This window comes from Canis lupus, chromosome 22 (assembly GCF_011100685.1).
Source record: "Canis lupus familiaris isolate Mischka breed German Shepherd chromosome 22, alternate assembly UU_Cfam_GSD_1.0, whole genome shotgun sequence".
NCBI lineage: Eukaryota > Metazoa > Chordata > Mammalia > Carnivora > Canidae > Canis > Canis lupus.
This window is the reverse complement of record NC_049243.1, coordinates 16543489-16615577: the sequence shown is the minus strand read 5'-3', so window position 1 is coordinate 16615577 and position 72089 is coordinate 16543489. Positions and strand designations below refer to the sequence as shown.

The window sequence follows — 72089 nt, the reverse complement described above, 5'->3', positions numbered from 1 at the left end:
CGTTTTACCAAGGACCAAAAGAATCCTGTGGAGGGTTTTTGCATCACTAAAGTAAAGAAGGCTTATGACACCCATTTGTGGGAGTTTCTGGGCCTTCTCAAATACAAGCTCTCAAAATCCCATTGGTCTATGTTCATACTAGGTTGAACACAAGCCATGCATTCACAATGTCACATAACTAGGCAAAAAAAAAAAAAAAAAAAAAATCCCACATGCCTAGGTGATTAGGTACTAAAAGGAAAAAATCTTTTAGAGGCAAACATTTGTCAATATATAGCATTTCTTTTTAATCATTTCTGTCTTACAGTTCTGCCAAAATTCTCTTCCTTATAAGCACTTCAGCCTATTATAAACAAAAATAAAATGAAATCAGGGGAGAGAGAGCAAGAAACTTTTCCCGAGCTGCTTTTAGGATACCATTCAGTGCAGCACATGGAAATTAAGTCAGTAGTTTCTTAGTCCTTTTGTAAGTTATTTCTTTTTTGTTTTGCTGAGTGAGGAGAGAAATGATATAAGCACTTTAGAAAAAGAGGGAAAAACATGTCATCACTGTGTCAAAATTACTTAGCTGAAAAGGCTGCATTATTTTTAATATGTATTCATCACACACTCTATGATGGCTCAAAAGCCATGACTGAAGAATGCAAACTATTGTTAATATGCACTGGAGTTCCACCTTGCCAACTGCATATTTAGTAGCAATTAACTGACAGATTGACGGCTAATATTGATGGATTGTGTGGTGAAAGTTCCTTTAATGTTACTATGTATAGTGTGGATGCATATTCACAGAAAAAATAATTAGCATATTTCAGACTGATCACATCAAGTCTTATATTTTTTCTTGTACCCATAAATACAACCAGTGTAGTAAAATATCCGCTCACAAATTAAGAAAAACTACATGAACAGCAACCATTTGTCCTGCCATTTGTATCCCTGCCTGTTTTAAAGTAGTAAAATAAGTGAGTCATCTATTCTAAGAACTAATAATGCATGACACTGAATTTTAAATAGGAAGTCATTTTTTTATCGTACACCAAAAAATCAGACTTCTATGTACTAAGTTGGGCTCAGGAGGGACACACCTACTCACTAGGCCAGTTCCTACACTTGGGTAAGTTGGTGGGTAGGAAGGAACAGATGGCAGCTGGAACTGCATGGGCTCTGGAGTCAAGCTGAGACAGGTTTAAAAGTTCTCTACCATTTATTAGCAATGACTCTGGACAAACTATTTGGCCAACTATTTTCCTTAGTAAAGTGAGAATTACAATATATACCTCAGAAGTTTGATTTCAAAATCAGGGAATAATGTGAATTAAAACATTTAGCATGGTGTTGGGCACACAGTAGGTAATATACAAATTATCGTTACTATTGCTACTAAAGCAGAATTAATAGAAATAAGGCTTCCTGTGACTACAAAGAAATTATGGATGGATACTAACTTTCCCAAAACTAAAAAGAAGTTATGGATGGATACTAACCTTCCTAAAACTAAAATGGTATCAACGAATAGTCAGTGCAGAATACAGCTTGAAGTCTTTTCTTTCCTGTGGGTGACCAGCTGCAGAGCCTATCTGAGAACTGAATCTCATAGTCCTCAGCACACTGGGGATATGGAAAGTCCTGAGTCGGCACACTGAATCTTGACCATTGTTCTCCAGATACAGCTCCTCCACTCTCCCCTCTTTGAGTCAATAGCCTATTCTTTTACCTTTTGAAGTAAACAGGTTTTTCTCTGTTTCTCAAAGTTAATCATTTCCTATAGCCAACCTGTTAGCTCTCAATAAAAACTAAAGGAGACAAAGCCTCAGAGTCTGAGTCTCAGTCCCCCTGTCCCCTGGATTAACATTCAGTGAGACCCCAAGTCTTTCTTCATATCATTGCCTCCAATTATCCTGCATCCATGGCACTTTCCCCAAACTATTTCAGTTTTGTCCAATTCTTACTCCATTTCTGCTGATTCCTGAGTTGGCTTCCTTCAGCAAAGAGATCTTAAAATGGTCAAAAGAAAGGATTAAGATAAACACCTCACCCACAATTACTATTACAATCTTCCTATGAAATAGAAATTGACAACTGCTAATTTCAACCTATTCCAGGATAAAGAGATTTTTTTCCCTATACATCAAGCCTTAGCATGGAATGGAAGTGGCCTCTAATCATTAGGAAATAATATCTATGGAATGAGCACTAAAAAAGTCTTTATTATAAAGTATACTGAAGCATCTTCTTGTTACTCTAGAAATTTTATTAACAAGGGCATAAGCAAATCAAAGCATATTATAGATTCCTTGTTACTTTTCATTTAAAAACATTCCAAAATCTACTTGCTCCTCCGGAGGCTGTCTGTTCCAGACACCACCATGGCTGGAAACTGGAACTTCTAACAATGCATGCTAATTAACAATGTGTGCTAATGAACTATGAAATTCAGTGTTCCAGGCCAGCACACGGGCAATCAAAGAATATGTCATTTACTTAATTATACAGGTCTTTGAGAAATGTTAAAGTGGTATTTTTCAGTACTCTTAACAAGTTTAGTTGCATACACTATGGGTTATCAATGCTCCAATCTCCTGAGATTAGTACTGACTATACTTAATTAGCTTTTATTGATTGCAAAATACTGGTATGCTGTCTATATTGTTGGGTGGTTGATTTATTTTTCTACTACTGTGGTCTTATCTTCATGAAGCCTAGATTTGTATAATCCCAAACCCTGCCATGGAATTAAAGTTTTTGCTTTGAAGATGTGCCCTAATTCTGAAAGACAGGCAGTCAAAGAGATCCAGGCCTATTGTATTTCCTATAAAGTGGTCTACAAACGAATTAGCTGCTGCTAAACATATGATTCATTTAGTACAAAAGCATTCTCCACTTCCATTTCTATCTTACTTACTGTGGACTTTCAATCCTGACATTGCTATAAAGTGACGGCCTTGTTCATTTCAAAGTAAAAAGAGGAGAAAAAAAATCTATCAACAAATATTTCACCTGAGTATTTCTCTCAGTGTTTTGAATTCCAGCTATGTTATATTTTCTCACATAAAAGCAGGCAGAGATGCACGTCATCTCAGACAAGTTTGACAAACAAATCAGAAGGTCATGCAGTGCTTTCCCATATCTTCTAAATAGCAGTATAAGTCAGACTTACATTCAAACTGTGGTTGACCTTCCTGATAGCTAAAACAATGCAGGTTAGCAGACCTACCAATATCCATGTATAGGTTCCTTGATTTCAAATAGGGAAGAATTCAAGCAGATAATTCAGAGCATGTGTGCTTATTGCTCATGAAATTTGTGTCGTATTTTTCATCTGCTGTAACAGTGTCTCCAAGAAAGGAAAGCATGAAATTCATTGCAAGTGAAATCTCAGGACAAGCAACATATACATCCCCTACCAGACATAAATACATTTTGAAGTACTTTGGAATACCTGCATGTCCTGTCCAGTCTTATCAGCAAAATGTTAAGCCTAAAAACCCATGGCCATTTGTGGTATGGTGTGATGAGGCTAAAACAACACAAGAAGTCCACTGTGAACTTCCTCAGCATCCCATCGACCAGAAGCAAGTAACCTCTGGGGAAGGAGGCCTCAGAGGAAAAGTTCCAAGATTCTTTAACTTCACTCTCTGATTCTGTAGGTAAGGCATAGGATGAATAATCTATCGAAATGAACATAAGTCTAAGGCACCTGCCTGGCTCAATTGGAAGAGCATGCAACTCTTCATCTCAGAGTTGTGAGTTTAAAGCCCATGTTGGGTGTAGAGATTTTTTTAAAATAATTTTTAATAAGTAAACTTCAAAAAAAATGAACATAAATCTAAAAGTGAAAGGATCCTAGATTCTTTAACTTTTTACAACCCACGCAAAAGATATGAACTCTCCACTGCCGTGTGTCTATTTACTTTCAGAGATGCTTGCCTGAGAATAGTATTAATAACCTTTCCATCACCATAGCTTCCCCGTATTATATAGCTTTGAGACCACAATATGGAGGTTCTGACTTTACTATCCAGAAAACCATAAACGGAATTTGAAGATCAAGAATCTAGTTTGCTTTGGAGCAATGATCATTCCTCCTATATAACATAAACATTCATTCATTCATATACAACATAAAAATAATAAGGCAGGGATCCCTGGGTGGTGCAGTGGTTTAGCGCCTGCCTTTGGCCCAGGGCACGATCCTGGAGACCAGGGATCGAATCCCACGTTGGGCTCCCGGTGCATGGAGCCTGCTTCTCCCTCTGCCTGTGTCTCTGCCTCTCTCTCTCTCTCTGTGACTATCATAAATAAATAAAAATTTTAAAAAACCAACATTTCTTTTAAAAAAAATAAAATAAAATAATAATAATAAGGCAATGTCACCTTTAGGCATTCAAGAATATAATAACTTGAAAGCCAGTGCGATGACAAAGAAACAAGAAAATATGAATACGTTAATCATTACTAAAATGGAGGATGAATTTGGCACCCTACTGGTTATTTTAAAAACCAGGAAAACATCTTTTTTGAGCAAGCTGACATTTTTCACCTCATTGATTTCCACCGCTAATTAAGACATGATCGACTATTCACTGGAGTTTCATTTCCCCTAATTTTCCTCTTCTCCTCTTACTCAGCACTTCTCTGAATTAGTGCTTCATTTTGAACTAATGACCACTGTAAGCTATTAGTAGCAGTTGATACTCCTCTCACCCCTCATTTCCTATCTTAAATTCCTAAATTTTGCAGCTGGCCTCAAATACACTAATAAAAGGTAGACACCCTGTGGGATTACAAGGAGATTTGGGACTCCCGCTCCTACTCAAACATACTTACACATACCTCCTCAACCCAGGCTGCCACTCTCAAGTCCCATTATGTTCTGTCTATTAAAATGAAAATTTTTGGGGATCCCTGGGGTGGCGCAGCGGTTTAGTGCCTGCCTTTGGCCCAGGGCGCGATCCTGGAGACCTAGGATCGAATCCCACATCAGGCTCCTGGTGCATGGAGCCTGCTTCTCCCTCTGCCTATGTCTCTGCCTCTCTCTCTCTCTCTGTGTGACTATCATAAAAAAATAAAATAAAATAAAATAAAATAAAATAAAATAAAATAAAAAATAAAATAAAATGAAAATTTTCTATGAGAAGTTTATGTTCTATTAAAATAAAAATTTTCCATGAGAAGTAACACAATAGGATCATCATTTATATATACCTCAGTGTGAACAAGTAGCTCATTTCTTAACAACGGGGTTAGAAGAGGAAGACCAGAGGATTCCAGACATCTGCAATCTGTAGTTAGTGAAGGACACAGAACACAAAGCTAACAAAGATTATTAAAGAGGTCTCAGTTTTGCTTAGAGATGTATATACACATGAACATACAAAGATGTCCCCAAGTAAGAGTTCAGCTCCATTCTCTACTACAATCATTTCAGGATTCTTGGTACTTGCCCCTATCATCGCCCTAAAATATTATATTATCATGTGTGATTTACATGCAAAGCTCTTTCAGAACTACAGATCCCTTAATGGCATAAAATGTCTTACTTTTTTAACTATGTGCCCAAGCACTAAGCATGGAGTTGACAGCACATCAGAATTACCTAGAGTCTTATAAAAACACAGATTTCCAGGTCCTACTCAATAGGTGCCAGATCTTATTGAATTAAGATCTATAGGAATGTGGCCTGAGCAGCTGTATTTCTTATTGTTCTAAGAATGATTCTGATATACAGCAAGAGTGGAGAATAATTATATTAAAAAGATGTCGAATGAAAGAAATAGCTCTCATTATCCTTCTTACCTACTGCCTACACTGGGAAATATAAACAGAATTGTGGCACTGTGTAACTCTAGAGGGCACCACTCACATAAACTACAGCAAGGATGGGACTCCTCAGAGTTCTGTGACACAGCAGCTCAGAAGGTACATAAAGGCCCAGTACACAAAGTTAATAGGAAAAACTCTGCTGATATCTCCACATTTTTAGACCTTATACCTTCAAAAACCTACCCCTAGGAAATGCATACTGAGACAGCCACTATGGAAAAGAACATGGAGGAATCTCAAGAAATTAAAAATACAACTACCATATGATCCAGCAATCCTACTTTCAGGTATTTATCTAAAAGAAACACTAATTAAAAAAAGAAAAAAAAATACATGCACCCCCGGGTTCACTGCATTATTTACAATAGCCAAGACATAAAAGCAACCTAAACCTAAGTGTCCATCGAATTATGAATGGATCAAGAAAATGTGGTATGTGTATATACAATATAAATACATAGATACAGATATAGATATATAGATATACACAAATTGTGGAATATGATTCAGATACTAAAAGAAGGAAATCTTGCCATTTATGACAACATGAATGGACCTAGAGAGTATTATGTTTAGTGAAATAAATCAGACAGAAAAGACAAATACCATATGATCCACCTGCATGTGGAATCTAAAACAACAAAAAAGAAAAAAAAAACAAAACCAAGATCATAGAACAGGGAACAAATTGGTGGTTGCCAGAGGCTGGGAGTGGAGGGTGGGCAGAAAGGGTAAAATGAGTCAAAAGGTACAAACTTTCAGTTATAAAATAAGTTCTGGGTATATAATGTACAACATGGCAACTCTGGTTAACAATAGTGTATTGTATATTTGAAAGTTGCTAAGAGTAGATCCCAAAAGTTCTCATGACAAGAAAAAAATTGTGACTACATGTGGTGATAGGTGTTTAACTAGATTTATTGTAATCATCTGCAAAATATACAAATTATCAAATCATGTCATATACCTAAAATTACATGTCAATTATATCTCAATTTAAAATAATAATATATTTAAAATGAGAAAACTTACTCTGGCATGGATCAAAAGGAAAACTTTTCATCATGATGAAAGAAGCTGGCCTTTCTCTCATCTCCAATCTGCCCTCAATAATCTCAGACTACAGCAGAGTTGCTACCACCTTATTAATTACCTAACAGTATAATTCTAGGGCATTGCATCTTTTGCTGCTAAGAGCTTATAGGTCCTAATTACCTACCTAATGATTACTATTTCTTTTCTGGAGGTTTCCTGAGACCTCCCCTGAGAAAACTGCAGCCCACTCCCCTCCCAAACTCTGCTCCTTTATGATCTGTCTCTTCCAAACAACAAAAACAAGCACTTCACCCAAAGCACTGATTGCTTTGGAAAATGGATTGCAGCTGTCATTTTGTTCGAGTAGACCAAAAGTCAACTTCCAAATGTAGTAATGTGTTTTCAAGAACAGTAAAAGTGGCACCAACATTCATAAAACAGCAGACATTGATGCTTGGAGGAATTCTCTTCTATAACAGGATTTGTATTCCTACCACAAATACATCAAGTCTTGGATGGATATTCTGAGGAGGTGGAGCCTTAGAATTATAGGACAGATTGCTTGGACTCCTGTATTATTGCTAGAGTCAACCCATCATTTTTCCTCCAATTTCTTTACAGTACTATTTTTCAAATTTTAATGTGCTTCTACTAATTACCTGGGAAACATGTTAACATGCAAATTCTGATTCCGTAGGTCTGAGCCTGGGCCTGAGGTTGCAATTCTAAGAAGCTCTCAGGTGATACTGATGATGTCTCCTTCAAAGCACACTTTGAGTTGTAAGTAATACGGTACTACATACATAGCACACAAAGAACTCAGGTAAATTCTTTCTGGAACTCATAGCCTCATTATGATACCTAAGTATAAAAGAATGCCTTCACCCCACAAGGTCTTCTGAAGGTAATCTGAAAAGGTGATGAACTAAAAAAAGAAAAAAAAATCCGCATTCCAATCATTCTCCTTACTGCCACTGATGACTTAAAATCTTTACTAAAAGAGGGGCACCTTCGTGGCTCAACTGGCTAAGCATCTGCCTTCAGCTCAGGTCATGGTCCCAAGGTCCTGGGATCCAGCCCTGTATGGGGTTCCCTGCTCAGTAGGGAATCTGCTTCTCTCTCTCCCTCTCTTCCCTTCCTATCCCCCACCCATGCTCCCTCGCTCTCTTTCTAATAAATAAAATCTTTTAAAAATAAAATAAAATCTTTACTAAAACAATAGTTTAGAATGTGCATGAAAGAACTTTAACATGCAATCCAAGGTAACCAGAACTCTATTCTACAAAAAAAACATCCAGTCCTTCTAGAAAGCCACTCTGAACACAGCAGGCTCTTCAAGAGCATTTGAGTCATTCAAGGAGCAAATGTAATAAAATAGAGTGGAAACTATGGAACACAGGCAGCAATGCACAGCAGACTCTGGGCAACTCAGGTTTGCTCTGTCTGCCACTTTCAATCTTCCCCCATCTTTGTTCCTGCCTTGGCACTCTTGTTCCTGATTCTGAATTCATCCTTCTTTGCCTGACAAGCTTAGAGGATGTTTCTTAAAGTTCTATTGGAGATTATCAAAACTTACATGTGGGATGAGACAGGTGAAGCAGAGTATGGGAGTCTTCCTCTACAGGTATATTCTCGCCTTCTGTTGAGAGATTCAGACTGAGACCACAATACAGTATCAAAATTTTGATAGTGGGTATCATGAATCAAAAAGTAATTTTGTCCTGGTAAATGAAACCCAGCCAGATGTGTGTCCTAATGTATTAATGTTATTTCCCTGCATAAGATGAAGTGGTTAAACCAATAGTATGATCCTGCTTCCTCTGTCATGGTCTGAGGACTGAATAAGCTCCAAATGGCTCAACAGAACAGCCTCAGAGGTTAGAGAGAGGCTGATCTGTTTTATGCACAAAAGTGAAATGGGAGGATTTTGTACAGTGTCTACACAATGCCATATCCCTGTTGACCAAGGACCATACCAGTCCAGTCAGTTGACCCCCAAACTCATCAGTCTAGGACAAACCAGGACAATTGCCACTGCAATGACTCAATTATAATACTAAAACACATTCTGGAAACCTCCTCAGTCCTGGGAATACAGAAAGATTGTCATCCCAGCCCTGAATCCTAATTCTACCTCTAATATGAAACACCTGTGCAGCTAAGCTACCTTTCCAAGAAGCCTTGCCCAACCCAGGGGTAAATATACCTACATCCATGAGAATATCCCACTTCAGTGAAAGAAATGGAAGCAGAAGGGCAGTTGATGACACAGGCTACTTTTTTCCTTTTTCATACATGCATCATGTAAGTGGAGGTTCTTTTACACCCTGAGAGTGCTGAATAGTATAGTGAGGTAAGATATGGGGAACTGAACTAGTTACCAACTACTGAAGCAGGTCCATGAAAGCATGTTCTAGCACACCCCATTTCCAACATGATTTGCTTGGACATTCAGACTTGCTCCTCCATGCCTTGCACATTGCCATAATTCGCTTCTGCACGTCTGTGAACCTGGCTACCAATTTTATATGTGGCTATAGTCCATCTCGTCTGTACCAAACTCCCAACTCATCTCCAGCTCTCCCTGACCTTCTGTCTCATCTCCAGGGACCATTAATGGCACAATCTACCAATATCCACAAAGGATGACTAAATCCTAATGAAAGTAATTTATCCTCTGACAAGGCTGTACCTCAGAAATTTCTTAAAATGGAAATCAGAGAATTGAATCATAAAATATGTTCCAAAGGATGACATGCTGGAAAGGGAGGACAAACACAGGGTAAGAGTTCTAGGTTTTACTCTTGTGATTCACTAGATTCTCAGTAGATTCACAAGGTTCATGCTTTTCTTTCATACGTTCAACTGTTTATTGAGCCTCCTGCTGAACAGAGAGTTGTGTCCTCTGATTATGGTGGTGTGGTGGGGGGAGAGGGGGGGACAGTGTGAGTAGTATCCCAGGGAATCTTCTACTATATGAGAATTAATGAGGTGGCTTAGAGGGAAAGAGGGGTGTAAAATTTTCATACTTAACAAACCTCCTAAGAAATAATTTAGAGTATTCCTTTACTAAGAATTCTAAGTACCAAACAAAAAGGCTTAAACCGTATCTTCCATGTCGTCCCTAAACACACACTAGCCAGTGGAAGTCCTCTCTCTCTACTCCAGGCACTTGGGAGTTGCATGGGCCGCAGGGTGCCCTGGGCTCTCTCTGATCCAACCTATACAGATAAATATGAGCACCCAGTTTAACCTGAGTAATTTTGGTCCTCCTTTCCATAAATGTCCACAACATAAGAGAACAGAAAATAATAAAAAACATAACTCTAACCAAGTCATTTTCCTCTCTGGAAAAAATGTCTAGTTGTAAAAAAATTGCTGACCTGTCCCTTTGCAGATGACCATGTATTGATACTAACTTGGTAAAAACTAGTGGTTAGCTCTGGTTAATTTTGTGGTTAATGTTTCATTTTCTTTTGTTGCAAGTGGGCATTTTTCTTGAACTCTCTCTATATACCTACAACTTTGCATTCCTATGCCAAGTCTCTTCCTACAAAAGACAGACAGTCATGCTAGGTTGAACCCTAACAGATGGCTTTGTGGTGCTGTGAGCTAGCTTGGACCAGTGATCATATTTTATTCCAATCCATCCATCCCAGGTTTTCCAAGCATGCACACCTGCCCCATAACTCACTCAGCCAAGTCCTGATAAAGCATTTCCTTTTTACTCTTTGTCACGATGTTCCATTCACAGAGAGAGTCATACATTGAAAAGAAATAATTCATTTTCTGCAAATTAACTCTGAGCTTCATCATGTTGGGCCAGCAGCTGGCTGTTTTCCATTTCAGCTACTCCCGCTCCTTTGCCATTCTGATTCACTGGATTGGTCTCAGACAACACAAGATGCCTTTGAGCCCTGCTCAGGTGGCTCTAACCTTACATCAGGCAAGAAAAGCCCAAAGCTTTCAACTACGCCAATGGCACCAAAGCACCCTGGCTTCTGGAGGGTGGGGGAAGGAAGGGCTGGGAATCCTGATTAGAACAATTCACTTCTAATTTCAAAATGACCACAGAATCCTTTAACCGGACACTACCCTGTTACAGCAACAGAAAATCTAATTCTTTAGCAGTAACACAAGACTACTAGAGGTTGAAGAAATTCTCATCATCATTTTCATCGAATGGCATCCTGAAAAGATCCCATAAGGCTGCCCTTGTTGCAGAGTTCTGTAATAGGTGAAGTGAAGCTATAACAAGGTCCTTCTGGCACTTAAAAGAACAAACTGCTCTCGCTGCTTGAAACAGATCTGCCTTACACAGAATTTTATGCTATAGCGAGGCTCCTGTGTGTTTAATGATGTGTTTGTCCTGCATTGACCAATTAGGAAGAAAATAACATGTTTCAAGAAAAAGAACCCCTACATAGTTCCTTAAGTGCTTAAGACACATAAAAAATGGGCATACAGGAAAAAAAAAAATCAAGACAAAGCCCTAAGATATTCTAATCTACTTTTTGAGTTTTGTAGCAACTTTCCTTGACTCTATACTTTGTGTTTTCCAATTGTGTTTAAGAACATTCAAAAATTGACTCAAATATACTTGCATATCACATAACAAAGAATATACATTGCCTCTAGTTTAAGAATTAAGATGTGACAGTCTCCCATATATACTTTTAAACAAAAATCATAGTTTTTCATTTTAATACATTAAATGTTACCATGTAAATCTTATAAACTGGTTGTGAATGCATCACATTTTCAGAGAGGCAGCAAAGTGTCACAGACAGACATAGAAGGAGTGGAAGCCTAGGCTAGTAATTTATTAATTCTGTGAGCTGAGGCCAGTCATTTAACCACTTTGGGCCTCATTTTCCTCATCTCTAAAATGATAATATCTGCCCCACTGATGTTGTGAGGACTAAATAAGGAAATGCATATAAACCACTTGGCATAGTGACTGGCACATATTACATGCTTACTAAAAGATATAAATTGTAAAGTTCACCATATCTTTATAATTATTTAGTAAGATTTAAATGTACAGCTGATATCAAAAAATATTTTAGTGACATTTACAGACATTTACTGAGAACCTACTCTGTTCCAAGTACTATTTTAATCATGGGAACTATAAAGAATAATGAAAGTGTCTTGCTTTCAATGAAATCAGTATTTATGTAAAGGGCTGCTTGAAATATACTGAAAATATTCCTACCTGCAAACCGGTACAGCCACTCTGGGAAACAGTATGGAGGCTCCTCAAAAAGTTGAAAATAGAACTACCCTACAATCCAGCAATTGCACCACTATTTACCTGAAGAATACAAAAATACTAATTTGGAGGGATACATGCACCCCAAGGTTTATAGCAGCATTATCAACAATAGCCACAGGATGCCTGGCTCAGCCGTTAAGCATCTGCCTTCGGCCCAGGGTGTGATCCTGGAGACCCAGGAATGAGTCCCACATCAGGCTCCCTGCATGGAGCCTGCTTCCCCCTCTGCCTGTGTGTGTGTGTGTGTGTGTGTGTGTGTGTGTGTGTCATGAATAAATAAATAAAATCTAAAAAAAAAGAAGATATTTCTACCAAATAAAATGAGAAAATATGGATGCCTGGCTTTCCTTCTCACAACTTTCCAACCAAATACTAATGCACAAAGTGAAATTAAGAGTTTTAATAGTTCTAAAAACTAAGGATATTTAAATATTGACAAGTGATCTACCAGACATTAGCCAAATCTATGATAAAGCCATGAGGCAGAAAGCAGTACCCTAAAGGAATGCAGAGGTAGAAGAACAGATCCCATTCAGCAATGGGAGAGCTCTTCCTCTGCAAAAGAAAAGCTAGGAAATGCCCATGCTTGAGCTTTCTAGGTCAGCCAGTATCATTTCTCTGCCATTTCTATGACCTTCATCAAAACCTCCACTCTTTTTCTATGTATATTGTTTTTCTTAACTTTTTATCTTCAAATAATTCTAGACCTACAGATGAGTTACATAGTACAGAGAATCCACACATATTCAACTAGCTTCCCTGAAATTAATATCTTACATAATACAAATAACAAAACTAAGAAATTAACATTGATACATTATCATTAACTACACTACAGACTAAAGTAGTATAACAGAATAAATTCCGTTTTCACCAGTTTTACTACTAATGTCCTTTTTATGCTTAAGGGTCTAATTAATAGGGATGCCTGGGTGGCTCAGCGGTTGAGTGTCTGCCTTTGGCTCAGGGCATGATCCTGGAGTTCCAGGATTAAGGCCCACACTGAGCTCCCTACAGGGAGCCTGCCTCTCTCTCTCTCTATGTCTCTTCTTCTCTCTGTGCATCTCTCATGAATAAATAAATAAAAATCTTTAAAATAAAAAAATATTATGTAAAAAAAATTTTTTAAAGGATCTAATTAATGTTGCACTGAATTAATTAAATTAGACGGTTGCTACCAGAACTCAGATTACATTTAGTTGTCATGTCTCCTCAAATCTGTAGCAGTTCCTTGGTCTTTCCTTGTATTTTATCACCTTAACACTTTTAACTTTTTAAAGGGTTTATTTATTTATGAGAGACACACACAAAGAGAGAGAGAGAGAGAGAAAGGCAGAGACACAGGCAGAGGGAGATGCAGGCTCGATGCAGGGAGCCCGACGCAGGACTCGATCCCAGGTCTCTAGGATCATACCCTGGGCCAAAACCGCTGAGCCACCTGGGCTGCCCACCTTAACACTTTGAAAGAGTACTAGTCAGTTATTTTTATACTATACTTTCCAGTTTGGGTTAGTCTGATGACATCTCATAATTAGACTGCAGATAGGCATTACTGGAAATGAAACTGGAGAAATGGCATGCCCTTCCCAGTGCCTCACCTTGAGGAGTACCCAAAACTGATAGGTCCTAAATGGTGATGTTAACCTTGATCACTTGGTGAAGGTCATCCAATGTTTGTCCGCTATAAAGTTATCATTTTACTCTCTGTATTTAATAAATATTTAGTTTAAGTCTCCTTGATTTTTTTTTATTTCTCGTATTAGAAACTCCCTCGTTTCACCTGTACTTCCAAGTACATTTTACATTTCAGCTCGACCATGACCTCACAACAGTCATTCCCAAGGTCACTGGGGTTTCATATAAGGCTCAGGTGCCTCACTAAGAGACAAAGGCATGCAAGTACTATCTGAACTCTTTCAGCTGCAAGTTACAGAAGCCCAGCTCAAATTAGCTTAAGTCAAAAAGGGAATTTATTGGCTCACATAACTGTGAAGTCCAATAGTGGATTTGTTCAGGAACTGTCAAATCTTTGGGCTCAAAGAACACCATTAAATCTCTTTCCCTCTAACTCTGCTTCTGTGTTTGTTTCATTCTGCACAGTGCTTCTACATGTAGATTGGAATATGACTGACCAAGTGCTCTAGATTCACACTCTGTCAACTTAGCAGCCCTGTGGATAAAGGCATTTCCATCTCTGGATATCCATGTATCAGTACATTAAATTATTCTTTTTGGCTACTTAGCCAATCTCGATGGTCCATGGAATGGTATAATCTGTAAACTGGTTTCTATTCATGCTTCTTTGGGTTTTCTTGATCTTTTACAATAAAGATCCATTTCTCTTAAAACATATTTTTTACTAAGTGGTAACTGAATATATTTTCAGTAAGAAAAACATTCATCATAAAAACTCATCAATCCTTTGAACTTCCCATCTAGAGGGTCTCACAGAGTCTCATGAACTGTTTCATGGTCTTTGAGGAGGTAAGAGACTCTATTAGAAGTCCCTATAATTCTGATCTTCTCCTAACGGAACTCTCAATGCAGCCACCTCTGATAAATGCAGTCATCAAGAGCTGATGCTAATGTCAGCACTGTGGATGAACTGAGTCTGATACCTAAGCACCTCATAAGGTTTTCATTGCTTGATTCTCTGAGGCCTCTCTGTCCCTCTCCTCCATCCCAGTGTAATTTATCCTCAAGAGAAAAATAAAAAAGCATGCTTTCTCTCTCTACTTAACATTCAGTTATAGACAGAGATCACTGATTTTTTTATAATGTTTCTTGTTAAAGAGGAATAACAATTATTCAGCAGAAAACCTAGTAAGAAGTTTGGGAAATCCTGAAAATCTAGGTGGAAATTTGAATCAGCACAAACTAGTGGGGGAAGTCCATCTAGAGAAAAATGATCACTTAACCTGAAAAGACTAAAATTAGACTGTAGACACACCACTTAGAAGATTTTGGAATACTGTACTTTAAGAACCACTGACCTGATAAAAATAATTCACTGGGAATTCTCCCAACAAATGGAATCATATATTTCAGCCACAATAAAGCCAAGAAGGCACTAGAGAGGTTTTTAACAAACGTGACCAATGCACAGGAAAGATTATACATTTGTCTAAGCATCCTATGCCTTTATTGAATCAAGAAAAGTATGGCAACAATGCCAGACCTAGATATTTCAGTCCAAATTATATCTCCAAGTAAAAAATGCTACATCTTTCCTAAAGTCAGCCACAGTCCCAAAAGCATCTGGTAAATTTAAATAATGCATGGTCAGAGAAGGATTATTTAGACTTTCAAAACATAAATAGCAATGACTGTTAGACCTTTAAGCCTCCTTTGCCTCCAAAAGTAAACCTACATTAAAAAAAAAATCAAATTCAATACAATCTCACTTGTTATACTTTTTGAAGATACACTAGTCTGCAACATCATGCATATAACTTTACTGATAGCAGTGGCTTTGTGTAGTCAAAACTATAATCTAGGCTTTACTTCATATTTTCTCCTATATGCACACTTGATCCTCAGAGGCCAAACATGTCTGCATTGTGGTTCATTCAAATTCCCCTGGCTAATTCCATAATTACCTTAATTAAGCATAATTAACTATTACTTAAAATAACTTTAATTAAGCTACCATAATTAGCTAAAAGGGCACTGTGATTTTAAGGGTTTCATAACAAATCTTTTGTTCTTATGTCTATCTCCTTGGATGCAGCAGACACACATTACCTTATTTCTGAACTCTTCCTCTCTTCAGGGAAAGAAATGGGACAAAGTTAATCACCATCATAAACCCACACTGAATTAACTTTCTTTTTGTTACCCTAATTATCTAGATGTTAAATTGCAAGTGATTTCTGGAATATTGAGTTTATTGACTTTTATGAACTTACATAAAACTCATACAGTAAATAAAACTCCAAATGCAAAAGACAGACAATTAAAATACAAAACTGTTTTCTTACACAGGCATTTAGTGGTAACGATTCTGAGGTTTTCTCTGGTAAGCACCTTAGTTGGGTAAGAAGAAGTTGAGGAAAATGTCATATAAACAATTATATTCTTCTCATTCCAGAGAGAATGAATAAGACATGGGATGGGACTTCAGTAAAGGCTTATTTTGAGTTCACATCCTTGGCTCTTCCTTTAACTTGCTAAACTGGACAAGGTCTTCGAGCTTTACTTCAATTTCCTTTTCTCTGAAATAAGGATAATTCTGCTTTGAAGATATATTATGAGGATTCAATGAGATAAAATTTGACAAGTACCTGGTACTCCATAACACCAAAGAAAAATGGTAATGTCTTTCCTTCTTCCTTCTCCATTTCTCTCTCCTATATTAGTTCATGACTCAGAATGGCTTCCAAAATAGGTGGAGGAAAATTAAAGATGGCTAAAGAACCTCAAATAAATGAACACACATAAAACTATTCTTTGAAAGAAGTCAATCATCAACCACCCCACTTCCACATGTAGCATACTTTGTCTCTCTTCTGCGTTTTTCATCACATAGTTCTATGTGTAGTGCTCTCTTTCGGCTATCTATAGCTAGTAGACTCTTTCTCATTGATTAAGATTCGTATAATAAAGTCACCTCCACCAGTAAGCATCCTTCCCTGACATAATCTTTACCACCTACTCCCCTCAAAAAAAGGGGGGGGGGGCAAATTAGACGTCTTTTCACTAAGATACCATAATGGAAACACATACAGGTCCTACACATATCTGCATATGATGGCCCTGAATATATATCCATCACTGCCTTACTAAATGTCTCCACTATTGCCTTCTTATGTTTCTGTTTTCCTCACCTGATTGAACTTTAGGATAGAAGTTGGTAATTTTCATTATTGTATCCACATAACCCAGCATAGTGCAGGCACAGAGAACACACTCAGTAAAAACTTTTTGCATAAATAATGAATAAATCAATTAATACAATACACTGGTTTAAAGCATTCAATTTGGAGTCACAGATATGTGGGTATCCATCCCAGCTCAACTACTTGTGTGACCTTGAACAAATAAGCTGAGTTTCAATGTCTTCTTCAAAAATAGGAATAATATTACCTACCTTCAGGACTGCTGGCAGGATTATGGGTGACAATACATGCAAAGCGTTTAAAGTGCTTAGCACTTAGCACATTCAATAAATCATACAGCGGGGGTGGAAGTGTGTGCAATATGTATGTATAAATGTGTAAGTGTAATTTCACATTCTAGCAATAGATTAAAGTGAAAGATGTAATTTGGGGCAGTGATGCCCTTTCTTGTTATATCACAGAATCAATTGCCTTGTCCTGGGAGATATGGTACAGCAATCTGAGCCTTGGCATTTTGTCCTTTGGAATGACAGACAGCATTCCTTATTTAAGAAGGAATCTATATTGTTTTGTGTCCTGTGTGGAGGAGCAAGAAAAATCTAGGCTTTGAAATCAGATCTAAGTTTCAATGCTGAATCTACCACTTTCTAGCTGAGAATCATGATAAAAAACTATTCTGAACCTGTTTTCTCAAATAAATACTAACAAACACCTGATTTCCATGGATTAAGTGAGATGTTGCACAACAGAGTACCCACTGTAATGTCTGACCCTGGTAGGCAATGAGTAATGTGATCTTCCCTCCACCACCTCTCTCTGAACTCAAATATGAACACAATGTTATCCACACTGCACTCATCCCTTTGTACACAGCCTGCCTGGGAAGATTGTTGGAGAAAGGAGAGGAGAATAGTCCACAGCCCAAAAATATTGATTCCAGAAAATCTAACCCAATCTATTTTGTCACTTTTGTTCTATCCTGTATTATTTACTGTTTCTGTATTAGGTGGCAGTAAGAGGGTGTTTAAAGGAAGAATAACGAAAAAATTCAAGAAATTAATTATGAAAACAAAGTGCAGGAGAGTCTGTAATTTGTTTCCTATAATGTCATGACTTCTCCTCATGCAATGACCACAACACACGTAACAGCCTTCAGATCAGTCCATCACCCCTTTAGGGCATATATGCAATGCTTTCTCCATATTTCCTATTCCTTGACTTCTCAGTTTCAAAACAGCTTAGCTTCAAAAATTCTTTGAAACATTTTTCCTCTTCAGCTTTTAACAAGTAAACTTTAATCCTCAGTTTATAAATTATAGGAGCACAGGCCCTCACTCATTCATCATAATTTCTCTTTGCTTCTTTTAACATATAGTGACCAAGCCAAAAAAAAAAAAAAAATATATATATATATATATATATTCTAGAGCAAGGTATTTGGTTAAGGGTCCCCTCACCCTGCAGTCCTGATCCCATTTCACTGCCAGCTGCTTTGCTTGATTGGTATTGGAGAATGAAACATTGGTAACTCTATACCAAATACATCTTGTCTCTTTCTAGGTCTCCAACCTTCTAATTTCCTACCCCAGTGAAATGGGGTAAACAACTGTAACTACTCTTCATTGATTCTCCAAAAACAATAACTCTGGCACTGGAAATACAACAGCAACTAAAAGCAGACCCATTACCTATTTTCAAGTAGCCCAGAGTCTAGTAGGGAAGAGAGTTCTTAATCACAGAGCCACATTAGTAAGTGGGTAGTTTCAGGCTTTAATAAAAAAAAGGGGGGGAGGAATGGGTGTTTAGGATATTATGACATACTTTGGCCTCACTCATTGTCGGGAAGCAGAATAAAGAAGGAAAGAGGACCACTGCTACCTGCCTGTGATGGTCAGTCTTATACGTCAATTTGGTAGGCTTTGTTGCCCAGTTGTTTGGTTGAACATTAATCTAAGTGTTGCTCTGAAGATATTTTTTACACATGATCAGCATTTACAATCAGTTGACTTTAAGTAAAGCAGTATGCCTCAGACTGGGTAAGCCTCATTTCATCAGTTGAAGGCCTTTAGAGTAAAGACTGGGGTTTCCCAAAGAAATTCTGCCCCCAAACTGCAACACAGAACTCTGCCTGTTTCCAGCCTGCTAGCCTTCCCTTCAGATCTCAGACTTAAGACTGCGACATCAATTCTGACCTGAATTTCAAGCCTATTGACTTGCCCTAAGGATTTCGGATTTACCAGCTCCCATGATCACATAAGCCAATTCCCCCCTCCCCAGACAATTATAAGAAACCAACTCCAAAGCAGAGTTCTATTTCTCTGGGGAACCCTGACCACTACATACTCTTCTCCCTACACTACACATGCATCCTCCACAACATACACACACAAACACACCCCAGGGATACAAACCCAAAACATCAAAATGTTGTCTGGCCACAATGGCAGCTCTATCTTGATCCAAGGAGTGAATTTTGACATCTTTCAATGATGGATGATAAAATAACCCAGGAAAGCATCTTGGCATGTTTAACAGTATAATAAGTAGAATATTTCCTGTTGTCTCAAAACTTTAACTAAAGCCCTAAGGGTAAAGATGAATATTATAAAGTACATACTCCAAAAAGATATGCCAAAACACCTATACCAAAACACCTATGTATGATTTGCTAAGAACCAGCCCCAAGCTAGGTAAGCAAACTTAAACTCATTCCCCTCATCCAGGTTATATAAAGAAAAAGCTGCCAGAAGGTTGTATGGATGAGCAAAGACTGTTGAGTCAAGAATACTTTATGGTGAGATGCAGAAGTACTGTATGCTGGAAACTTTCTCCTACTCCCACTGCTTCCTCAAGCCAAATGATTCCCCTAAGAGAACCATTTGGAGAGACTGACACATAACCCTAGTATTTGAAAGGCACAGGGGCTGGTGCCTGAAATAGTCCAAAGTGAGCAGGTAACCAGAGCAGAGTGAGGAAAGAAACGGATGCAATGGAAATGGTCTGCATTTCCATCATTTAAAGGGATATGGGGGTTGAATCTACCCCACAAGCCAAATAAGTATTATAGAGAGCGGCCAGAAATGAGTCATCTTGAATGATTTTGACAAGGAAATCTACCTTGCAGAGTCCCCCACTGCAAAACACTGGGTACGGTTCAAAGCAGGAAGTAGGGCTGAAGGAGGTGTTAGCAATTCTGATAAGGTGTCACCCTAAACCCCAGAAGTGCCCCAGAAAGAAAGAGTGAGATTTAGGGCATCGTCTCACAGAGAGCACATATGACAGACCACACAGCTGCCAATCAAATAAGCCCTTTTCCTTCAGTTCCTGCTCATCCTTCTCTCTGACCTTGAAGGCCTCAGACAGCAGTGAGTGGGGAGGGACAAAAATGCCTGTCATTCTCCCCCGCATATTTCTGCACCTGGAAAAAGGAGGAACTTTAAATTAGACAAGTGGGGCTGAATTATTAATACATGAAACTAGAGAAGTAAACGGATCTGCCATATCCTTAAAAAATGGTTTAAAATAAACCTTACCCAAGATTCTACACTAAAAGAGCAGTCTTGCCCTCTCTGTATCACTTTGCCCCTCAAAAGTACAGCCTCTTTCCTATTTCATTTCTTCTACTGAGCATGTGCTCCATATTCCCATCTTACTCACCTTCCTAGACCTAATGATTTCCAGTTATAATTCCATCTTACCCTAATGTAATTTTTAAAACACATTTAAATACAATAGCTTACCATTTTGAAAATGAGATACAACAGGATTCTTCTGCATGCTAAAAATTATATCTGAGAACTAGTAACAGTAATAAAGAGATTTTTTTCAGATTAAAAAAAAAACAAAAGAAAAGCAGGTAGAAATGTTCATTTACTAAAACACTTATGAAAAACCTCACATTTTATAACCTATATTTAATAAATAAAAATGCCTGTGAATACTTTCCTAACAGATTTAAAGCCAATCAGGAAAAGGAATATAGCTACATACCCACATACATGAAATAAATAATAATTGTTCTGTATTATTTATGCAATGACGGATTGGATGGATGATGATTGATAGGTAGATACATAGACAGATAGATATATAGAGTGATCTAACCAGATATCAAAGCATTGTTTTATACTGTGAGAGAGTCAAAGCTCAGAAAGCATAAAAGCATCAGAAATAATGGTAAAATGAGTAGAGACTCTTTTATTTAAAATACAATAAAATAGTAGTCATTACTTTTTATAGTCTTTTAAAAGTTTGAATTTGAAGAGCATTGGACAATAAGCCAGATAATTTGATAATCCTGGCTCTTTCATTTACCAGTTAGGCCACTTTAAAAAAGCTCCTTAAATTCTCTGGGCCACCATTTTGCTTAACTATAAAATGGGTATATTAGATCAGACAATCTTTACAATTGTATCTATATATATTCTTCCATATAACAATTTTATACTTCACCCCTTCCCTTCTTAAAGTTATGCCCAATTTCTTTTAACTCTATCTTCCCCCTTCCTATGGTAAAGGATGTTATATAATGGTAAAGATAGTAAGGAGGCCTGCAAAGAATGTAAATGAAATCTCAACCTCTGCCCTAACTGTACTGATTTGTGCTGATTTGTTCTTTTTTTGCCATCTTCATTCGATCTCCAAAGAGGGGCCTCATGAGAGAATAAACTTGCATAGTTTTCCTCCTTTGAGCTACTTAGAGAGGAGGTGCTAGAAAGTCCCCAATGGTCATTCTAATGGAGCAGATCTCCTTTGATGTACTGAAGGCAGCCTGCCTCCAGAGAGTGGACAGAGGGCTCTTTGAATGCAAGATACAAAATAATTCCTAGAAGGGTAGGTAGGAAATAAAGTGCAATCAAACCCATTTTTTCTGCAGTTTGAAAAGAGAAATCTATAAATTCAATACAATTTCAAATAGAATCCCAATGGATTTGTTTTGCTTTGGATCTTGACAAGCTGATTCTAAAATTTGTATTAAAAGAACAAAAAAACTATTTGAAGTATAAGAAGAAGAGGGGAGTCACTCTGCTATACATCAAATCTTATTATAAGCTATATTACTTAAGACAGTATAATACTAAAGCAGAGATAGATATAAAATTGAGCCAAAGAGCCCAGAAACAGATCTGTACATATCTGGTAACTTGATATAAGAGAAGAGTATTACTGCAGATCAGCCCAGAAAACACAGAGAATTCAATAAATGGTGCTCATACAAGTGGTTAGATGCATAGATAAAAATTGGATTCCCTGCCTCACCTCATAAACAAAAATAAATTCTAAGTAGTCAAAGACTTAAATGTGGACAACTTTAGAACATTTAGAGAGGAAAAAAATAGAATACTGCCTTTTAAAAGACCAAAAAAGAATCATAGAAGATTAGTAAGTTAAACTGCATTAAAATTAGGAATTTCCTCATATCAAATGGCAATATTAAAAGAAAAAAATGTCAAAAGTCAAGCCTTAAACGAAGATACCTGTAACCAGTTTAAACCCAGAAGAGATCAATATCTGGAACAAGCAAACCAAGAGAAGAACAGAACCATCTAATATTACCAAGTCTTGAGAAGAATACGGAGTAATAGGAACCTGCTATCATTGAGAGTAAATTGGTGTGATCACTTTAAAGGGTAATTTAACAATAGCTAATTAATTTGAATATGTACAGATCTTTTTTATCCAGGTAACCCATTGGAACAGTCTACAAGACTGAAATTATGAAAGCAGAAAATATCTGACATTTTGGGGAAACAACAATGAATTCATTTTGGCTGGAGCTCATGTGAAAACATTTGGATGAAATAAAATCTTTGGTTTGGCAATGAGGCACTCCTCTAACCTGGTTCCAAGCTCTCTTTCCTACTCAAACTCTATTCCATAGGCAATGAGGATCGTTTGAAGACTAACAGGCATGAGGACAGCAAACTCAGCAGAGCTGTGAGAATTCAAGCTTAGGACAATGAGGAAACCTCTGAATGATCATAAATTGAAGAGTGACATGATCCAATATGCACTATGGAAAGATAATTCAGACAAAAATGATTATTCCAACTCTGTGTGTTTGCTGCCAATCAGAGTTGATGCTCAGTTATCTGGTGGAGATAGGGCAAAGGGACAATTGGCCAACAGAAAATGGTAGGACAACCAGATCATGCTAAAAGGTAAATCATGAAATTTTCAATGTGAAAAGTTTGTCCAACACAGACCAACACAGAATTTTCTCACTGGAGAAAATTCATTGGTGGATGCTAAGAAACAGAGCTGTTATTATGGAATTTTAAGATACTACATTAATTTGACTATTACAGATTTTTACTTTCTTTCAGCAAAACCTTCCTCTTACAGTGAAAAGCTTCTCCCTTTTTGCCATCAGGCATTTTGATACAAGAAATATGTAAGTAAAAATGTTTCCCTTGTTATTACTCACATTTTTCACTGCTCAGCTGTTTATACAGCCCCTAAGAGAATAATCTATAGAAAGAGGACAACAATGCTGGAGACATGTAAATGCAACAAAAGAAATATACTTATATACCCACCCTAAGTTTATAACATAAATGAACAAAGCTCCTTTGTAATTATATTCTTTCTTAAGTTTTTTTTTTTTTTTTTTTTTTTGAGAAAAAAAGAGCAAACCGTGGAGGACAAGGGAAGGGGCAGAGGGAGAGAGAATCCTGAAGACTCCCTGCACAGCAAGGAGCCCAATGTGGGGCTTGACATTGGGCTCAATCCCAAGACCCTGAGATCATGACTTAAGCCAAAATCAAAAGTCAGATGCTCAACCGACAGAACCACCCACGCAGCCCAATCTAAAAATATTCCTTACAGAGGTCTGTAAATAAAAGAAATTTCCATTAACTAATCCCAAAGGTGTAAAGTATTGCTTATTGTACATTATTGCTTATTTAATAAAAAATAATATAGAACTTACTATGTTGAGAACAATGATAACACATTCTTATTTTCTCTTACACACAAAAGGACTCAGTATACATAAATGGGGCATATTATAATTAATTCTAGTATATTAACAACTCTTATTGTTATATAGTCCCTTAGCGACTGTTAGGTGAAATAGTATAAGAAGTGACTCATATATAGTTATTTTTACACCATACCTATTTATTTTGCTTATTTTCTTACAATATCTGAAACTGAAAGAGTACCTGAAAAATTTATCATGTAGAACTACTTATTCCACTTATTAAAATCTCGTTCACTAATTCCTACAAAATACTAGAACAGATTTCTGTTTTTCATCTCAAATATACCATTGGGAAATAAATAAAAGTCACCAGCTTTTACATGAGCATTAAAAAAATTAACAACCACTCTAAGCAAAATGTAACTGGTCTCACTAATAGTACTTTGACTAAAACGTTCATTAGTTTCAACTTAGTACTACATTTTAGTATTTTAATACTATATTCTTTGACAAGTTTCTTGATTATTTATTTCCCTACAATAAGAACTCCTGAACTTGGAAAAGAACATCTAAGTACCATGGATTTGAGATGTGGATTCAAATATTCTGAATATGTGTTCCTTTCTCTTTTCTCCCTCCTAAAAATGGCATCAGTTAGCCATTCTTGGCAAACAGATGTAGATACCACACTTCTTAGTGGGCTCTCCATTTTCGGAAGATGTTCCTTTTCAACTACACATTTAAACTAAAGAATTAATATAAAACCACTTCCTCCAAACACAGCAGGGGCTAGGTTTAGACACTGTCAATATTTTGTCCATACCCATTTCACAAAGTGAACAAACTAGAAAAATAGAGCATACATGGGGAATCTTGGAACACAGTTCCAGGTGTAATTATTGTCATGACTATTGTTATCATAAAATATATATATATTAGCAACACGAAGGGGCACAAAGAAAAGGCTGAATTTGGCTTCTACTTTGTAACATTTTTCTCCATTATTCTTCTTGACCTATAACTAGCTTGTTTCTGCTATTATAATAGGGAAAAAACACTTATGACCCATATGAATGTTAGAATATTTTTTCTTTCCTTTTCTTTCTTTTCCATAAGTGTTTCCTGAATACATACTTCAGAAAATCACAGGATGACTTCTTCATACAGGCATTTTCTCACAAAACCAGCTTCTGCTAAGATCCTTAGTAAAAGGAGAGTATCATTATTAGAGTCACATTTAAATGCATTTTTAGGAGTTCATCAAAAAATAAATTAGAAACACCACCATTATCTTTCAAAATTGCTAACACAATTCTATGAAAGTATGGGCCTTCACTTAAGCTTTCAAATTTCTAACCATGAAATCTGACCCATTAGTGTCATTTTGATTAGAAAATACTGCTTACCCAGTAAAGGATCATATCTCTAGAAATGAAAGTAAGTTTTTCCTATATGTAGGACTTCATTTTCTTCAGAGAAAAAAAAGCATTCTCATGAATATCTATAGGAAATTATTTTACCTTTCTGGTATTCTCAATAACCTTTCAGATAAAAGAAAAACCAAATTTTGTCATTTCAGCACTAAATAAAAATGGTAACATTTAGCTTTCTGAGGCTTTTCTTCTTGCTAAAAGGCTCATAATCATTAACATATCAAGATGATAATTAATAGATTAATTCATATCTATCCTATAGATTATTACTAATAGAGATTTAACACACTAAGGATCCACAAAACCTTAAATCAACTTATTTCATGTTTCAAAAAAAGGAACTATTTCCCAGAAGTTTTGCTTTGTTTGCATGCAGAAAATATTTTTTAGGGGCTCCTGGAAGGCATAGTCAGTTAAGCATCCAATTCTTGATTTTGGCTCAGGTCATGATCTCAGGGTCATGGAATCAAGCCCCACATCATGGGGGGGTGGGGGTCCATGCTCAGTAGGGAATCTGCTCCTGCTCTCCCTCTAAATAAACAAAATATTGGGGATCCCTGGGTGGCTCAGTGGTTTAGTGCCTGACTTTGGACCAGGGCATGATCCTGGAGTCCCACATCGGGCTCCCTGCATGGAACCTGCTTCTCCCTTTGCCTGTGTCTCTGCCTCTCTTTCTCTCTGTATCTCTCATGAATAAATAAATAAAATCTTTTAAAAAATAAACTATTAAAAATAAAAGAATTTTAATTGCCAAAGGGCAAAATGTGCATTGTTGTGCCATGCTCTACTGAAAGTCATGTCCCCATGAACCCATCATAAACCAGATTCTGATTACTGTCTCCATTTCCTAGTTGTGTCCTTTCATCTTACATCCCTAAAATCTTCATTAGGATGGAAAAGCTATAATTTCTTTCCCTTGAAATTAATTCATAACTCTAATTTAATATATTTAAACTGTGAGCTAAACATTCAGATGATGCACTAGGGTTACAAGATCCAGCCCTTGCTCTCAAGGGGATCTTTAATGTAGTTTCATAATGCTGCAAATTAATTCTAGTATACTGTCAAAAAGAAACAAATAATTAAGTACCCATTGAAGCAAAACAAATACTCCAATATCAATATAGCACATAAAACACCACAACTTGTCAGGTAATATAGCATGCTAGAATTCTTTCAATATAACTGACAGTAGCAGCTCCAATTTTCAAGGTAATCTGGAAATTTTATCATGTATTGAAATGCAATTCCTTTTAAATGTTGAACACTGCACATTTTAACAGCAGTTATTTCACAGCCTCATGCATATCCCCATTTATTCTGCTGTCAGAACCTAGGGCCAAAAAAGCTAGGCCTAGGAAAAAGCACCAAAGAAATTCACATATAGTACTCCCTTCCCTTTCAGAAAAACCCTAACTAAAACCACTTAACATTCCTAAGGAATTAAAATTATAAGAGTAAACAACAGTGGCATTTTACCGACCAAGACAACACCTGCAACTGTTATAATTTCCCTCATTAACCAAACACGAAAAAAGAATTAATGAGTAGAAGCAGCATAGGTTTGGAGATAGCCTCAAATTCCATGGCCTTTTTTACTGACTTATCCACAATGCCTATATACAGTTGGCATTTGTTGAATGAATGAATGAATGAATGAATGAATGAATGAATGAATATACTTGAATTCTGCATTGGCCCCAATCCTAAAATTAGTTTACCATAGTTTTTCTTGTCTTAAAATTGAAATGGGTTGCACATACCTTTTTTCCATGGTTATCTTCAACAACTTAGGACCCAAAATAACTTCTTTCTCCTTCTCTACCAACCTTCTCCTGTCTTTAGCTCAGTTATTAGGTTTGGCCTATATATGCTTGGATGAATTTATATGCTTTATTAGAGAAACCCCAACTGCTCAAACAAATAAAACCAAACATTTCAGAGACTCAAAATAATTAAAATGTCCCTCTTGCTTACCTAATAATACTGAACAGGAAAACAGAAGGAGTAGTCAGTCCTTCCATGAGGCCACAGAAACTCAGGTTTACATAAATTCTGCCAATCTTCACCATGGAGCTTGTAAATTCATCCTGGGGGTCATCATCTTCCCAACTGGCTAGAGGGAAAGGAGAGCCTGGAGAAGAGTATGACAGAAGAGTATGTGTCACACTTGAACGTCACGTGCATCACTTTCCAATCGCTTTCCATTTGCTAAAACCCAATCAGTGGCTAGATCTAACTATAAGAAAGTCTTAGATAATGTGGACCCAGCTGGGCAGCCACTTCTTATCAAGAGCTCTATAACATCTAAATTGAAGGGCACAGGGAGAGCATAAATATTTTGTGTGACAGTTCCATTTTCTGTCATACTTGTGTCCTCATCGGAGATGTGAGCTCTAAGGCAGCTTGGGCCCAGGGCTGGCTGGCTGCTGCCTGATGCTGTCAACCTCAGTTTACCTGTAAGTTACATTTGAGACACACATCAAAAAAGAAACCATGAAGAAACTCAAGATGATTTTTTTTCATTTGCTAAGTAATTTTGAAAATAAATGTTATTGTAACATCCACAAGCCATCAAGGGTTACAATTCAGTTGACAATACAATTCTCCTGTTTCATGTGACTACTAGCTTCAATGCATAGGAAACTAGGAAGTGGCAACAGAAATCAACTGTCATCTACTGTAGTGGAATATGTGATATCCAAGGCACTTCCAATTTAAATCAGTGAAGAAGTAGGTCTTTAATATAGTCTTTAATGGTGTTTAATACAGTTATACATCCCATACTTTTAAAAGTTATATGCCACAAACATGACCTATCCATTTTCTCCTAAAGGAAATCTGGCCGTAACATCAGCAGAAACTTGTATTTCTAGCAGTCAAATTTGAAGAGTTCCACAAAGGTATTTTTGAAACTTTTTAATGACATCAACCTCTGCCTCTGGCCCTCGTCTTTTTACTGGCAATTCCAAGAGGACTGAATAAATCTAATGAAACATTGAACTCTTTCAAGTGACCAGTAATCCATAGCAAATGCACTAGTTAGAAATCATTACTGCCTAAACTATTTCAAAAAAAATTGAGTGGAGCATTAGGTCATAATCTTCCAAGAGGAGTTATAAATGATTCAGTCTACATCTCATGAAAGTCATCTGCCACAGGGGGAAAAAAAAAGAATACTATGCAGCTATTTCTGCTATTTTTTTAAATTTTTTATTTATTTATGATAGTCACAGAGAGAGAGAGAGAGAGGCGCAGAGACACAGGCAGAGAGAGAAGCAGGCTCCATGCACCAGGAGCCCGACGTGGGATTCGATCCCGGGTCTCCAGGATCGCGCCCTGGGCCAAAGACAGGCGCCAAACCGCTGCGCCACCCAGGGATCCCTATTTCTGCTATTGAACAAAACTGAAGAACAAAGTAATCTGCAAGAGTGGCAATTGGGGATATTTGCGCCATGGTAAATGGTAAAAATAACTGAGATTTAAATTTTCTAGACACAGGTTAAGAGTTATAATCACTGAACCTTCTTGGTACGTTACACAATATCTCATCCGTTTCAGGCAGAATGAATGGATACGAGAAACCTCTCGCTTCTTCATACAACACACATCACTAACTCCCTCTGCAATATTTTCTACTTACTCCACTGAATTGTACACATATCTTTGCAAAGCACTTCTCTCTCTGAAATTCACAAAAGCAACAAATCTACATAGGAACTCTAATGTGAATTCAATTTAACATTGATTTGGTTAAGTATAATTAAGGATACTAAGTTTGTGGGGGATGGGGGAAGGGTTTTAGAGCAGACAATATGTTGTGCATAGCAATTTGGTCCAATTTAACTTTTGATCAATAGTAACATTTGGGAGTAAAGAGAAAATAGACTGAGCACATCAATTAAAAATTGGTCTGAAATAACAGGAGCCACTTCAGATGAACTTCCAACTACATTTGAAAAATGTGATTTTCTAAAAGGCATCACCTGGCTACTGTCTACAGATTCCACTTTTACATGAGATCTAAGAAACTGGAGACCCAGTACTGGTCTACACAACAAAAAACATTTTCCATTTTGCATTTTGTGATTTGAAGGAGAAAAATATACTGGTACTCCATCCAAATGAACTGTGCAGTGAATGGCAAGTACTCTCAGGCAGAAAACCTCATGCTGTGGATTTATTTTCACTTGTGAGGCTGCTCCAACATGTGCTGCAACTCAGCTTCCTGGAAATTCTCTTGGGGACTCTCCAACCAGCCACTCCACAACCTCATCTGCCCTTTTCAACATAACACATTATGGTAACAATGGAAGCTGATCCCCAAAAGATAGCAGCAATATAAACTCTGAAACCTGTTTCTTCTCTATGTATTTACAATTTGTTCCCTAGGTTAGCATGGCATGACACTTTGCTTATTCTTGTTAGCCTCTCAGGGAAAAAAATCACTCTATAATCTTGCTCTAGCCTGTTTTTCATTTCATATATAAATATTAGAACCAGTTAGCCCTGAAAAGCAGAAGAGTATAAGCAAGAATACATTTTGGTTCCCCATCACTCAGTGCTATTTTGGAGTTTGGCAGGGAGGTCTTTTTGGCTGGGGGTTGAGTATAGCTGACACGCAATGTTAATTTCAGGTGTACAACACAGTGATTCAACAAGTTTATACATTATGCTGTGTTCACAAGTGTAGCTCCCATCTGTCCCTGTACATCACTATTACAATATCATTGATTGTATTCCTTATACTGTGCCTTGTATTCCTGCGACTTATTCAATCCATAGCTCAATGCTATTTTGACTGGAGGAATGTTAATTTTCTAACGTGAAATATTATCAAATACACTAAACAAATTATTTAAACCAACAATCTTAGTGAGATAATTCAGTACCCTTGTTACCCTGAAATACCTCCACAGTAGATATACGATACTTCACACATAAACTCTAATTACACTAATTACAATGCAGGGGGGAAACAGCCTTTGTTTTGCAAATGCCTAATAAAATTGAGCATCGGAGCATTCCAAATGAACACATTAGGCATTGGTTAAGCAACAAGTCTCTTTGTCAGGTTATTTACAGGGGCCAAGAGAAACAGCCTTCCTCAGATATTTCCTCTGGCCATAATTCTCCAACCCGGTCCCAAATATTTAATGACTAAACTTAAAATTTACACTGGGAGGGAAGATAAAATAAATTGCTATCTATATTATAGGCCAAACTAATTTTGCATAATTATCTTTGATTAGACTAATCAAATAAAGTCACTATTTTATCCCATGAGGCATCTTTCTTATGTATATGAAGACAGGCCCGGGTTGAATTAGAGAGAAGCACAAGAAGAAAATCACTGGTTCTTTATAAGCTACCCCAGGGAAGCTATAAAGCATTGAAAGATGTATATACCACCCTGAAAGTAGTAGGGCACCATCTAGAAGGAGAGAGAGAAAGAAGAGAGACAAAAATGGAGCACCTGGGTAGTTCAGTCAGGTAAGCATCAGACTCTTGATTTAGGCTCAGGGACAGTAAGGGACAAGTGAGGCTAGGTAGGAAGAAACTGGTGGGGGCAACCTGACTAGGCTCACAAAGGTGGATACGCTGGCTCATAAAAATCCCAGATGTGGAGACATAAACGTATTAACCAGAGAGAAGGGAACAACTTATTTGTTCTCATGATATTTACAAGAACACTTTGTTCATTCTAAATACAGACAGAACAGTCACATGATATTTATGAATCTACCATGTTATTAGTTTCCTGGTAGGTTTTCTATATAAGACAGACCATAAAAGCCCTCAGTGGCAACCTATTCAGGGCCCCTTTCACTCTAGACAGCACTTTTTCCTTCCTTTCTGTTCTCACCTTCACTTGATAAACTTTCACTTCACTTCATCCTTTAGTCTCTTTGACTCCTTGAGACAAGAACCCTATAACCCTGAAACATGATCTCAGTGTAGTGAGATCAAGCCCGGTGTCAGGCTCCATGCTCAATGCAGAGTCAGCTTGGGATTCTCTGCCTTTCCTTCTCCCTCTGCTCCTCACCCTCCTCATACACGCGCACGCTCTATCTCTCTCTCTCTCAAATAATTAAAGTCTTTTTTTAAAAAAAGGAAAATTAGACAAAAGAATAACATATAACAATATGGCTGATGGTGATCTTGTGATTTTAAAAAGGAGGCTCCATGCAGGAAGCCCGATGTGGGACTCAATCCCAGGTCTCCAGGACCAGGCCCTGGGCCTGTTTTCCAGTAATCATCTTATCATTCATGCTATGATTATACACCAACTGGACACTAACTATACAGGTCATAAAACTACTGAACTTCAAGCAAAAGATCTAAAATGCCTAGAAGTAAAGAAGCAAAATTAAGGGTCCTATTTCTGTTCCTTTTCTCAAGAGAATAAAATTGAGAAAAATAGAATAATATTCTGGGAACATGGTAACCACATAGTTTATGAACCTCCTTAAATCTTCACTTAAATAGATAGCAGAAAAAAAAAATTCAGGGACAGCATTTCTAACAAGCTAAGTGACAAGACTTCCCCACAAACTGTAAATTGCAAGACAGTAAGGACAAATCACCAACCACCACAAGATCTCCAAGGTATCAGTGTTTGTACAGAAGAAAGCAATGCAATATGTAATGGTCCTGAGCACAGTAAATGTCAATAATAGCAAACACACACTCACAAAAATCATGACAAGTAAATTTTAAAATAGTACCTGAAACTGGAAGGATTTTGTCCAATCTCATTGTAGGAGAGTACAAGGAAATAGTATCTAGGGCTGAAAGAAACAGAGTAGTCTAGACCCTATAAAACTGACCACACAGGCTTTCCTTCTCAAACGAACTCCCATGCTGACAAGAATCTGGTGGGAATTGAATCAAAATTTCAGGGCAGCCCGGGTGGCTCAGTGGTTTAGCGCTGCCTTCAGCCCAGGGCCTGATCCTGGAGACCCGGGATCAAGTCCCACATTGGGCTTCCTATATGGAGCCTGCTTCTCTCTCTGCCACTCTCATGCTCTCTTTGTCTCTTATTAATAAATAAATAAAATCTTTTTTAAAAAATTTCACAGAACAAGGAAGACAGAGATGAAAGAAAGTGCATGTCCAGAGGAAAATGTAGACAGAAACCGATGCAGGAAATCTCAGAAAGCAAGCCACCAGGTTTTGAACACTACTCAACAGCAGTGGAAGAAGGAACACTCTGAAGTTAGAAAGGATTATTGGCAATAAGACTATAGTTTTGAGTTGCCTTTTCCTATTAAAAGGAACCAAGGTTTCTTGGACAAATGGTTAACTCCATATCTGGGGCAGGATGTGTAGAAAATGATCTTGAATTACCTTGTCTAAAAGAAAAAAAAGGCTATTGGACCTGTCAAAAGGACTCAGCAGGTAACTTTATGAGGTTTCCACTGGCCAAAGATGGGACAATTCAGCTTCAATAGGAAAGCAATTCCCATAGATATGTATAAATCCATTCATTAATATTTAAATTACTAAAATTAAGTGATCACTTTCAAAGGATAGTAAATAAAGAGAAGGAAACAAGCTTTTATTCTGTCTTTCCTATATGACTAGACCACTGGATAACCAAATAATAGATGAGGGTAAGTGTCTATTTTTAAAAATATATTTAAGAGAATTTTTAAATGATAGGCTATCACCATTTGCAACACTCTCCACTCAATGAATTAATGGATTTATATAATGAGTATCAACGTCTGCTGACAAAAAGAGACAACCAGACATATATGCCTTTTATCAACTTGCTAAAATGTCAAACAGGAGTGTGACCAACCCTCTGAATCCTGTAGATTTTTAGGAAATAGAAAGATTAGTACATGTTAACTTAGCCAAGATTTAGAAAAGAGAATAGAACATGTTCACTTAGCCAAGAATATATAGTTAGTAAAATCTAGACAACAAGAAACTTGACAGTTCAAATTATCTAGGTCCTTCAACAAGAAAATTTTAAGGAAAAAAAAAGGGATGAGGTAGGTAGAGGTGGAGAGAAAAACTAGATTAAAAGAGAATCTAAAGACATCATTTTTTAATGAAAAAGACTAAGATACAGTGTATAAAGATATACTCTTGGGTGATAAAAAAAAAATGCAAGGACATAATTACCATAAAAGTCAGAATAGTGGCTAATCTAACAGAAGAGATCATTTGTAACTGGGACAGGCCTCACCAAGGGGATTCTGGGGTAGCTGAAAAGGTTCTATCTCTTAGGTTGGATGGCAGTTACAACGGTGACTATTCTAAAATAATTCACCTGAATAAATAAAAGAAGAAATGGAAGAAAAAAAAAAAAAGGAAAAAAAGCAACAGGAGATCCATGGCAGGGGCTGTGCATAGGTTGTGTCTATACAATCAGAAAAAGGCTGATTTAAGACTCTCAAGCACTTACCTTCCACCTCCAAAGAAACCTGAAAGAATATCAAAGCAGAGGTCAGCAGCAGGTCTTTGGTAGAAAGTGCTCTATTTCCCCAAGATCTCTGTGTGTTCAGATTTTTTGTCACAGTATTTTTGCAAGACTAGGTTACAGCACTCACTATAGATCCCACAATCAAAAAATGGAAAAACTGCCCTAGGAAAATTATACTTTATACTGACATGAAGAAAAGAATTTACCTCCATGTCCCATCATCTCATGTAAAAAAATCCAAGAAGTTGAAATTGAAATGTTTCCAATGACTTTATTTTATTCTTTTGTTTCCTTCTTTCTATACCCCTAACTTCTATAATAAAATAGCTTTGGCATGGCAATATATTGTTATGTATTCTATAACAATATATGAAAGTATAATTTGATGAAATGGCAATTCTGAAGCCTGAAGCAACTACAAATGCTTAACAGAAGACAGGAGAAGATAGGAGAGGAGGAAGCCAATTTCTTGAATTGAATTTAAAACCATGCTGCGGTGTTACTCTTCTGCTGCTCCCCACAGCATTACTTGGACATGAATCCTCTCACTGTGGAAGGTAACAGGGGCACAGTCAGTAAACAGCATGCTCTGTCTACTACAGTCTGATGGGGCCCCTCGGGGGTCTTTTCACTATGCTTGCTGCCTTCTACTCCTGAGGAAGTCCGGACATGAGTTAGGGAGAAGGAAGAAAAGAGCATCTATTATCTATTTTGGCAGTGAAGCACATATGCAGGATCTTAACAAATGTCCAGTTCTTTATCTACTGTAGGTTCAAACCGATCGAGAGAGAGCTGGCTAGGTCAGCAGGCAGGGTGGCCTTCCTCCCTGGCGTGTGCTATGACCCCAGGCCTCCCTGACCCAGCCTCTCTCCACCTGAATCCGAATGGGATGGAGCTGCTGAGGCCAACACGAGAGGCCCTCGCCCCAACTCCCAAGTGTTCAGCTGAACCTGGAGCTCCAACCTCAGGGCCATAATGAAGTTTGCTTTGCCAGGAAAGAAAGGGGGGGCAGAGATCTAGGAGGTGTCCTACAAAGGAGTCACAGTCCTATGAAAGGCCTGGGGCCGCATTCCTGGTCTCCTGGATAACAGCATGCAAGCTCTCCTGGACCAGAAGAGACACTCCTCCAGATACTCCAGGAATTCTCTCCTGCTCCTCCATGCCAATCACTCCTTTTAATCTCTCACTCCCACACTCCAATGCTAGCCCTTTGTTCTCTTCTAGTTGGCCTCCAGACAGAGATTTCAATCAGTCTCTTCTCTGTCTGGTTCTTTCACTGCTTAGGCAAAAATGATCCTTTTATTCTCCGTGGTGGTCTGACCTTCAAGTAGGATACCCAAAAAACAACCAAGCAACCCTGTAGCGGGAAAGATAATCCCCTGCTGGCATACCTCTTCAACCTTATTCTGCTAAAGCAGAAGCTTTTCCTTTTCCAGCTTTGAGTTACTGTATTAAAAACTTCCATGCACTGCTTTACCCTTAACATCTGGGGAAAAGGGTGGGGTCACCAAAGAGCTAATGCAAGGGGAATCAGTGTGTTTACAACTAATAAATTTTCAAATTTATATCCTATACATTTACATATATAAGCCTAACACACCTTTCTGTGTAGACTACTGCTTGAAAAATAATAATGGAAATCCCCAGGTAAACAACACTAAAGGGGGACTTATGAAGAGTAAGGAACCTCTGCTGTAAGAAAAGGTAGGGTGGGCTTCAGAAGCTGGGCTTTAGGAGGTCTCCATGAGACTTCAAGAGAGCATATGGTCACAGAAAGAGTTGTTTCAAAAAGGGCTTTGAAACATCAGGAAGGGTCATGAGCAGAATTCCTATATATAGTAGATGACTGATAAATAGTTGTTGAATGACTGAGGAATTATTAAAAATATACTGATGATACATGCCACAATTCAAATGTTTTTTTAAAAAGGTAACTATGTTCTGCAAGGAATTTCATCTTGATTTTGAGCCCATTGAACAAAAACAACCATCTTTGACTCGTCAATGATTATTACTCAGTCTCCCCCAGTTCTAGCCAGTACTTTTCAGGTATTCTCTCAGTTGCTTCAGGATTTGACCTCAGTAAATTAATTACCTCTTTTTCCTCCTTCCTTCTGATGGCCTCCTTGCCAACAACTTTCTAAGTTCTTACAGATTTGAAGCAGAGAGGTTTTGGCAGTAATGTGCTCTGGTCTAGCTTTGCCCTAGCTGGCTCAGCATCCTGCTAAAGTGAGTCTGGTCCTGCCTGTCTCCAACCTGCTCCAGACTCCAGCCACAGAGTCCCACATTCTACAGTCTTCTTGTCCTGACCCTCTGCTCTTACAGTCCTCTTAGCATTTGGGCATCCCCAACAAGTGCCATGAGAAAGGCTGACTCCCCAGATGACACATATATGCCATAGGAACCAGAAGTGCTAGCACAGACTGATTTGCTTAGACCCTTCTTCAGACATTTCAAAGCAACTGCAGTGAACAGCCCTACACACTGAATATACTGAATGTTCAACTTCATTAAAAGAGGTGCAGTCTTCTCAGGCCATGCCCTGAGAAACAAGGAAGGCCCCCTGTTCTAGATTCTCCAAATCTCCCTGGCCCTCCCTACCATTTCCCTCCTTCCCAAAGACTTGATTGTGGAGGTGGCAGAGGGGGATAGATTCATGAATGAAGACAGTCTCACTTCTGGCTTTTCTCCTCTTCATTCCTCAGAACCCCTGCACCAGAAGCATTTTTCTTCTCCCCTTCGAACACCATTTATTTGTGTCACTGTTCTCCACTAGCATGAGAATATTAATTCCTACTCCCTGATGGTTGTAAAACTTGAAATAAATAATATGCAAAGCTTTCCTGCCTCTTCGGTGCTTCCTAATTTTTCCCCTAAATAGTGAGCTGCCTCAGTCCCAAAATCTGCTTGGACACTTAAATGCCCAAACCTAAAGACACATGTCCAGGCTCTCACAGTGAGCCAAAGGCAGAATCAGAACTAAAAGCCAGGACTGAAAAAAAAAAAAAAAAAAAAAAAGACTAAAAAAATTTTAAATAAATAAATAAATGCATGCATGCATGCATGCCAGGACTCCAGGTGCTTAACTAAACTTCTCAAAATTTTCCACAACAAAAACTGCTTCCCTAAAAGATGTTTTAAAAGAAAAGCGGAAACATGTGTTTATTCTTTCAGGAAACACATCTACTGAGAATCTCTGGTATATGAAGCACACTGCTCATTACTGGGGGAAAAAGAAAGTAGTAGGGCAATGAGGGGTCAAATTCACAAAGATGAAAAGGCACTTTTGTGTGCTCAAGAGAACTTTGAGCATTTGCTATTGCTTGAGCATTCTAGTGAGATTCCAGGCTGGAGAGATAACAGATGTAAGCAGGGGGAGCCTTAAAGCTGCCCTAACGAGCTCTAACTTGGGTAGAAGGGGAAATGCTTAATACTTGCAATATACCACTCTGGTGACAGTGCAGAGAATGCTCTGAGGACAAGATTAGAGATGAAGAAACCACATAATAGCTGTTGTAGTAACCCAGGTCAGGTATTATATGGGTTACAGTGAGTAGGAATAGGCATAGAGAGAGGAGAGAGGGTGGGAAAGACACAAAGAGGAAAAGATAGTTTTAAAGTGGGTCAAATGGGTAGTACTATTTTTACTTTTTTCTTTCTCTGAAGCCATAGTTAAGAGCTTCTTCCCACAAACTGAACTTGTGTAATTAAAGCACATTTTATATTAAAGCATGTTACAGAAAAACATTCCATGAATCAATGAATATGTAAGTATAAGAACAAATTTTGTGATTAAAAAGGCTTATATTTTCAAACAAATCTTTTCTTTTACTATATTGGCACATTTAAATTTTGATTTTGGCTTTAGAGTTGGGAAACCTGGATTTAAAGTTTGGTGCAGATATTTTTTTTAATCACTCTGAGTAGAATTTCACATTTGTGAAATTTAGTATAATTATTAGTCTATCAAAGGAGAGTTGGAGGACCAAATGAATTAGCAAATGAAAATAGAGTTCCCCACAAGCAAAGAAAATGTGTCCTATCTAACTTAAGCTTTTCCCAAGTATGGAAACAAGAAACCATCAAAATTCTTCTCCAGAAGCAAGCTAACTTCTATAACAATATCTGATCTAAACAATGGTTAAGCTAAGTACTATTTTAAGCATTTTTCATGGATTATCTGTAATCCTCACAATAATAGCCAGTAAATGGTAGAGCTGGGATTCAAACACAGGCCGTCTGGCACTGACTCATGTGATCTTACCCATTACGCTCACAGCCTCTTAATAATATTATATGACTGGAACAAAATTTATATACAAAAATAAGTACGCTGGGCAGCCCTGGTGGCGCAGCGGTTTAGCGCCGCCTGCAGCCAAGGGCGTGATCCTGGAGACCCGGGATCGAGTCCCACATCAGGCTCCCTGCATGGTGCCTGCTTCTCCCTCTGCCTGTGTCTCTGCCTCTCTCTCTAGCTGTGTCTCTGCCTCTCTCTCTCTAGCTGTGTCTCTATGAATAAATAAATTAAAAAAATAAAATAAGTACGCTTTCTGTGTAAAAATAACCAAATAAAAGTAAAATGGAAAAATAAGGAGAAAAGATAAAATGCCTACTATGCTTTAAAAGAAGTTTACATGAAGAAAACATTAAGGTACAACTAAAGAAGATACCTGTAATAAATTAAAAGAAATAACATACACCTAGGTGGACAGATATCAAATCTATGTTAATACATGACCTCTAGAAAAATAACAACAGCCTACTTTTTTAAGAACTACTTCAACATGCCATCCAGACTAAGGAAGACCCGGAAACTTCCAGGCTACGTGAGCCATGGCCACGGCCGCATCAGCAAGCACCAGAAGCACCCAGGAGGCTGGGATAATGCTGGTGGCATGCATCACCACAGGATCAACTTTGACAAATATCACCCAAGTTACTTTGGAAAAGTTGGTATGAGACATTACCACTTAAAGAGGAACCACAGCTTCTGCCCAACTGTCAACCTTGATAAACTGTGGACCCTAGTTGTTGAGCAGACATGGGTAAATGCCACCAAAAACAAGACTGGAGCTGCTCTTATTATTGATGTGGTGCGATCAGGCTACTACAGTTTTGGAAAAGTTGGTAAGCTCCCAAAACAGACTGTCATCGTGAAGGCTAAATTCTTCAGTTAGAAGAGCTGAGGAGAAGATAAGGGGGGGGGGGGGGGGGGGCGCCTGCATTCCAGTAGTTTGAAGCCACATAGGGAGAGGTTCATTAAATGCTAACAAGTGCTTTTCAAAAAAGTTTTTAATTTAAAAATAAAAAATATATAGAACTACTCTAATTGACAGTCAAAGCTCATATGGAAAAATAAAAAGGAAAGGAAAACCAAGAAAATTCAGAATAATAGAGGTGTTTACAATAAGATATTGAAACATATTTAAATTTACAGTAAGTAAAAATGCATAATAGTAAAATGTAAATAGATCTACGGACTATCCAGAAGTAGACCCAATTGGAATTTAACATGTGAAAAAAGTGACATTTTAGGATAATGGACAAAAAAGTATAGTTAGTATTCACTAACTGATGTTGGGCTAAAAGGATATACATAAGGACAACTACAATTCAATTTCTATCTTACCTTTTACAACATAAAAATCCCATATGGTGCAAAGATTTAACTATAAAAAGGAAATTAAAAGAAAAATATAAGAAAACACAAAAGAAAATGTTTTATAATGACAGAATGCAAAAACGATTTTTTTGTGCACCTGATCCAAGAAAAGAAAAGAAAAGACATTGAAGTATGATAAACATAATCATTTTTTAAAGTAACATATAGGGGGAAATCCACCATAATTTAAATCAAAAGAGAAATGAAAAATTGGCCAAAACAATATAGCAACATAGATAAATGGCTTATTTCCTTAATATATAAAGCTATTCTATAAATCAATAAGGAAAATATCTAACATTCTAAAAAATTAGTAAATAAGGGATATGAACCACTACTAAAAAGAAATTAAAATGGACTTAAGTATATCTAGAGATGTTTAAATTATACTAATAAAAAGAAAAATTAAAGCTATCAAATACCTGCACAGTGAAAAAAAAAAAAAAAAAAACATTAAAACCAAAATGCAACCTACTGAATAGAAGTTATTTGCAAATCATACATCCAAAAAGGGGTAAATATCCAAAATATTTAAACAACTTTACATCAATAAACAAACAACCTGATTTAAAAATAGAGAATAAATAGATATTTTTCCAAAAAAGACACAAAGAGGCCATCAGGCACATGAAAAGAAGGTCAACGTCTCTAATCATCAGGGACATAAAAATCAAAACCACAATAAGGTATTATCTGTCAGATTGGCTATTGTCAGAAAGACCAAAAAAATAACAATTTTGGTGAGGATATGGAGAAAAGGGAACCTTTATACACTGTTGGCTGAAATGTAAATTGGTGCATCCACTGTAGAAAACAGTAGGAGGTTCCTCCAAAATTAAAACTGTAACTACTAGGGCACCTGGGTGGCTCAGTCAGTTGAGTGTCAGCCTTCAGCTCAGGTCATGATCTCAGGGTCCTGGGATTGAGCCCTGTTTTGGGCTCCCTGCTCACTGGGAAGTCTGCTTCTCCATTTCCCTCTCTGCCCCTTCCCCTGATCATGCTCCTTCTCTCCCCAATATAAATAAATAAAATATTTTAAAATATATACATATATAACCACCATATGATAGGATAATACCACTTCTAGGTATTTATCCAAAGAAAAAACCAACTCAAAGATATATATACATCCCTATGTTCATCACAGCATTATATACACAATCAACATACAGAAGCAACCTAAGCATCCATACATAAATGGATAGACAAGATGTGGTGCATATATATATACACATATACATGGTGGAATATTATTCCATTGTAAAAAAAAAAAAATGAAATCTTGCCATTAGCAGCAAAAGGGATATACATAACATAGAGGATATTATGCTAGATGAAAAAGTCAGAGAGAGACAAATATCATACCTTGTATGTAGACTCTAAAAATCAAAACAAATGAACAAACAAAATAAAACAGAAAGAGACTCACAGATACAGAAATCGACTATTGGTTACCAGAGGTAGGAAGGCTTATGTGAATGGGCGAAACAAAAGAAAGGGACTAAGATGTACAAAATTCCAGTTATAAAATAAATAAGTCACAGGGATATAATGCACAACATAGGGAATACAGTCAATAATATTGTAATAACTTTGTATAGTGACAGACGGTAACTACATTTATAGTGGAGATCATTTCATTATGTATAAAAAAATCAAACTTCCATGATGTACATCTGAAACTAATAGCATATTGTATGTCAACTGTACTTCCATAAAGTGGGAATAGCAGCCCCTTGATCCCAAAACTGTTGTGTGAATGAACATATAAGACAAAGACAGCTTGCTGATCACCAAACTCACTTCCTCTTTTTCCTTTTTTTTTTTTTTTTAAGATTTATTTATTCATGAGAGAGAGAGAGAGAGAGACAGAGAGACAGAGAGAAGTAGAGACACAGGCAGAGGGAGAAGCAGGCTCCATGCAGGAAGCCTGACATGGGACTCGATCCCGGGTCTCCAGGATCCCGCCCTGGACTGAAGGCAGGGCTAAACCACTGAGCCACCGGGGCCGCCCCTCAGTTCCTCTTTTTCCAAGAGCACATTCAATTATACCTGCAAGCCTCTTTTTCCCTAAGATGTAGGGATATAACTGAACTCTAGTCAATGATTGGACCTGACCTCTAAAAGCCTTTCACATGCCGTCCTTTATGCTCTTTGCCCTCTTGCCAGACAGATATTACTGACCAGCTCAGCCTCAAATACACATATTAAAGATTATAGGGCCTCTTTTAGTTGGGGTCCCTTTAATGACTGATGAGAGCAAAGATTCCCCTCACCACACAAACATATTGCTGATTTAGATCACTCTCCTTTGGGTCTAAAGAATATCTTTTGGGAGGGGAGGGGCAAGATGGCGGAAGAGTAGGGTCCCCAAGTCACCTGTCCCCACCAAATTACCTAGATAACCTTCAAATCATCCTGAAAATCTACGAATTCGGCCTGAGATATAAAGAGAGAACAGCTCAAATGCTACAGGGAGAAAAGTGCGTGCTTCTATCAAGGTAGGAAGACGGGGGAAAAAAGAAATAAAGAAACAAAAGGCATCCAAGAGGGAGGAGCCGGGCTAAGGCCGGGGCGAGTGTATCCAGGACAGGAAGCCCCGTCCTGCAGAAGCAGGAGCTTCACCAATCTTCCCAGCGGAAAGGCGCTCACAGGGAGTTAGAGCAGGACCCCAGGAGGGCGAGGATGCCCTCAGGCTCCCTGGGACCCTAAACAGACACCTGTGCCCCGGGGAGAGCCCCACACCCCGTGGCTGAGCTCCCTAAAGGGCTGCAGCATGCGCACAGCTGGACCCGGGAGCAGCTCGGAGGGGCTCGGGCGGAGGCTCTGCGGGGAGGGGGCTGCGCCTCTGGGAGTGGGAATCCAACAGCGCAAGCCCAGGACCACAGGGCAGAACACAGCCCAGGATCTGGCCTCCCCCCAGGACAGGCAGAGGCCAGGAGGGCCCAGGACAGCAAGGACTCTCCTGCCCCAAGCTGAGCAGATCAGCGGCCCCGCCCCAGAGCCTCCAGGTCCCTGCAGACTGAGAGCTCCCTAGTTACTGCGGGAGCTGACTCTAGGGCTGCAGAGCTGGCTGCCGCCACTGTGGTTGTTCCTCCTGGGGCCTCACGGGGTACAAACCCCCAATGAGCCTCACAGGGGCCTCACCAGATAAACAGGATAAACATCACTCACTGAGCCCTGCACCAGGCAGGGGGCAGAGCAGCTCCCCCAAGTGCTAACACCTGAAAATCAGCACAACAGGCTCCTCCCCCAAAAGACCAGCTAGACGACGGGAAAAACAGATTGTTGACTAAGCAGAACTGGAAAGTTCCAGGGGAAGTCAAGGGACTTACAGTATACAGAATCAGAGGATACTCCCCTTGTTTTGTTTGGTTTTGTTTTTTGCTTTTTGCTGTTTGCTTCCCCCACCCCTTTTTTTCCTTTCTTTCTTTTTTTTTCTTCCTTTTTTTCTTTTCTTTCCTTCTTTCTCTTCTTTTTCTCCTTTTCTCAACACAACCTGTTTTTGGCCACTCTGCACTGAGCCAAAGGACTAGAAGGAAAAACTCACCTCAAAAGAAAGAATCAGAAACAGTCCTCTCTCCCACAGAGTTACAAAATTTGGATTACAATTCAATGTCAGAAAGCCAATTCAGAAGCACTATTATAAAGCTTCTGGTGGCTCTAGAAAAAAGCATACAGGACTCAAGAGACTTCATGACTGCAGAATTTAGATCCAATCAGGCAGAAATTAAAAATCAATTGAATGAGATGCAATCCAAACTAGAAGTCCTAACGACGAGGGTTAATGAGGTGGAAGAACAAGTGAGTGACCTAGAAGACAAGTTGATGGCAAAGAGGGAAACGGAGGAAAAAAGAGACAATTAAAAGACCATGAGGATAGATTAAGGGAAATAAACGACAGCCTGAGGAAGAAAAACCTACATTAATTGGGGTCCCGAGGGCGCCGAAAGGGACAGAGGGCCAGAATATGTATTTGAACAAATCATAGCTGAAAACTTTCCTAATCTGGGAAGGGAAACAGGCATTCAGATCCAGGAAATAGAGAGATCCCCCCCTAAAATCAATAAGAACCGTTCAACACCTCGACATTTAATAGTGAAGCTTGCAAATTCCAAAGATAAAGAGAAGATCCTTAAAGCAGCAAGAGACAAGAAATCCCTGACTTTTATGGGGAGGAGTATTAGGGTAACAGCAGACCTCTCCACAGAGACCTGGCAGGCCAGAAAGGGCTGGCAGGATATAGTCAGGGTCCTAGATGAGAAAAACATGCAACCAAGAATACTTTATCCAGCAAGGCTCTCATTAAGAATGGAAGGAGAGATAAAGAGCTTCCAAGACAGGCAGCAACTGAAAGAATATGTGACCTCCAAACCAGCTCTGCAAGAAATTTTAAGGGGGACTCTCAAAATTCCCCTTTAAGAAGAAGCCCAGTGGAACAATCCACAAAAACAGGGACTGAATAGATATCATGATGACACTAAACTCATATCTTTCAATAGTAACTCTGAACGTGAACGGGCTTAATGACCCCATCAAAAGGCAGCAGGGTTTCAGACTGGATAAAAAAGCAGGACCCATCTATTTGCTGTCTACAAGAGACTCATTTTAGACAGAAGGACACCTACAGCCTGAAAATAAAAGGTTGGAGAACCATTTACCATTCGAATGGTCCTCAAAAGAAAGCAGGGGTAGCCATCCTTATATTAGACAAACGAAAATTTACCCCGAAGACTGTAGTGAGAGATGAAGAGGGACACTATCTCATACTTAAAGGATCTATCCAACAAGAGGAATTAACAATCCTCAATATATATGCCCCGAATGTGGGAGCTGCCAAATATATCAATTAATAACCAAAATTAAGACATACTTAGATAATAATACACTTATACTTGGTGACTTCAATCTAGTGCTTTCTACACTCGATAGGTCTTCTAAACACAACATCTCCAAAGAAATGGGAGCTTTAAATGATACACTGGACCAGATGGATTTCACAGATATCTACAGAACTTTACATCCAAACTCAACTGAATATACATTCTTCTCAAGTGCACATGGAACTTTCTCCAGAATAGACCAGATACTGGGTCACAAATCGGGTCTGAACCGATACCAAAAGATTGGGATCATCCCCTGTGTATTCTCAGGCCATAATGCCTTGAAATTAGAACTAAATCACAATAAGAAGTTTTGGAAGGACTTCAAACATGTGGAGGTTAAGGACCATCTTGCTAAAAGATGAAAGGGTCAAGCAGGAAATTAAGGAAGAATTAAAAAGATTCATGGAAACTAATGAGAACGAAGATACAACCGTTCAAAATCTTTGGGATACAGCAAAAGCAGTCCTGAGGGGTAAATACATCGCAATACAAGCATCCATCCAAAAACTGGGAAGAACTCAAATACAGAATCTAACCTTACACATAAAGGAGCTAGAGAAAAAAACAGCAAATAGATCCTACACCCAGCAGAAGAAGAGAGTTAATAAAGATTCGAGCAGATCTCAACGAAATCGAGACAAGAACTGTGGAATAGATCAACAAAACCAGGAGTTGGTTCTTTGAAAGAATTAATAAGATAGATAAACCATTAGCCAGCCTTATTAAAAAGAAGAGAGAGGAGACTCAAATTAATAAAATCATGAATGAGAGAGATCACTACCAACACCAAGGAAATACAAACGATTTTAAAAACATATTATGAACAGCTATACGCCAATAAATTAGGCAATCTAGAAGAAATGGATGCATTCCTGGAAAGCCACAAACTACCAAAACTGGAACAGGAAGAAATAGAAAACCTGAACAGGCCAATAACCAGGGAAGAAATTGAAGCAGTCATCAAAAACCTCCCAAGACACAAAGTCCAGGGCCACATGGCTTCCCTGGGGAATTCTATCAAACGTTTAAAGAAGAAACCATACCTATTCTCCTAAAGCTGTTTGGAAAGATAGAAAAAGATGGAGTACTTCCAAATTCGTTCTATGAGGCCAGCATCACCTCAATTCCAAAACCAGACAAAGACTCCATCAAAAAGGTAAATTATAGAGCAATATCCCCGATGAACATGGATGCAAAAATTCTCAACAAGATACTAGCCAATAGGATCCAATAGTACATTAAGAAAATTATTCACCATGACCAAGTAGGATTTATTCCCGGACACAAGGCTGGTTCAACACCCGTAAAACAATCAATGTGATTCATCATATCAGCAAGAGAAGAGCCAAGAACCATATGATCCTCTCAATAGATGCAGAGAAAACATTTGACAAAATACAGCATCCATTCCTGATGAAAACTCTTCAGAGTGTAAGGATAAAGGGAACACTCCTCAACATCTTAAAAGCCATCTACAAAAAGCTCACAGCAAATATCATTCTCAATGGGACAGCACTGGGAGCCTTTCCCCTAAGATCAGGAACAAGACACGGATGTCCAAACTCACCACTGCTATTCAACATAGTACTGGAAGTCCTAGCCTCAGCAATCAGACAACAAAAAGACATTAGAGGCATTCAAATTGGCAAAGAAGAAGTCAAACTCTCCCTCTTCGCCGATGACATGATACTCTACATAGAAAACCCAAAAGACTCCACCCCAAGATTGCTAGAACTCATACAGCAATTTGGCAGCATGGTAGGATACAAAATCAATGCCCAGAAGTCAGTGGCATTTCTATACACTAACAATGAGACTGAAGAAAGAGAAATTAAGGAGTCAATCCCATTTACAATTGCACCCAAAAGCATAAGATACCTAGGAATAAACCTAACCAAAGAGGTAAAGGATCTATACCCTAAAAACTATAAAACACTTCTGAAAGAAATTGAGGAAGACACAAAGAGATGGAAAAATATTCCATGCTCATGGACTGGAAGAATTAATATTGTGAAAATGTCAATGTTACCCAGGACAATTTATACATTTAATGCAATCCCTATCAAAATACCATGGACTTTCTTCGGAGAGTTAGTACAAATTATTTTAAGATTTGTGTGGAATCAGAAAAGACCCCGAATAGCCAGGGGAATTTTAAAAAAGAAAACCATAGCTGTGGGCATCACAATGCCAGATTTCAGGTTGTACTACAAAGCTGTGGTCATCAAGACAGTGTGGTACTGGCACAAAAACAGACACATAGATCAGTGGAACAGAATAGAGAATCCAGAAGTGGACCCTGAACTTTATGGTCAACTAATATTCGACAAAGGAGGAAAGACTATCCACTGGAAGACAGTCTCTTCAATAAATGGTGCTGGGAAAATTGGACATCCACATGCACCTCTTCTCATGGACCCACCCGCAGGGTGTCGGGAGCCCCACCGAAGGGCCAAGGAGGGAGGAGGCTGAGGAGCGTGAGGCAGATGCCCCCCGCCGCAGTCAGGCTTCTCCTGCCTCCCATCTCTCGTCTTCTTAGAGTTTTATTCCTTTCCTTTTTTTGAGATTTTTTTTCCCGTGTGTTTATTTTTTATTATTTTTCAAGATAAGGAGAAAGAAAGTACCCAGCAAATGGGCATTTAAAAAAAAAAAAAAAAAAGTCTCTTGCACCATCCACAAAGATAAACTCAAAATGGATGAAAGATCTAAATGTGAGACAAGATTCCATCAAAATCCTAGAGGAGAACACAGGCAACACCCTTTTTGAACTCGGCCACAGTAACTTCTTGCAAGATACATCCACGAAGGCAAAAGAAACAAAAGCAAAAATGAACTATTGGGACTTCATCAAGATAAGAAGCTTTTGCACAGCAAAGGATACAGTCAACAAAACTCAAAGACAACCTACAGAATGGGAGAAGATATTTGCAAATGACGTATCAGATAAAGGGCTAGTTTCCAAGATCTATAAAGAACTTATTAAACTCAACACCAAAGAAACAAACAATCCAATCATGAAATGGGCAAAAGACATGAACAGAAATCTCACAGAGGAAGACATAGACATGGCCAACAAGCATATGTGAAAATGCTCTGCATCACTTGCCATCAGGGAAATACAAATCAAAACCACAATGAGATACCACCTCACACCAGTGAGAATGGAAAAAATTAACAAGGCAGGAAACCACAAATGTTGGAGAGGATGCGGAGAAAAGGGAACCCTCTTACACTGTTGGTGGGAATGTGAACTGGTGCAGCCACTCTGGAAAACTGTGTGGAGGTTCCTCAAAGAGTTAAAAATAGACCTGCCCTACGACCCAGCAATTGCACTGCTGGGGATTTACCCCAAAGATACAGATGCAATGAAACGCCGGACACCTGCACCCCGATGTTTCTAGCAGCAATGGCCACAATAGCCAAACTATGGAAGGAGCCTCAGTGTCCATCGAAAGATGAGTGGATAAAGAAGATGTGGTTTATGTATACAATGGAATATTACTCAGCCATTAGAAATGACAAATACCCACCATTTGCTTCAACGTGGATGGAACTGGAGGGTATTATGCTGAGTGAAATAAGTCAATCGGAGAAGGACAAACATTATATGGTCTCATTCATTTGGGGAATATAAATAATAGTGAAAGGAAATAGAAAGGAAGGGAGAAGAAATGGGTAGGAAATATCAGAAAGGGAGGCAGAACATGAAGACTCCTAACTCTGGGAAACGAACTAGGGGTGGTGGAAGGGGAGGAGGGCAGCTGGTGGGGGTGAATGGGTGACGGGCACTGAGGGAGGCACTTGACGGGATGAGCACTGGGTGTTATTCTGTATGTTGGCAAACTGAACACCAATTAAAAATAAATTTATTATTTAAAAAAAAAAGAATATCTTTTGGGACGCCTGGGTGGCTCATCGGTTGAGCATCTGCCTTTGGCTCAGGGTGTGATCCTGGAGTCCCAGATCAAGTCCTGCATCGGGCTCCCTACATGGAGCCTGCTGCTCCCTCCGCCTGTGTCTCTGCCTCTGTGTCTCTCTCATGAATAAATAAAGAAAATCTTTAAAAAATAAAAAATAAATAAATAAAGAATAACTTTTAGGGGCAATGGTTACATCAAGCTCTTACTGTTTGCTACCATTACCATAACTATACTGTTTTTGTTATTAGCACATAATTTATCTCTGAAAGATATATAAGAATCTAGGAATACTGTTTGCTTCTGGCAAAAGAGATTGTCAGGACTTTTACATCTCCTGAATTTTGTACATCTGCATTCCGACATACATACATCCTGTACTACACTGTGATCAATTAGCCCTGAAATCTCAATCTTAACACATCCGAAGTTTATTTCTCATTAACATCGGAGTCTGACAGGGAGCTGGAGACTCTCTGCCTGCAGCTCCTCCACAAGGTGACTCAAGAACTCAGACTGCTTCATCTGCCACCTCCTTCACTGACTGCAGTACAAAGGGGAGAAAGAGCAATGGAAAAGGCACACCCTTTCTCCCCTGCCATCACTGCTCCCATTTCACTGCCATGACCCCACTGAGATTCTGGGACCTGAGAAATGTAGTTCAGCCCTATGTTCCTGGAAATTCAATATCTGGATGAACACCTGCCCTTTCCCATGATGTCTTAGGAACCCTGACAACACAAAAGAAACAAGCAGAGGGTACTTTCTTGGCCATTTGCTATGCTACAATGTTTCCTTTAACTGAACACATATAGATTTAGGAACCTGTCTGTATAAAAGCATGGTATATGAAAGCTTAGGCTACTCCAGGTCTATCTGACAATTGATATAAGATACAACTAAAAAGAGCTTAGGAATTACTTTAGTCTTCATATCTTACACTCTATCATAAGAGCTTTTTGTGTGCTTTCAATTTTAATATCTCTACTCAAGAGTTGAGGAAGCTCACTTCTCAGCACTTTAATGAGAAAGTTAAAGCTGCTATTAGATGTTTTCACCAGGCAATTTTCTCAAGTACAAAAAAGGAAGGCAGGTCACCTTTCTTGAGATGAAAAGCAATGACCACGTTATACTGACCACAGTTGTCCATGGATGAGCAAGCCCCTATTCGCCTAAGTGTCCCTGGACTTTGAAATCAGAAGAGAGGTCACACATCTCTGCTTGGACAGAGACTTCATCAGGGGGCTCAGAACTAGTAGGAGTAACAGCTACCGATTTCTTGATATTATCATTAAAGAAAAACTTTTGGGCTGTAAAATTCTGATATTTGTCTCTTTCATTGGCTTAGTCATTTTTTAAAACTATTACTTTAGATACTATCAATTAAAGGAGTATTAAGCAATTAACTGACAATTAGACAATTGGATTCTATCAATTATATAATACCCTTTTTAATGAGGAATAACTGACGGAACGTTATATTACTTTCAGGTGCACAATGCAATGATTCGATACTTGTAGAGACTGCTAAATGATCACTACAGCAAGTCCAGTTAACATCCATCACCACACATAGTCACAAATTTTTTTCCTTATGATGAAAACGTTCAAGACCCACTCTCCTAGGTACTTTCAAATATGCCATACGGTATTATTGACTATAATCACCATGCTGTACATTGCATACTCATGACTTTCCAAGTATCCCCTTACAAAATGAGTAACTCATACCTGTTTTGTTTGTATGTATTTTTTTTATTGGAGTTCAATTTGCCAACATACAGCATATAACCCAGTGCTCACCCCATCATGTGCCCCCTTGGTGCCCATCACCCAGTCACTCCAACCCCCCACCCCCCTCCCCTTCCACTACTCCTTGTTCCTTTCCCAGAGTTAGGAGTCTGTCATGTTCTGTCTCCCTTTCTGATATTTCCCACTCATTTTCTCTCCTTCCCCCTTTATTCCCTTTCACTATTTTTTATATTCCCCAAATGAATGAGACCATATAATGTTTGTCCTTCTCCGATTGACTTACTTCACTCAGCATAATACCCTCCAGTTGAAGGAGGGTATTATGCACGTTGAAGCAAATGGTGGGTATTTGTCATTTCTAATGGTGAGTAATATTCCATTGTATACACAGACCACAGCTGCTTTACCCACTCATCTTTCGATGGACACCGAGGCTCCTTCCACAGTTTGGCTATTGTGGACATTGCTGCGGTAAACACTGGGGTGCAGGTGTCCCGGCGTTTCACTGAATCTGTATCTTTGGGGTAAATCCCCAGCAGTGCATTGCTGGGTCGCAGGGCAGATCTATTTTTACCTCTTCGAGGAGCCTCCACACAGTTCCCCAGTGTGGCTGCACCTGCTCACATTCCCGCCAACAGTGCACACACCTGAGAATCAGCACACCGGGCCCCTCCCCCCAGAAGACCAGCTGGAAGGACATACCTGTTTTTCTACGGCAGAGGAACGCCTCTCACCGACAGTTCCGTTGTTCAGTCGGGGGCGATGAAGGGGAGTGGGTGAAGACGCCATCTTCCCCATCACCGGGTGCTGACAGACGAGCTCCGTCAGAGATAAGGCTCCGAGACACACGACGTTCAGGGGAAAGGTGCAAGGAACAGGCAGCAATGGTCTCCTGAGATGAACTTTAGACGCCCCCGCAGCTGCCTGGAGGAAAAGTGACACGAAGGACACAGTGGAGCGGTGCTTTGGGGCTGCCGCAGTCTAAGATGGCCCCCGCGCCCCGGGGGAGCACAGGGCTGCGCGCCCTCCGCCGGCACAGCAGCCATCTTTCCAGACCCCGTGGGGCTAGAGATTTGCGGCCCGCGCATGCGCAGTTCGCTCCCCAGCTCCTGCCTCCGGCGTCGCTGCCCCCTCAGCCTGTGGGCCGCCGCCTTTCCCACTCACCTTTCCCGGCCTCTGGGGAGAAGCACCGCAGCACCGTGACTCTGAGTGAGGGAGCGAGGCGGCCACGAGGACTGGGGTTTGCGTGCGAAGTGGCCTGAGCCACAGGCCTTTGGGACAAGTCTGAGAGGAACGCCTTCCACTCCGCTGCGCAGCCAGGTTTTTCTCGTCCCACGGGAACTCCTGAGATCCCGCGAGATTCGGTTTCCTCCGGGACGCCTGCTGGGGCCGCGTGTGCCTCGTGGCCGAACGTGCCCTTCGCTGACCCGCCCCTGACGCTCAGTCTCTGTGTCCCCAGCGGTGCTGCACGCCCTGCCCGCCCCCTCAGGACCCGCGCTCTCTCCGACCCCTGCAAGCGCCTGATTCCACTGCACCCTGTGTCCCTTCCTGTAAAACAGAAAGGGGAGGGGATGAACTAACTCCCTGATCTTGAGGTCATGAATTCTTTTGAAATAATGTGTTACCTGTTCAAATAATAATTAACAAATTTCCTGATTTGTCTTTTTTTTTTTTTTTTAGATTGTATTTACTTATTCATGAGAGACACAGAGAGAGAGAGAGGCAGAGACACAGGCAGAGGGAGAAGCAGGCTCCATGCAGGGAGCCCGACGTGGGACTCGATCGCGGCCCCCTGGGGAATCAGGGCCTGGGCCAAAGGCAGATGCTCAACCGCTGAGCCACCCAGGTGCCCCTTAAATGAACACATCAGACTGAAAATTTAATGTAGATATTGATCCCTGGATTCACCTTTGCGCTCTCTCTATGGAAGAGGCATTTCCTGCTGTTCTCTGCTGCATTTCTCTGTCCTCTTGCAGGTCACTCAATTGTGGCCAAAAGGCTGTGAGCAGAAGTAAGGTGTGTCAGTTCCAGACCAAAGTATTTGGGAACCAGTGCGTGGCTCTCTTTTCCTGTGATGGGGACCTGGAAGCCTCCTGTTTTAGATGGCAGAGTTACAAGGCGTTACAGGCCCCGACCTTGGAGTCAGCATTTGAAAAGGAACTGGTCTGCAGAATTTCCAGATCTGTGGTGCATTTTGCATGACTGAGAAATAAACCTTTGTGTGTTAAGTCACTAACATTTACAGGCTTGTTTGTTACTACAACATAGCCTAGCCTCAACTATCTAGACTATTTCCAATTCCTTAATACATCTGAAGAACCTATTCCAGTGTAATTCAATTAACAACACATTAAATATCTACTATATACAAATATGCTAGGTAAATAGATGACAAATGCTATGCCTGCATAAAGTAAATATTCAATAGAAACAGTAAAAGTTAGATGTGGTTAGAATAAGGAAATAAAGCATTATCTTTCCAGGAATTTCCAAACTAGTTTCAACACACCTTTATTTTATTTGGATAAACATTTATTAAATGCATGTTATGGACAAAATATCTACTAGGCAGATGACTGCAAAGATGAAGACACAACTCCTGTTCTTACAGGTCTGTCAGACCAGTGGAAGAGACAGACAAACTCACAGACGATTACCAAACAGTGTGTCCAGTCCAGCAGAAGTCAGCATGAGGTGCTGTAGGGGGGACTATCTCAAACTAGAAGGATCCTGGAAGGCTTCCCCAAGGATACGATTCCTAAAGAGCAATAGTTAAATTGATTCTAGTTCTTTGTTTTCCACAGAGGACAGCTATCAACACAAGATGTTGCTTTTCTATTCAGCTGGAATTTGATGTGTTTAAAGAACTTGGCTCTTGAAGAAAATGGGGTAAAATACTGACTATGGTTCTTGGAATTTTAATTTTCTTTAAACAATTAGGAATGAACATAAGATTCTTATCAATTCTCAAGGTGTCTGGATGGCTCAGTTAAGCGTCCAACTCTTGATTTCAGCTCAGGATCTCTGGGTTGTGAGATTGAGCCTCGCATCCAGCTCAGCTCTGAGTGGGGAGTCTGCTTGGGATTCTCTCTCTCCCTCTGCTCATCCCCCCACCCCCTGGCACCAGGGGAGTAGAAATATAGGCAAAGGGAATCCATTCAGTGGCTTTGTGTCTTCTTTGTAAAAGGAATTTACTGCTTTGCTTACTTAAGTAAAAAAATGTTGTTGGGAAAAAAGTAAACATCAACATTCTGTCAATTTCATGTTCATGGGAGGTGCCATCTCTGGAGCATGTTCTTTTCCACCTGAATAAACAACATTGATTTTAAAAACTCTGAGGTTAGGAAATCATCTGAAACAGTCCCCTAACTTTAGTCAAATTAATTGTTTTGTCAATTTAATTGTTTCATTTTACAGACTATGAAGTGAATTCCAGAAATGTTAGCATTATTGGAAAGTAAGAATTGTAATAAGGATTAGAACTCAAAATTTCTCATTCCAGGTGAGATAGTTTCACTAGACTTTAACTTCAACCATTCAGAACCCAAAGTGTAATACCTCAGGAAACTGAAGAGGAAAATAGATCAGTTGAGTGACTATAATCCTGGAAACTAATATATCTGAATGTTAAACACGGTTCTGGCCCTGATTTGTTCTATGCTAATGTCCAAGTCATTTATCATTTTAGGATTTCTCATACTCTAACAATAGAAAACCAAAGCACTTTATAAGGATATTAATCCTACTTGCTTCTTGGGGATGCAATAATAATGTAAAGTTCTTTGAAATGGCAAGTACTAGAAGGAAAAATATCTGATTCAATGTTCTATTCCTATTTCAATATCAAAGCCCAATGCGCGAGTTAAAGACAGAATGAAATCACTTGAAATCAAATGGTTGATGAAATTTCCCAAAGCTCAGCTGTATCTCATTACATCAGATCCTTTAGTTCCTAGGCTTTGCAACTATTACAGAAAAAAAAAAAAAAAAGATTACCCTGTTTAGAAGATAGACCGACATTCTTCCCTTCATTGTGCATTACCTCATACATTTGGCTCTTAACATTATTCCAAACCTTCTTAGATTTAATAATAGGTGTGTGTGCATGTGTGTGTGAGAGAGAAAAAGAGCATACAATGTTCAAAGCAAAGCAGGTGCTCACGGAATCTGAAAAACGCACTCTTTCTTCTTTTCACAGAAGGAATTCCATTTCTCCAGACATTTTAAATATTTTTTTCAAGAAGTTTTTTTCTGCTTCCTTAAACAAAAATGAAAATCTGACATCAGGATAATGAGTGTTGTAAAAATGAAAGGTGAATGATACAAGTGCTTTAAAGCAGAGAACCATTTAAAGGACTGGTCAGTCCAGTCTCCAAATATTTGCTCCTATTCCACTGCAAAATCTAGAGTCCTTCCTTGTACAATTATGTAGAGCCACAAAGCTTCCATGAGTTTATAGACAGGGATTTTAACTTCTAGCATGTGACCTAATGAAATAACCACTCAGCTGCTATCTGCAGTAATAAAAAGCCAACATCATCAATCCCAGGTTTCAAAAGCACCACATTTTCTTCTGTGATTCATGTGAAATTCATTTCCTAAAAAGGGGATTGATAATGGAATTAAATGGATTACTTCAAAAACAGCAAGAGTAAATCAGGGAGAAACTTCCAAGAAAGCAGGGAGCAGTTTAGGATTCTTACAAGTGTGCTGGCATTTTACAAATGCCACACATTGATTTAAGTACTCCAAATAATGCAGAACAACACAGGGTAGAAGGCGAAAGTTTCGGAAAAAAGAAGCTGAACAGGAAGCTATATCCACTATAAGGATCAGATCTTGAGAAACTGGGAACAGATGTAAATGGGTTTAAACTTTTATCTGCTGGATATTTTTAGCAAGAGATCGATGTAATAAGGTGTGTGTTTTAGGAACATAAATTATACATAAAATTCAGAAAGAAAAGTTAGGAGGCTAATGTGATATTTGGGGAGAAGTTGATGAAGAGTGAGTCACATCATTAACATTGGGGATGAAGAGGAAAGAATGAATTCAAGAAATAGTCAAGAGGCAGATCTGAGAAGTGGGAGTGAAAAGACAGGTGAGAGAATCTCAAAATCCCTGGAAATTTGATGTCCATTTATACTCTGAGATTGGACAACTCACTGGAAGGTGATGCCATTCACAGGAAGAATAGTTGCATGATGAGGATAAGGGACATGTACTGAACACCTACCATGTGCCAGGTGGTGTTTTGGGAGCTAGTATTACCATGTTGAACAGGCAAATGGATAAATAAACTGTGGTACATCCAGACAAGGGAATATTATTCAGCCCTAAAAAGAAATGAGCTATCAAGCTATGAAAAGACATGGAGGAAACTTAAATGTATATTATTAAGTGAAGAAACCAATCTAAAAAGACTATCTACTGTATAATTCCAACTATATGACATTCTAAGGAAAGCAAAACCATAGAGAGAGCAAAAAGACCAGCAGTTGCCAAGAATTTGGAGGGAGGGAGGGATGAATATGTGGAGCACACAGGATTTTTAGGTCAGTGACACTACTTTCTATGATACTATAATGATGGTTATATGTCATTATCCATTTGTCAAAAGCTATAGAATATAAAACACTAAAAATGAACCTTCTTAATGTAAACTATGGACTTTGTGTGATGATGTATCGATGTAGGTTCAATTACAATAAATGGATGTGGATAATAGAGGAGGCTCCACATGTGTGGTGGCAGAGGGTATATGGGAAATCTTTGGCTCTCCCTCTCAATCTTGCTGTCAACCTGAAACTGCTCTAAAAAATGAAGTCTATTTTATAAAAACTATGTCCTCTGGGAGAAGAGAGGAGCTATACACATTCTAAGAGGGGGATCTTTCATTCTAGAGTAAAAAATTATAAACAAAGACAAATCATTGATTGCCAATGAACAAAGAAAAAAAGGAGGAAAGGAAGCTGTTTCTGTACTGGACTATCAAGAGAATAACTATTACACAATTGGATCAGAGAACAGTATGTGTGAAATGCAGGGGATCCTCAGAGTACTAGAACTCCCATGTTCTATTATGAGAAAAATAGTGGCTATAATATATAATATTAGATATATTATTTCCTATATATATCAGATACTTTACACACACACATTGGCACACACATACACACATTCTGTGGAGGAAAAATACAGTAGGAAAAGGGGTTAGAAAATGCAGGGAGGGTAAGGTTCCTTTTGAAATAAGGTGGCCATTAAACTGAATATGGAAGGCCTCATTGATTCAGGGACATTTGAACAGAAACCTAAGCACTATTGATACCTGGAAAAAACATTCCAGGAAGGACCTAAGTATGAAGTCTCTGAGGCAAAAGTATGTTAACATGTTCAAAAACATGACACAAGGGGATCCCTGGGTGGCTCAGCGGTTTAGCGTCTGCCTTTGGCCCAGGGCGTGAACCTGGAGTCCCAGGATCAAGTCCCACATCGGGCTCCCTGCAGGGAGCCTGCTTCTCCCTCTGCCTGTGTCTCTTCTCTCTATGTGTCTCTCATGAATAAATAAATAAAATCTTAAAAAAAAAAAAAAAAAAAACATGACACAAAGTCCAGAGTTGCTAGGGTGGAATGAGCCAGAGGTTTTAGGACAAAGAAGCAGATAAAAGTAGACTGTTCCAATAATTAAAGGATTTTATAAGGATTTGAGACCTTACCCTGAAGGAGATAAGAAGTCCCGGAAAAATCCAGAGCAGAAGAATGGCATGATCAGTCTTGCATTTTAACTGGCTCTAACTGCTGCCTTGAGAATAAATCAGGAGGAGAAAAAAAGGCAGAACCAAGAAGAATAATCATAATTATGAGTTGATGGCAGTTTTTCAGGCCAAATATGATGGCAATTTAGACCACCGTGACAACAGTGGTGAGAAAAGATTGGATTTTAAAATGCATTTTGCTGACAGAATTTTCTGATGCCTGTGAGATGGGCTATCAAAAACAGAAGTCAAGATGACTCCAAGTTTTTGGTCTAAGCATCTAGAAGTCTGAAATGGCCATTTACTGAAGAGGGAAAGCTGTAGAAGGAACAGAACTGGGGATAGGTAGGAAGATTAGGAATTTGGTTTTGGACATATTAAGTTCTTGGTAGACATCCAAATGAAGACATGAAGACCAGGGTTGAGGCCTGAGATAGAGGATTAAATTTTGGCATCATCAGCACACACAAAGTTAAATAAGTCCATGAGAGTAAATATTATCTAAGAAGTGGAAATAAAAAGGGAAGAAAAAGTTCAAAAACTGAACTCTGGGACACTCCACCAATGAAGTTTGGAAAGATATGGAATAAGCAGAAAAAGGGATTGAGAAGAAACCATCTGTTTCACAGAAAGACAGAGACAGACAGAGAGACCTTGGCCAAGTGAAAAAAAGGGTTACAAGAAAGAATAAATGATCAACTGACAGGTGAAGTAATATGAGGAATTAGAACTGCCTGTTAAAATTAGCTTTGGGGCAGCCCTGGTGGCGCAGCGGTTTAGCGCCGCCTGCAGCCCGGGGTGTGATCTGGAGACCCTGGATAGAGTCCCGCGTCAGGCTCTCTTCATGGAGCCTGCTTCTCCCTCTGCCTGTGTCTCTGCCTCTCTCTCTCTCTCTCTCTCTCTCTGCATCTCTATGAATAAATAAATTAAAAATCTTAAAAAATAAAATAAAATTAGCTTTGGGAGAGCCACCATGGAACTTCAGGAGAAAGTGCTGGGGAGAAACCTGATTGAAATGAATCCCAAAGAGAAAAGAAAGGATAGGAACCAGACACATTGATGATAGACAAATATCTTAAAGAGTTTTACTATAACTGGAAGCAAATAAATATACTGGTGGCTGAAAAGGGTTGTAGATTTAAGAATGTTTGTTTGTCGTTTAAATGGAAGAAAACTTTGTTTGCCTGGTGGGAATGATCTACTCAAGAGGAGATAATTTATGATACAGAGGAGAAAGAAGACAATTGCAATGTCAGTGTTCTTAAGATAATTGTTTAGAATTCAGTCAGTCAAGCAGAGACATGATGACCAATATGGGAATAAAAAAATTTATTTAGAAATTAGAATTTATACTTATGTAGAAGATGCCGAGAAAGTGAAGGTCTTCAAGGGAAATTTGTAGGGCCAGAGTACAAGTTAGTAGTCAGCCTGCCTAGATGGCATGGAGCGTGTGGAAAAATCTAAGAAAACAATATTTCTAGCTGCCAAAATAGGACCACAAAGGAGGAGCTCATGGAGGGATCTATGGAAGAGGCTGTTTCTGTGTAGCTACCACCTGTGTAGGTTCACAGCCAAGCATCTGGTGGTTGGCCTGGAGCCACTACTGGTCAACAAGGCCAGCAGTTAAGAAGATGAGCTGCACATGGAACAGAGGAGAGTGAAGACCAGCTGAGACCACTAGACACCCCACATCTGATGGTAACAGTATCTGAGCACTGCAACTTTCCTAAAGCAAAGGCTTCTAATTCACTTCTGCCTACTAAATCTTGTGCAACTTCACCTTTTGGCCACTTCTAATCTAGCCATACATGGGAATCTAGAAAATGTAGTTCCTAAATTAATAACAGTATAATCCAGGACTTTTCACTCCTTTCAACTTAGCATCCACAAATGACTCTTTTAGCCATGCTTAACTTTCAAATAAAGATAGTGGCAAAAGGATGCTTCTACTTAATAAATGCAACTGTTGGGATCCCTGGGTGGCGCAGCGGTTTGGTGCCTGCCTTTGGCCCAGGGCGCGATCCTGGAGACCCGGGATCGAATCCCACGTTGGGCTCCCGGTGCATGGAACCTGCTTCTCCCTCTGCCTATGTCTCTGCCTCTCTCTCTCTCTCTCTCTCTCTCTCTCTGTGTGTGTGTGTGTGACTATCATAAATAAATAAATGCAACTGTCACACAATTAAAAACTGACAACCCTCTCCCAAAAGAGAATACATATACTTAACTCATCTCTAGGTGAAATTCATTCCTCTTCTACCTGAGTCACACTCTTGCTTTGATAGCTTGTAAGTTAAATGCTGAGATATAAAATTAACTACTATTAATCTTATATTAGTGAAAAGACAAGTTACTACAGTTATCAACCTGTCAGCAAGTAGGAGAAGAAAAGAGGGAAAAAGAAATGCTTTAATTGATTATATATACAAATATATTTATATAGAAGCAAGAAAGAGGGCAGCCTGGGTGGCTCAGCAGTTTAGCGCCATCTTCAGGCGTGATCCTGGAGACCTGGGGATGAAGTCCCACATCAGGCTCCTTGCATGGAGCTTGCTTCTCCCTCTGCCTGTGTCTCTACCTCCCTCTGTGTGTGTGTGTCTCTCTCATGAATGAATAAATAAAATCTTAAAAAAAAAAAAAAGCAAGAAAGAAAAACACCTAACTCTATAACTTCTATAACTAGTCCCATAGTCATACTGGTATTTGTTGTGTCCTTCCTCTACTATCTACTCTATGTTGACTTTGTCCTCACCAAGTACTTCCACTGGTTATGGTTCCTTGCTTATGGAGTGACAGAGAGTTTTATTTCAGTTAGGAGTGGTTTCCCATTATTTCTATCACAGAGCATAGGAGTACTAAAAGGCGCCCCCATGGTTCTTCAGCATTATATATATATATATATATATATATATATATATATATATATATATATATATCCAATTGTGTGATAGCTCTTTTCTTGATAATCAGGATAAATCACCTCAACAATAACCATTTCTTTTTCCTTTTTCCTTTTTTCTTTCTTTCTTTCTTTCTTTCTTTCTTTCTTTCTGCCCTCTGTTTCACTAGTATGAGAAACACATTGCCAGGTGACTGCTGATGAACAAACTTTCTTTTAATGTTGAATACGAGAAGCAGCACCATATATTAGTCAATAACTTAGAGCATAGTCCATATCCTGGACATTACTCCAGCCTCACAAAGCTTTATTACCCTGAAGGTGATATAAATGAGTCTTCAAAAGGATATTTCACCATCCCACCAAATAAATATGTTCCTCTAGGGTAAGGGAGATGATGGTAAGACCAGTGAATTTCATGAGCACAAGCCAATATCCTATAAAAATGAGTTGCTTTGTCAGAAGCAATGTTTTGTAAGATACCATGACAGTGAATAAGGCATTCTGCAAATCCAGGATGGTAGATTTGTCAGAAGCATTGTAAGCAGAGACGGCAAATCCACATGCAGATTATCTATTTCGATGAAAACAAAATGCTGTCTTTTCCAAGATGGACATGGTCCAGCATAATCATCCTGTCACCAAGTGACTGCCTGGCTCTCCCAGAAACTGGTGATAAATCAGGAACTCAATGTTGATCTTTTCTGTTGGCATATTGGACATTTAGCACTGGCTGTAGACAAATCAGTCTTAATAAGTAGAAATCCATGTTGCTGAGCCCATACATAATTTCCATCCCTGCCACCATGGCTCATCAGAAAAACAGGGGTGGGGCAACCCGGGTGGCTCAGCGGTTTAGCGCTGCCTTCAGCCCAGAGCATGATCATGGAGTCCCGGGATTGTGTCCCATATTGGGCTCCCTGCGTGGAGCCTGCTTCTCCCTCTGCCTGAGTCCCTGCCTCTGTGTGTGTGTGTGTGTGTGTGTGTGTGTGTGTGTGTGTGTGTGTGTGATGAATAAATGAATAAAATAAAAATGAATAAAATCTTTTTTTTTTCACCTAATGAATGGAATCCTTCTCTTGCTTAGCACTCACATGGAACATAAAATACTCTCTGTACTGTTTTGGAGAGAGATCTCCTAGTTCTCTCAGATCTCCTAGTTACCTACTTTCGAATTATGTTCCTTCCAAATTGCTGGCCATCAAGTCAAACTGTTAGCCATCTGCCATGACATAATGTAAATCTCTACCTACCTCTGACCATCTCACTTCCCAAGAAAAATGAAGAAAGAAAAACAGAAGTAGTACTCAAAATTCTGCCTATTGTTTGGGGTGGGAGGTGGGGTTCCCTTCACCACTATTCTTCAAAGACATCCCAGAGTGGGGTTGTAGTGCTGTCACCGTCTACTTACTAGTGATGCCACATACTGTGCAGAACCGTCTATAAATGAGGCCTTACTTTTTCTTCCTCAGTCATCAATTATGGGGAACTCCCCTTGAGAGGGACGCAGCAATGTGGCTGGAGTAAAGACCATAGGCAGCTGGGCTACTCACCATGCATCTTTCTTGAGCCTTCAAGATCTGCTCAAGCCTAACTTCACATATACCAACTAGAGTTGATGATCAAAGGCTGCTAAATACACCCAACATTATGCCTTACTGAATCAGACAACAAGCAGTTTATGATAGTTATCTTGGTGGTCCATAGTCAAGTGTAGAGCCCAGCAGCAAGCCACAAGTGGTTTCTCAAAAGGAGAATAGCTATCTGCAGAAGGTGGTATAGCTTTAATCTGAAATTCTAAAGGTCTATGATGTGAGTCACCTGCAGTGTCCTGTAAAGGCTCCACAGAGCATGCCTCTCTGCCACATTCACTTCAAGTGCCATCAAATGGATCTATTGGGTCATAGAGCCTGAGTGGCAGGGCAGTTCTGCACTTTCAACCAACTGCAGAGTTTCTCTTGTCTGGAGCTCCTCAAAACTGACAGCTTTTCAAGTTATTTGATCAACAGGTCTGTGTAGCAGGCCAAAATGAAGGGTATGTTTTCTTCAAAAATCCAAAGAGACACATTAGATGCTATGCCACTATCGTTGTAGGAGGGTCTACATGCAGCAACTTATCCTTCAATTTAGAAGTGTTATGTCATTGTACCATGAGATGCATGGAACCTGCACAAGATAGAAGGCCTCTAATTTTTTTGGGGGGGGGCGGGGAGTTATTTCCTACCCTATGTTTTGCATGTGTTTCACCAAGATGTCTAGAGTTGTTGTTACTTTCAGCTCACTAGTCCAATTAGCACAATATTTTCAAATTAGTGGAGCAGCATGGTATCTTATGGAATAAAGAAGCAATCAAGATCCCCACGGACAAGAGTATAACAGAGAACTGAAGAATTTTAATCCTGAGGTAACACACTGAAGAGGTATTGCTGGCTCTGTCTTGTTTCTGATATTTATTAACACATACAGTGAAAGAGCATTCACTAGATTAATTGCTGAATCAGTCAGGGTTGAACTATAGAAACAGATCCGGTAGGAGATATATGTTAAGAGATTGATGGCAAGCAATTGGATGATATGATTATAGAGGCTGGCTAGGCAAGTCGAAAATCCATAATGTATGCTGTAAGGAAGGGCAAACTGGATGGGCTGATGCTCCGATCCATAGGAAGAAATTTTTTCTTCACTATGGAACCCTCAGTTCTGTTATTGAAGTCTTCCAACTGATTAAATTAGGCCTATTCAGGTTATTAAGAATAATCTCTCTTACTGAAAATCAACTGGCTATTTAATTATATCTACAAAATACCTTCACAGAAACACCTACATTAGGGTTTGGGTGGATCACTAGGAACCACAGCCTACCCAAGTTGTATATTAGGTGCCAGGGGGTATTGCTTTTCTCCAGCAAAGGAAACATATCTGAAACAGTAGTTGAATTTGGTTCATCACTTCATTAAGTTTGTAAAAATCCCATTGCCATTCTCCAAGATTCAAGATCCATCTGTCCTCTGCAACAGCCAAATAGGTGAGTTAAATCAGGATGTGGTAGGAATGACCACCCCTGCATCCTTCAAGTCCTTGATCAAAGCACAAATCTCAGTAATCCCTGCAGGAATGCACTATAACTTTTAGTTGATGGTAGAGGCCTTTCTAGTGGTTTCTATGGAATCTTTCCTACCAAAACAACTATCTCTTCATGGGTCAGAGAATTCATGTGGGAATTCTCCTAGTGGCTACGTATGCTAACTATAAATTCCAGACTTGAAAAAATAACTATAAGAGAGGTGTGGGGACCAACTGGATCATTCTGAAATGGACACAAGCTAAGACTCCATTAATTACCTAAATTCCTCAAGCCCTTAATCGAGGTGTTTTTGAGTCTCCAAGAATTAATGTCAGTTCAGAACCATAAAGTCTAATTAGTTCTCCTTCCACACAGATACTAGGTAAGTAGTGATGGTCCCTTTAAGGAAGGCTATGAGAAAGATTTACTGTAAATTTTTGGACATCGTAGCATAATTTTTCCTCAAAGAAAATCTGTACCCCCTTCATGTAAGGGGCTCTCGATCTGTGAACTGGCTCCATCCAGGAAACAAGTGAAGGACTGCAATACTCTTCCATGGTGACTAAAATCAAGACCACTGCTGGCAAGATCCAAAGCTCTTCACTTTTTGAATCAAGTACAATAGCCTGCCCATCAATTTCAGGCCAAAGGACACCATGATTGACTAGCCAATGACAAAAATATCTATAAATCAAACCATTCTGTTACTATTTTATCTCTGCTGTTTATTATAGTAACCATGCCCTCTTTCTCTCTTCTGAGCACCTGACCACCATCTGACCCTACATCAGTATTGCCATGAAATCCCCATTGTCGCCATGAAATCTCCATTTTCCCCATTGACTTCTAAACAGACTTTTGGAATTCCTGTTATCCCTACTATTTCAATGACAGAATTTCCTGTTGTCTTTTCTGATCTACAGAGAATGATCCACAGAGCTTTTCAAAGATATTAGTTCACCTCCCACTAATGTATTCTTAATGTCCTGGTAAAGAGGATGCCTTCTGGACCACTGTCTCCCAGATGGTGTTTTTAAAGGGTGGGTGAGCATGTATTTATAATACATCTCCGATAAAGATATTTTCCCCCATTTTGCAGATATGGAAATTGAGGGATACTACTTACTCAAGGTCATGCAGTTAGTTGACACATTTGGAATTTGAACCCTAACTCTATTTGACCCCAAATTCATGCTTCTTTTAATTAGACCCTTAGCTATACAGATTATGAGTATATTTCAGTTACATCTTTTAAGGGTTTTTTTAAAAAAATAGATTTAATTTATTTTTAGAGCCGTTTTAGCCTTACAGAAAATTGAGCAGAAGGCACAGAGATTTCCCATAAACTCCTTGCTCCCACACAGGCATATCCTCTCCTGTTCTCAAGATCCCCACTAGAGTGTATATTTGTTTCCATTGATGAATCTCCATTGACAAATCAGTATCACCCAGAGTTTATAACTTACATTATGGTCCACTCTTGATGGTGAACATTCCATGGGTTTAGACAAATCCATGATAATACATATCCATGTAGAGGTGGTGCCACTGGCTGAAAATCCTCCGTGTCCTACCTTTTCATCTGTCCCTCCCCCTAGGCACACTTTCTATGGATATTTATGAAATAAGAAGTTTTTATTCCAGATTTCAAGCTCATTCTTGACAAACTCCTTTTTGTCCAAAAAAAATCACATGAGTAAGAATATTTTCAGATACTATTAAGAGACTAACCTGAACAAGGGAGAACCTGCCAATTATAATCAGTCTCTTGGTATACATGATAGGCACGTCAGGCAAGCAACAAGGGCTTGCTTGCTTGCTTGCTTGCTTTCTTCTCATTTCTTTTGGGGAACCAACTTTTATTGTATTTGTTGTTTGCCACTGGATCGCAGCAGTCACACCTGCCACATGAAATACACATAGACACATATGTACACACACAGAGATCCACTCCCTGCCCACACCTACAGCACAGACAATGCCAGCCGTGCTTGTAAGAAGAGTGAAAACATAGCTTTTGCCAATTCCTCCAGGAGAATTCACAACCAAAATAATAAAAAACAAACAGGGTGGCCCTATGTCACATGGGTTTGCAGATGAGCATGTTGAGAAAGGAACGAGGTCAGCCGCTCTTTCCATACCCTGATATCCCTCCCTCTGGAGAGATATACCCAGGGCCAGGGAAGGACAGGCAGGGCCCTGGAGCTCTGTGTGTTGCCTGGCCCTTCCAGTGAGAGCCTGTGGGCTGGCACCCACTCCACTTGCTGGCGGTCTCACCCCAAGGGCCAAGTGCCAGGAGACCAAGCTTCTCCCCAGACCGCCAGCTGCACCAGTGGGCACTCCTCCAGCACAAGCTCACCTAGATGGCCCACCTGTAGTTAGAACATGCCACAATAGTCCTGAAAGGGCCTTTCACTGAGCAGGAGCCTTGTGGTCATGCCTGGTGGCCAACGGTGTGGAAACACCACCTGCTGTAACCACAGCACACCCTGGCTTCTTCCTCTAATCGGTCCCCATGAGTCCTCGCTGCACTGACTGCCCAGGATATAGGGAGGCTCACATGCTGACCGGTAATATCTAAAGCAGTTTGGAAATAGAATAAAGCCAAGAGGCAGACAAGAGAAAATCACACCACTGAGCTGGAAGAGAAATGTACCCACCAGCAGCCACCATCAGACACCCTGCAAGTCTCTCCCGGGCTTCTCGCAGGCCACAAGTGCTGCACTTTGTGAAAAGCCTGCCCAGGCCTGCATTCTCTGGCCACACGGGGCCCCAGCTCGGGGCAGCCCTAGGGCAAGGACCAGGTGTTCTCCTGGTGGGCAGCAGGCAGAGGGCCACCCCCACCCCCAGCCAGTGAACAGAAAGCCCCTCCAGACTCAGCAACTCTGCTCACCAGGGCAACACACAGACCACTCGAGACACAGAGAAACACAGCCAAGGCTGACAGTGAGTATAACAGACTTTGGAAGGGGCTCTGCTTCTGAATCACCAAGTGGAAATGCCTTCAGGGGCAGACAAGGAGAGTTCTAGGGTCCCTGTCTGGATCCCGGGGTCCCTGGGCCTTGGGCAATTACTGGTGTCACTGTCATGATTTATTTAGTTTTTACAAATTCCATAGGAGACTGGGTTCAACAAATCTCCATGCCCTCTGACATGCCACCCTGGCCTCCAGGGGAGCTTCATGGTTCTGTAAGTGGAAGGCACCTGGTGAGGGACTCACTCAGACACACATGGTGGGCCTTGGGGTTTTCTGACCCCAGAGCTGCAGCGGTCCCCTGAGGACCCCAGCCACAGGATCACCACTGCAGAGGGGGAGGCTTTCTATCTTAAGCCCTGCTTGGTTCTTGGTCCTTGGCCATTCTGGGGAAAAACAGTACAAGAAGTTGTTTCCAGAAACATCACAAAGGCTGACTCGCAGCCTGCCTCTCAGGCTGAATTCTTGTTGCTGTATTGGGACTGGCACAGAAGACTGTCCAATCATCTCCTCCCTTGTTTTGGGGTGGGTCGATGGATGTCTTATCCTTTCATGACGCCTGATTTTAGCAAATTACGTCTAATTTAGTGTTATAGTGCATATATTCCTTCTCTCTCAATGTCTTCATGGTCATTTTAATGAACAAAAAACATAATGAGACCAAAAACCTGCCCGAGTAGCAGCCTCCAACTGAAGAAGCTGCTTTCAGAGCGAGTCCACGTTCTGTCCTGACACTGCTATCCCTTCAGCTTCTTCCTGCCAACAAGAACCGGCTCTCCATAGCCGAGGGTGGGCAGACAAGGGCAGAGGCTCAGCAGGTAGGCAGGGGGGACAGTGGGCATGAGGAACATGCTCTGGTAAATCTGAGCCAGCATCATCCTCCTTGTTCCTCATCTAAAAGAGGTTTATTTCTGCCCCCACATGCTACACGCTAAGCTCTCCCCTTAACGCTTCTGAACTTTTGCACATGTTGCTCCCATTTTTACACTGCTATCCTTTTTCCTACCTGAAAGAATGCCTACTCACCTTTTATGACTTTAGGTAACACATCTCTCTTCTTTAAGGTTCTACTGGACATCCTAAGTGAGAAAAGACTTCTCTTTTCTTTACGGCCTACATTCTCAATGGGGGGAGGGTGACATGACACCTAAGTGGGCAAACATTGGTTTTAAGGGACAAAAACAAAAATTGCATTTTTTCGTATAAAGCACAGATATACATACAGCACTTAAACAGATAGACACCATGTGTGTGGTATTTAAATTTAATGTGGGGAGGAGTGATTTTTTTTTAAGATTTTATTTATTTATTCATGACAGACACACAGAAAGACAGACAGACAGAGGGAGAAGCAGGCTCCATGCAGGAAGCCCGATGTGGGACTTGATCCCAGGTCTCCAGGATCATACCCTGGGCTAAAGGCAGCACCAAACCGCTGGGCCATCGGGGCTGCCCTAGGGGAGGAGTGATTGAGATAAAAATGTCTAGGAAGACTCTTTGGGTTGGGGGTGGTGGATAAATGAAAAAAAAAAAAAGTTGAGAAACATTGCCCCAAGATGACATTGTATCTGTACATATCTGAATTTCAGTCCTTCTAATGCTTTGTTGTCTCTATCCCCTACTAGATTATAAGATCTTGAGGACGAGATCCAGATCTTACTTTTTTTTTCAGTCCTACCCGACATACAGTAGATACTTTGAACACATGTTGAACATATTAATAAACAAACCATATGAATGACTATTTGTAAACTCGCCATGCGACTTCTATCTGGGAAAACAATCCCTCATCCATCATCTGTGTCCAGTTTAGACTCATAACTCCAGGTGCCAGAACCAACCCCTTCAGTCCCCCAAATCCCCTCTCTCTCTTTCCACAACGATGTTTTGGATGTAGAGCAGTTGATGGAGGAATGTCCTCATGAAATCCTCGAGTGCACGGAGAGTTCCCAAAAAAAGCATATGGACTGACTACTTTCCTCCTCTCTTCTCCCTACCCTTTAAACCACTAGGTATTAAGTTGGATCATTTTAGGACATGACTGCTTATAAATATAGTTTTTCAAGTCATTACCAACAGCACAGAGCCCGATCCCAAATCACTTTCCAGGTGAAAAATAGCTGAGGTGCAGAGACAACACCCTAACTGATACAACATGTCCAAGAGAAAAAAAGCAGAAACATTGCTATCAAATTGGATTTTCTGTGTCCCGAAAGCAGTGTTATTTTTGACAGGGTTCGATACAAAATACTTCTACAATTGAAAATGTATGATTCCAAGCACTGCCTTTACCCACGGTCCGCAGGAGGGCAACATCAAAAAGCCACCCAGGGCTCATTAAAGACTGCCCTTAGAAAAGAAGGAATCGTCCTCTACCAGCCCAAGTAAACAGAAAGACTGAGCAATATCTTCAAGGGCTTCCGAACTAGCAGTTGCAACTTGCTGCCAACAGCAACTGTCTCTCAAACGGGATTGTGTGTTTGCACTCAAATAAAGAGATTCTGTGCACTTGATGCAGCAAATGATATTAGAGCAGAGGTACAGCTCTCGTTGCACTGTTTTTCTTTCTTGGAGAGGCCAGGCTGGGGATATACAGGTATAAAGCAATTAGCCTTTTAAGACAAACATGGAAAATGGAGCTAGAATTGACCCAGGAAATAGCTGATTCCATTCCCTAGCCAAGATGAGAGAAGCCACTGCAGCTACTCGTTGCACAGAAAGGGAAGAGCACCTCAGGCCACATTAGGCTGTCGCATCACAGGCCCTGCGCTGGCTCACCTCAGCCCACCTCAGCCTTGGCGCCGTCACACGTCTTAAGAGAAGCTTGCACAGCTCAAAAAAGCACAGGTGGGAGGAGATTCATCAGGGCTGGGGGATGCTACGGTAAGTGTGACACGGCCCCAGCTCTGCAGGAAGCATAGCTCCTCTGGATTGAAAAGGGAAGTGACAATACTGAGCAAGTCACCCAAATGAAGCACAGATAACAGAAAAGATCCACTCCTTTGTTCATCCAAACTTGGATATATCAGAGGCTATACTTAGCATTAGGAATAGAATACTGGAGTTATTATATATATTTATATCTAATTTATATTACATACATCATTTTTATATAATTTATATCATTTTATATAATTTATATTATATATATAACGTATATACATACATACACAAAGCAAAATGAAAAATACCCACGGCCCTCAGGGTGCTTAGAGTCTAAATGCTCAGATAGAAAACAAACAATAAACTAACAAATGAAGCCATTTTGCTCAAGGATTGAACAATAAATAAAAAGTGTTCTGAGTGAGAATACTACAGCCCTGGGCTCAGAAGGAGAGGAGCTTGGCTTGTATTTTTTTACACCCGGCCTTTCATGTAGTTGGCAGGCAGGGGGCCAGAGAGTCTGACTTTTCTCCTGAGTTGATTTCCTTTGGGAAGAGGTCCATGTGGGTCAGTTCTCTCCACATACCTGGGGAGACAATGAATGTGGGAGATAGAGAGGTGTTTCTAGCTAGAGCTCAGAACTCAGTGGCAGAGCAAGTATTCAAAATTGAACTTTCTGTCTTCAACTCCAGAGTGTGAAATAGTCTGCAAGTTCTTGAGAAGGTACAGAGTCATATGAAGTTCTTTTATGAAGGTCCGCATTCCTAGCCTCTCTCTGCTCCCCCAAATCAGTGATTTGTTTCTATTTTTTCTCCCTCACTCTCCAGAATCCTCTCGTCTCTGCTGTGCACTCAGTGAGAGTCAAGGCTTTGGTATAAATCCACCTTCCATCTTATTTCCCTACCCAGGGGGATGGTTATACAAAGTGGCAGGCAGATGGGCATGTTCTCTCGTCTGACTCTATTAAATAGTAACCTGGGCTTCCAATAAGCCACTCGTCACCCGAGGGCCACCTGATTCCTCCCCGAAAAGAACATGCAATTACTCTTACCTTGCATGGGGTACGCTTTCCATAGAGTCCATAGGTTCCTAAATGGATAAAGTCTAAATAAAAGATTTCTCAACTCATCTTGTTTCCTTACTGTTTGACGACGGTGTTTTACTGTTTGATTTGTTTGCATAGTATCTCGAATGCCCTGTGTTATTCCTACATTAATACATTTAAAGGTCTGAACTTGAGCCAGTGCTTTTATTTCCTTCCATTTTGCTTAAAAATGAAATAAGGATGCCATTAAGAATACACTTGTTACTGAAACTGCATTTGATATTCCTCTAAGAAATTTGAGGTCTATAATAGAAAGAATTATAGACATTACCAAGTTTTTTTTAAAGATTGCATTTGTATTATTCACAATATTTTGCCAGGAAAGCTCCTTATAATGAGGAGAGTCTGGAGATTACACAGAGGTAGTTACTGCCAAAAGGTTGAATGTTGCACGAAATAAAACTGCCAATTTACAGTTGATTTTCAGCAGTTATGTCGTGTCTCTACACTTGATACCTGATACTAAATATATATATATTCCTTTGCAGCTGTGTACTAGCTGTATAGATGATGATCGTGATAGGAGAGGTAAACATCAGACAAAGAATTACTGAACACCAGAGAGGTAATAGATTCATGTCCAAGTGTGAGTATAAAGAGCCAAGAACAGAACAAATCTTCTGTCTTCAAGGGAATATGTTGAATCAACATTCCAGATCACCACCATTAAGCACCGATTTGTCACGGAGATTCACTCAGAACTGCACAGTGTTTGCCTTCCTTTAAAAACTTGAACATCAATTTAGAGGTCAGCATAGAACAATCTAGTAGCAGTCCATGCATTGGCAGGAGGCTTTTCGAAAGGAGAGATAATATAAATGTAGGAATAGATTTAGGATTAGAATAAAAGCAGTTCATTGAAGCCAATCAATATGAGGCTCACTGCACTGGCTCCTCCGCCACTTCCTGTGCCATTTCCAGCAAATGTTCCACACATGCCACAATATAAGCAGGGCCCCAGCAGTTGGTACGTTCTAGTAAAAAGTGGACAAGCAATCCCTACATCTATATTTAACAACCTACTTCCATGTCAGGCACCTACTGGCCCCAAAACTTGGAGCCTCACTTGGGCCGACATTCAAGGCAACCACTTCAATCCTTCTTAGCCCTCATCTCACATCCAGTCCTAAGGAACCGTAGACCTTTCCTGATCCATCAGTTTTCTCTATTCTTGTTTTCCCACCTGTGGCGGGGGGCAAGGCTAGACATAAGTCACTGCAGTGTATACACAGACACACACCTCTTGCATATATATCTACATACAAAATACATTTTAATAAATAATAGTTACATTTCATAAGTGATACCTATATATCTAAATATATGTTCATCTGAAAGTATATTTTGGTATTCTATTAGTATTGCATAATTATTTGTAATAGCTTAAGTTTTAAAAAGCAGCTAATACCAGTCATATCCCATTATGGATGTCAGGTGTTAGCAAAATCAGTAGTTCCGTGAACATACTGCTTCTACTCCTAGTTTCTCAGCTACTTTAATCTGTGGAGTAGTTCCCAGTATGTGGCGAGACCTTGATAAATGCTAAAGCAAAAGGAATAGCACAGAGGAACAATTGGACTTGGAACTAAAATATCTAGATTCAAGTTTGGACTAATTCACTTCAAATATTCCTTGGCTATAATATGGGACTAATACCCCCTGTTTGGCCCTGCAGGATCCCAGGGCCAAGTATCTCAGTATCTGCAATATCTCAGAGAGATATTGACAACAGCAATAGTCATAGTTTCAGCAGCAACAACAATATCAGAATTGGCTTCAGTAGCAAGAAGGGTGACAATAAGGAGGTAGAAACTACATTTACTATATAAACAGTACATTGGAATGAATTCATGCATTCATTCAATTGTACCAGCAACCATACAATTAGCTAGATACACAGAGCTGCTACCCAGGGAGTCACCATCTAGCTAGGGAACAAAGTAGTGCATGACAGGAGGATAACTGCTTAGTCACATAGATATACTAGGATGTTTTCTGCTTTCCTTCTCAGGGTGAAATGCCATACTGTGATCCTCAGGGAAAGATAACTAGCTCCTTCAAAGTATTTCTTTTTCCTGCCATTTCCTGGAACAAATGTCTTATCTTAGATAACTTTTCCCTCTTTTATTTACCTACATCCTCTTTTGACAAACCATTCATTGATGCACCTGCTAAGTACCAGGCACTTTGCTAAACCCTCAATTTCAAAGAAAACAGAATCCCTCCTCTCAAGTAAAGAATTTTCACCATTGCCGGAAAAAAGCAATAAGAATTTACCAAAGGGACTACTTTGAATACAGCTTAAAGCTCACTTTGAAATGAAGTCTCAATATTGAGAGGCATAGTGTCATGATATATAAAACTTCAAATATTACAGCAAAAAATACATGTGTATAGAAAGAGAGAGAACATAAATACAACCA

The 72089-nt window shown here is 39.4% G+C and overlaps 2 protein-coding genes across 2 annotated transcripts; one reads left to right on the top strand and one right to left on the bottom strand.

The window, feature by feature from the left end:
- Positions 1-16009: 16009 nt before the first annotated feature.
- LOC106557584 lies at positions 16010-67438 on the bottom strand. The gene is made up of 6 exons (XM_038570172.1): positions 67409-67438; positions 66705-66825; positions 51154-51422; positions 50724-50913; positions 27313-27469; positions 16010-16353 (listed from the first exon to the last, which is right to left on the bottom strand). The coding sequence occupies exons 1-6, from the start codon at positions 67436-67438 to the stop codon at positions 16281-16283; spliced, it is 840 nt and encodes a 279-aa protein (XP_038426100.1). The 3' UTR covers positions 16010-16280.
- LOC100686620 (60S ribosomal protein L27a-like) lies at positions 38557-38953 on the top strand. Its single transcript, XM_038569706.1, has one exon. The coding sequence runs from the start codon at positions 38557-38559 to the stop codon at positions 38947-38949; it is 393 nt and encodes a 130-aa protein (XP_038425634.1). The 3' UTR covers positions 38950-38953.
- Positions 67439-72089: the final 4651 nt, after the last annotated feature.

Excerpts from the sequence above, each read along its gene's own strand:
- LOC106557584 (XM_038570172.1), bottom strand. The coding sequence starts at position 67,438 with ATGGCGAGTTTACAAATAGTCATTCATATG. Across the intron at positions 50,914-51,153 it reads CTCCCCAGAGGCCGGGAAAG|GCAGCTGCGGGGGCGTCTAA; the intron begins GTGAGTGGGAAA and ends CTTTTCCTCCAG. Across the intron at positions 27,470-50,723 it reads ACTGAACAACGGAACTGTCG|GCTCTCCTTTCCCTCTAGCC; the intron begins GTGAGAGGCGTT and ends ACTCTTCTCCAG.
- LOC100686620 (XM_038569706.1), top strand. The coding sequence starts at position 38,557 with ATGCCATCCAGACTAAGGAAGACCCGGAAACTTCCAGGCTACGTGAGC.